At 54.5% G+C, this 56,246-nt stretch overlaps 1 protein-coding gene across 2 annotated transcripts; it reads right to left on the bottom strand.

Moving 5' to 3' along the window:
* Positions 1-31,964: 31,964 nt before the first annotated feature.
* RHCG (Rh family C glycoprotein) lies at positions 31,965-56,044 on the bottom strand. 2 transcript variants are annotated; one of them, XM_030317401.1, is made up of 11 exons: positions 55,438-56,044; positions 47,075-47,261; positions 44,700-44,850; positions 40,512-40,659; positions 39,544-39,710; positions 37,558-37,695; positions 37,234-37,370; positions 36,796-36,920; positions 36,500-36,573; positions 33,223-33,304; positions 31,965-32,410 (listed from the first exon to the last, which is right to left on the bottom strand). In XM_030317401.1, exons 1-10 carry the CDS (start codon positions 55,622-55,624, stop codon positions 33,236-33,238), a joined length of 1,383 nt encoding a protein of 460 aa, XP_030173261.1. In that variant the 5' UTR covers positions 55,625-56,044; the 3' UTR covers positions 31,965-32,410; positions 33,223-33,235. The 2 variants fall into 2 exon arrangements, with proteins under 2 accessions (XP_030173261.1, XP_030173260.1); XM_030317400.1 differs by having other exon boundaries at positions 33,212-33,304; positions 55,438-56,043.
* Positions 56,045-56,246: the final 202 nt, after the last annotated feature.

Here is a 56,246-nt window from a genome sequence, read left to right as displayed (position 1 = left end):
GCCCAGGTAGAATCCGGAAGGCCACATAAACTGTAAACCAGGTGTGGGACACTGTAGTACTGTTTCCCTGTAGTTAGTGTCCATCCCTTCACGCATGCTCCCTGCAGGAAGATTATATATCCCAACCCCTTGTTGCATGTCTGGTGAACACGGGCATGGCCACAAGACCCGTTTTGACCAATGAAATACAAATGGAAGGGATATGTGACATTTTTCAGGAGCAGCTTTAAGGGGCAGCGAGTTTGGGTTTGGGCATGTTCTTGGTGGTCGTGGAAGCATGGGGTCAATATGGAGCTCCCTTCGGCCTGCATCCCTGGGTGATTATAATGAACAGAGGTCCCTCACCGACCTGCAGTGGGCATACAAACATGAATGAGGAAAAATGATGTTGTTTCAAGCCACTAAGGTTTGGGGGATGTTACTGTAGCATAACAATGCTATGTGGACTGATCCACGGTGAAACTGTACCAGAAAATTCCCAAGTCCCTTCCAGATGTGTGTAACAGGCCATGATTCTGCCAAGCGGACTTTCCTGTGGCTTGTGTTGAGTCTACTCTTGGTTAACCCAGGGACACTCAATCTCAACTTCTTATGGAGACCTAGAATCCTGGCTTTTCTTTTTTTTTTTTTTTTCAACGTTTACTTATTTTTGGGACAGAGAGAGACAGAGCATGAACGGGGGAGGGGCAGAGAGAGAGGGAGACACAGAATCGGAAACAGGCTCCAGGCTCCGAGCCATCAGCCCAGAGTCTGACGCGGGGCTCGAACTCACGGACCGCGAGATCGTGACCTGGCTGAAGTCGGACGCTTAACCGACTGCGCCACCCAGGCGCCCCAAGAATCCTGGCTTTTCTGCTAGACCCACTTTGAGCCCCGAGAACATTTCTCAGAGGTGGAGGAAAGCCTATGGCATAAGTCTCCAGCAGCTGCTGTCCCTTCTGAGACATGGATCCTGGTGGCATTTAGAAGGTCAGAAATATCAATAGCCATGTTGGTATCAACAGTAAGAGGAGAGTGTTTCCTTGCTCACTGGGGTTCCCTCTTTCTGAAGGGGAAATCAAGGCTTCAGTGCTATCTTAACCCCCTCCTGCCATTGTCCCCAAAAGTTGGTTGCTGCTGCCTTCCCAATAAGAACCCGTATCTCCAGAGCTGGAGGTCCAGAGGAAGGACGTCCTTGCGCATCGTAGCATCAGGCCCAGGGATGTCACTAAGGACCCAACTTCATCCTCCACATGGGCTTTATCCTTGGAAGCACTCCCATTTCACGATCACAAGGTAGCATCCAGTGGCCATAAGGGTCGTGTGATTCCCCGCTTGTTCACGCCAAAGATGAGAGGGAAATGCTCAACCCAGTCCATGGATTCATAGTCATCGTCAGGACAGATGGCACCAGCTGGCCCAGACCAATGGTTCCCAGTCCCATCAGGCCTGGTGCCTGCTTTGCATAGTAAATATTACTAGCCTAATGAAATCTGTAGAAATTAAAACCCACTTAGGCATAGAATTGCAAAAAAAGCACCCCAAAAATCCAAAAACCAAAGACCAAAAACACCAATACAATATACACCAACACAATACCCTAAAGAGTATAAAAGAAAAACAAAATGAAATGTATAATATGTAGTTCAAGATGTATGCTCAGGTGTAAGTATTCTAAAGGACAATGAGATACCTTTACCGCCATATAAAATCTCCATGAACATGGCAGTGATGGATGCAAACAGATACAGGTGGATTGTTTTGGTGACTAAAATGCCACCTGGTGCATGTTTGTGTTTACCTAGTAACTCTTGGGAAGATTTCTCAATGTACACAGTGTTTGTTGTGCTGTGGTATATATTTGATATACATATTAAAGCTGCACAAAAACTTGTCTGTTAACATGTAAAGTGGAATTAGATTCTAGGCTCAGATTTTTTTTTACCTATGTCTCTATTTAGCGGGACATTTAAAAGTCTTGTGGGATTTAGGCCAAAGCTTTGTTATCGCAAATGTCAGGAATTCTAGCCCCCACCCAAGCTTACCAAATATCTTCAGTGCCCCCATCATTATGACAAACAAAAATGTCCCACAGAAATAGAAGTGCCCGTAGGGATGCTGCTGCCCCTATGGAAAACCTCTGGTCTGATCCAATCAGGAATCCTTTGGTGTGGAGTGGGGTGGCTGCCTGAACAAAACTGGAGTTCTTCTGGCAAGAAGGAGGAGGGGCGGAGGTACTGGGGTGACCCAGTGTCCACATTAGGCCTCAAGCCCAGCTGTTTCTCATAGGATTCATGGGTTCCCTTCCTGGGATTGAAAAATCTTAGAAGATACAGAGGGGCTCTTAGGAGAAAGTTTCCTCAGCTCTGTGTGTGTGTGTGGTTTCTGAATGACACAGAAAATACATTTCTCAGAGAGAGGCCAGGACAGGGTAGGCTGGTCCTGTACCCACTGAGAGAGAATAAACCTTCTTTCCCTGACTTCTTCCAAAACACTGACACTCAGATTTGTGTAGCTCCTCCTATCATATAAAACCCCTTTCCTGCTGTTAACTCACTGTACCCTTGCCTTCTGTTGGATTACTCATCTTTAAAAAAATTAATTTGTTGGGGCGCCTCGGTGGCGCAGTCGGTTAAGCGTCCGACTTCAGCCAGGTCACGATCTCGCGGTCCGGGAGTTCGAGCCCCGCGTCAGGCTCTGGGCTGACGGCTCGGAGCCTGGAGCCTGTTTCCAATTCTGTGTCTCCCTCTCTCTCTGCCCCTCCCCCGTTCATGCTCTGTCTCTCTCTGTCCCAAAAATAAATAAAAACGTTGAAAAAAAAATTAAAAAAAAAATTAATTTGTTGAAACTCTTTATATATTATAGATACTATTCCTTTTATTTATGTTGTTGATGTTTTCTGCCACTTGTCACTGTTCATTTAACTTCATTTAAGGCATTTTTTTTTTTTTGCCTCATGTAAGTTTTTGATTGTTATGTAATCAAATCTGGAGATCCATTACTTTGTGTACATTAGGATTCTAAGGCTGGACGAGCTGGTGGTTTTCATGTATTGATGTGAAGGAGGCCCGCTGGGACAAGGGAACTGTGTGATGGGAAGGCCAACTCACAGGCTTGCAATACAGGTGGTTCCTTGAGTCTTCCTGGGTCAGGCAAATGTCCTGGAGCTTATACCAAGACCTTCTCTCCACTCTTCTCCCCAGAAGGTACAGCCATGTGCAGGACCTGGGATTCCTTATAGAGCCATGAGTGGTTGACAGTTCTGCCTGAGGAGGGCTGAGGGATCCCCCAGAGGTGGCTTTGGGAGTGGGACATGCAGGGCATCAGTGACCCAGTGAAGGCCACCAAAGGCTGGGAGGGAGAGGAGGTGGGGTGAATCTCAGTGCTGCAGCTAACTGGCTGTGTGGCTTGGGGGCAATCTCTGCCTCTCTCTGGGCTCAGCTTCCTCTTCTGCCCAAGGAGGGGTTGGCCATCATGGTCTCAAGGTTCCCTTTCATGGTAGATATCCTACCTTGTTTCTCCATACATTCCTTCCTTGAAAGAGCCCCGCTGCTGGGAGCTGCCTCCTCTTGCCCTTGCTCTGATTCCTCTTTTGGGGAAGGAAGGGGCCTCAATGTGAGGAAATCTGGAAGGATCTGTAGTCGCAGAAACTTGCTCCTGACCTGGGTGTGACTTCTGAGTCTCCCTGGGGCCTGGCTTCAGCCCTGGAAGTATAGAATGCAGGCAGGTCCTAGAGGGCTCCCCTGGGGCATCCCTTTTCTGATACCAAGCCTATTAAGGTGCACTCACATTGAACATAATTCACCCTGTGTGTTGTGTGATGACTGGCTGGTATGGAGTTCTATTCCATAGACAGCTTATTAAACATTTGTCCATTTGGATTTTGCACTTTTAAAAATCTGGAAGCAATATTTTTGGTTTTCATGACCCTTATATTTTTGTAGCCCCAGAAAAGCTCATAAGCTGAACACTGTGCCTGTCACCAGGCTGGAGACTCCCAGCCCTGTGCTCACACCCACCCCCAGCCTCCCTGCTTAGCTCAGGTCCCCCCCATTTCTCCCCAGGACCAATGCCTCAGTCTTCTGACGGCCTTTCTGCCTCCAGTCTGTCTCTCCAACTCATCCTATACAACACAACCAAAGTGACCTTAGTTTGTTTCTTTCTATCATGGAGACTTTACAATGTAATACTTTCTGTTTATTTTTCAGAAAGGTGATTCAATCCATGGCTCAAAATTCAGTATGACCAAAATGTACACAGTGGAAGTCTCTCCTCCCAGCCAGGAGTCCTGTCCCTAGAGGAAACCAATGTCCCTCATTGTGGTATATCTTGCAGATATAGTCTATGAATACTCATGACTGGTTGTATACATATTGTTTATTTTGGGAGTCTCCTCCATTTTTTTGAACACAATGGAAGAAGACTACTTTCTAAGTGTACTTCCTTTTTTTTCCCAAAAAATTTTAATATCTATCTATTTCTGAGAGAGAGTGTGAGTGGGGGAGGGCAGAGAGAGAGAGAGGGAGATACAGAATCCGAAGTAGGCTCCAGGCTCAGAGCTGTTTGCATAGAGCCTGACTTGGGCCTTGAACTCACAAGCCATGAGATCACGACCTGAGCTGAAGTCAGATGCTTAGCTAACTCAGCCACCCAGGTGCCCCTCTAAATGTCCTTCCAACCAGACCGTTGGGTGGCTCCCTTTTGTCCCAACTGGGAAAGACCGAGCTCTAAAGGCTGGGACTGAAGGCCCTCCATGGCCAGTCCCCCTTCTGACTCCCCAGTATGCTTGCTCACCTCCAGGCCTGTGCACGCCTCTACCTCTGGTCAGAACACACGTCCCCTGCTCCTGGCTCCTGTGGTTTCTGAGGCTTCAGTTTCCCTGGCTCTGCTCGCTGCACTGGCAGTATCTTTCCTGCCCGTGGAAACATGCAGTGCAACCACTGGCCACTGTCCCTGTCGGCTCCCCTGTGAGTCTCCCCCGCCAAGCTGTGCCGTACTTGGGGACGAGAGGCTGCAACTTACCCATCTGGAATCCCAGGGCCGCGCACGGTGCCTGGCACGAACTGGGCCAGCCGCCGTCTTCGCTCAGTGGGCTAGGAAGGGGCCCTCAGGCGCTTTGCCACAGCGGCACCTCGTGGTAGACCTCGGAAGTGCAGCGAGGAAGAGACCTTGGGGCGAGAGGGGGTGGGAGTTCCGCAGGCTCCAGAGAGCCCTCTGGGGTCTGAGTCGGAGGCATCTCCTGTCCGTCAGCTCCAGACGCCAAAGGCGCCCAATCAGGGCAGAGCCCGGTGGTCGGTGACTCACCTTCACTAGGACTGCTGTCCACTGAGACCTACCCACCCACTCTATGATCAGTGGCTTGGGGCATTTAGCAGTGTGTGTGTGTGTGTGTGTGTGTGTGTGTGTGAGAGAGAGAGAGAGAGAGAGAGAGAGAGAGAGAGAGAGAGAGATGTAGTGTGTGTTTTCGAGGCATAACTAGCATACACCCTGAGCAGATACTTAACACCATCCCTCTTCTAGAAGACAAAATTATTGGCAGTAATTTCAATAATCATGAAATGAATGGCAGTAAATAGATGGCAAGGAGCCAAAACTTTCTTTTATTGAATTTCATCTATAAGGTCAGGCCATTTAAAAAGAAATGAAATTACCAATACAATAACCATTATAGTGCAAAAGAAAAAATGGACACATACTTTTATTTTATTTTTATTTTTATTTTTTTAATGTTTATTTTTTAATTTTTTTTAAATAAAAAAATTTTTTTAACGTTTATTTTTGAGACAGAGACAGAGCATGAATGGGGGAGGGGCGGAGAGAGAGGGAGATACAGAATCGGAAGCAGGCTCCAGGCTCTGAGCTGTCAGCCCAGAGCCCGACACGAGGCTCGAACTCACGGACCACGAGATCGTGACCTGAGCTGAAGTCGGACACTTAACCGACTGAGCCACCCAGGCGCCCCGATGTTTATTTATTTTTGAAGGAGAGAGAGAGAGAGAGAGAGAGAGAGACAGACAGAGTGTGAGCAGGGGAGGAGCAGAGAGAGAGGGAGACACAGAATCTGAAGCAGGCTCCAGGCTCTGAGATGTCAGCACAGAAGCCCAACACAGGGCTTGAACCCACAAGCTGTGAGATCATGACCTGAGCTGAAGTCAGATGCGTAACTGACTGAGCCACCCAGGCACCCCTATATTATTATTTTTAAAGGGGGAGGGGCATATCCCTATATATTGGTCTGTCCCAGTAATGAATAAAATTACACTAGAATTAAATAGGAACAATTTTTTTTTTAATTTTTTTTTTCCAACGTTTATTTATTTTTGGGACAGAGAGAGACAGAGGATGAACGGGGGAGGGGCAGAGAGAGAGGGAGACACAGAATCGGAAACAGGCTCCAGGCTCTGAGCCATCAGCCCAGAGCCTGACGCGGGGCTTGAACTCACGGACGGCGAGATCGTGACCTGGCTGAAGTCGGACGCTTAACCGACTGCGCCACCCAGGCGCCCCAAATAGGAACAATTTAAAAAGAAGAGACTTCCATTTTATTATTAAACATTTTTTTAATGTTTATTTTTGAGAGAGAGAGAGAGAGAGACAGAGCACAAGTGGCGAAGGGGCAGAGAGAGAAAGGGGGAGACACAATCTGAAACAGGCTCCAGGCTCTGAGCTGTCAGCACAGAGCCAGACGTGGGGCTCGAACTCATGAACCGTGAGATCATGACCTGAGCCGAAGTCAGATGCTTAACTGACTGAGCCCCCCAAGCCCCTCAAGAAACTTCCATTTTATTTTACTTATTTTTATTTATTTTTTAAAACGTTTATTTTTTTGATAGAGACAGAGCATGAGCAGGAGAGGGGCAGAGAAAGAGGGAGACACAGAATCCAAAGTAGGCTCCAGGCTGAGTTATCAGCACAGAGCCTGATGCAGGGCTCGAACTCACGAACCGTGAGATCATGACCTGAGCTGAAGTCGGACGCTCAACCAACTGAGCCACCTAAGTGCCCCAAGAAACTTCCATTTTAAACAAATTGCTCAAATTCAGTAAAATATTGTCTGTTTAATCTAAAATTTACACTTTCTGAACAAAACTATTTTTTTTTCAACGTTTATTTATTTTTGGGACAGAGAGAGACAGAGCATGAACAGGGGAGGGGCAGAGAGAGAGGGAGACACAGAATCGGGAACAGGCTCCAGGCTCTGAGCCATCAGCCCAGAGCCCGACGCGGGGCTCGAACTCCCGGACCGCGAGATCGTGACCTGGCTGAAGTCGGACGCTTAACCGACTGCGCCACCCAGGCGCCCCATGAACAAAACTATTATATCCTCAGAATTCACTCTCGGGTTCACTGTTTAATATTTTATTTATTTGTTTTATATACTTATATATGTATGTATTTATTTGTTTATATTTCTCTTTTTAATGTTTATTTATTTTGAGAGAGAGAGCAAGCATGGCAGAGAGAGAGGGAGAGAGACTCCCAAGCAGGCTCTGTCAGACCCGAGCCAAAATCAAGGGTCAGCTATTCAACTGACTGAGCCACCCAGGAGCGCCTATTGCCTTATTTTAAAGATTTTATTTTTAACTAATCTCTCCACCCAACGTGGGGCTCGAAGTCTCCACCTCGAGATCGAGACTTGTACGCGCCACTGACGGAGCCAGCCAGGAGCCCCTGTTTAAAATTTTAAATACAAGTAAAACTAAGTGATTCAAGTCCTGTTTTTCCAAGTTCACTGTCACAGAGCTAGGGTTTGGAGACAAACCACACTTGAGGCCACTCGGACACTTTCGACCATCGGAACCTGCCTGGGGGCCAGTGTGGAGGTAGGAGCTGTTGAAATTAATGCCCACGGAGAATACGGGATTAAGTAAAGGATAAGCAATAGAGATGTGCTGACTTGAATTCTACATATTTATTATCAAAGCCAACAGGCTAAGACACCAAAGGACCCATGTTGTAAGATTCCTCCTATATGAGGAAGCTAAAGTAAGCAAATTCACGCAAACAGAAAGGAGAAAACGGTTACCGGGAGCTGGGCAAGGAAGAATGGGTGTTATTGTTGAAGAGGTACCGAGTTTCTGTTTGGGACGATGAAAAAGTTCTGGAAATAGGTGGTGGTGGTGGTGGTTACACAACAGTGTGGATGTGCTTAATGTCACTGAATTGTACGCTTTAAAACGGTTAAAATATCCTCACTAAAAAAATACCAAAAAAATGGTTAATATGGTAAAGTTTATGGTCTCTCTGTTTTACCACAATGAGATGAACGAATGAAGTGAAAACAATATGAAAAAAATATGAAAAGAAACCCCAACGGGTGAGAATCAACAAAATAATTTTGGGAGGGGGAAGAGTATCTTATCACTGACCTGCTTAAAGAGTTAGTGGTGCACAATGATGATAAAAAAAAACCAGTCTGAAGGTGGATTTTAGTATTGTTTTTCAATTCTCTGTGGGTGGGGTACTCGCCCGCCCCCAGGTTGGGTCCCACAGGACACCCTTGGGGCATTTATCTTTGTGGGTCTGTGGTGTTTGTCTTTGTCTGTCTGTGAGGTATTTGTTTTTGCTTTTCCAATGGGTGCGCGTGTCTGTTTATGTCTCTCGGTGTGTATATTTGTGTGTCTGCGGTGTCTTGGGTAAGGATGAATGAGGTGATCAGGCCCCCATCCCAGCGCCCACGATGAGGCTCTAACCACTGTTTCCTGCCGTGTGCTTGTTTGTGAGCGTTCATCTTTGGACCTCTGGCTCTCCCTCCACCTGAACACAGCTCTCCACAGGCTTTGGCGCGTGTGCGTTCCCCGGGCCAGCAGGCCGAGCCCGTGAAAGGTCTTCAGAGCATTCGGTGAGTAGGTGGGGAGGTACGGAGGCAGAGGGCCAAGCGGGGCTGGGAATTCCGTAGTGTCGGAGTCAGGAGGGCGCAGACTTGACCCATAAAGGGGGTGACACACTTCTCTTTCCAGCTCTGAGGTTCCCAAGGGGAGGCTGGGCGAGGGTGGTGGGAAACCTGTTTCCCTTGCCCCCCCGCCCCCCCCCCCCGCCCTTGCCGCTGATGCTCTTTTGGGAGCCTTGGCTTTGGCCAACAGGGAAGAAAGGCTCCTTCTCTCTGGGCGGTGATAGGCCTGGCATGGGGCTGCCCGGGGAACAGAGTCCAGTGTCTGGCTCCAATAGGCATTCAGAAGCTCAGGGCCTGGAAGACTCTGCCAGCTGCCGGAAAAAGGGGCTATTGTCCCTTCCTCACCCGAGCCACCAGGGCCTTCCCTCCGCTGCTCTTGGGGGTCCGGCCGAGTCCCGGCTCCCAGGGTGGGCTGTGATTCAGAGGTGCCCACGGTCGGGCCCCACCACCCGGCTCTGAGGGAGGAATCGCAGGTGTGGGCTTAAGGAATGGGCAGGGACTACTGATTGTCATTCAAGTGCCCGGGGGTAGCCAGAAGGACATCTGGATGTGGAGCCACCCTCTGAACTATAGGAAGTCCTGTCGTAGGGCTGAGGGTGTGTGTCTGCACCGGGCAGCAGGGACACAGCTTCCATCTGTGTGGTCCAGCACAGCTCTGAAATTCCCCCTGTGGACTTCCAGGCCAGCAAGAAGCCACCAGAGTCCTTCACTAATCCAGAGTTCTGCTCCCCTGTGTGCTAATGAGCGTAGCAAACCCACTTCCTGGTGGGGAAGGAAGGCTCGTTGCTTCCACAGGATGGCTGGTGCGGATCCTGGGCCCACAGAGGACACGGCTCTGTTGAGAGCTCTGCCTTTGGGGAGTCCGTGAAGCTAATGAAGAATGACACTTCTGTCCTTTCAGCCATTAAAAATCAGGTGGCTGAAGGCAACATGGCACCCTGACTGGACCCTGGAACAAAGGACATGACTGGAAACACTGGAGAAATCCAAATACATCTGGCGTTTAGTTCACGGTACCATCTCGGCCCCTTAGTAGTGGTTTCGCTTTCCACCATTTTAGTTACTGGAGGTCAACCTTGGTCCCGAGCAGACGATCCTCTCTCTGACACATCGTCCGAAGGTCAGCAGTAGCCTAACGCTACGTCACAGCGCCTACGCCACTCACCTCCCTTCTTCTGTATCCTTGTATCATCTCACATTATCAGAGAAGAAGGGTGAGTATAGCACAATAAGATATTTGGAGAGAGACAGACCACATTCACATAACTTTTATTACAGTGGGTTGCTCTAATTGTTCGAGGTTATTATTAGCGATTGCTGTTAATCTCTTACCGGGCCTGGTTTATAGATTAAAATTTCTCATAGGTATGTATGTATAGGAAAAAACATAGCATGTATAGGTTCATCCCATCCGTGGGTTCAAGCATCCACTGGGGGTCTTGGAATGGACCCCCACGGATAAGGCGGCTGACTGTATCGTACAAACATTACCTCGTTGATTTTGACAAATGAACCATGGTTATAGAGGATGTTAATGTTTGAGGAATCTGAGTAAAGGGTACACCGGAACTCTGTACTATCTGCAACTGTTCTGTAAGTCCAAAGGAATTCCAAAAAAAAAAAAAAATGTTCCTTTGAAAAAGTGGATACTGTGGAAGGAGCCCTCCGTGCCCATCACCCCAACCCATCACTTTTACTAAGACTGCTGGAAGCCTTTGTCTCAGCACGACTTTCGGACACAACTAATTTGGAACACTCAAATAAGGGCCTAAGAAATACACAAAATCGGGGCGCCTGGGTGGCGCAGTCGGTTAAGCGTCCGACTTCAGCCAGGTCACGATCTCGCGGTCCGTGAGTTCGAGCCCCGCGTCGGGCTCTGGGCTGATGGCTCGAGCCTGGAGCCTGTTTCCGATTCTGTGTCTCCCTCTCTCTCTGCCCCTCCCCCGTTCATGCTCTGTCTCTCTCTGTCCCAAAAATAAATAAATGTTGAAAAAAAAATTTTTAGAAATACACAAAATGCCATTTACAGAGCATAGCCTATGTGTCGGGGCCGATGCCTACCGCCTCACGCAGTGCACGCCCCTGCAAGCACTGTTTCTATTCAAGCCCTATTTACAGATGAAGAAACCGAGGCCCAGGGGGCTGTGAGGGCCCTGCTGGGATCACCTAGCTGGAGCTGCCCAGCCCAGGCCTGCTGACTCCCCAGTCTGGGCCCTTCTGGAGTGTTTTCCCCGATACTGGGCCCCCAGGGGAGATTGCCCTCTGAGAGCTCAGCTGGTGAAGGACGTGGGGCTTGTGGATATGAGTGGCCCGTGGTGGGGATGGTTCAGAACAGGAGCTCTGTCGAGGCCTCCTGAAGCTGCGCCCTGTTTGCAAACCAGCGGCCCCTCAGGAGGCCCATTGCTCACCGGGGGGCCTGAAGGCCTTTCTCATCAGCCACCATCTCATTGCTGTCCTTGCTGTCCTGGAAAGTGAGAAAGCAGCATTTCCCCTACCCCACCCCCGGGGCGCTCTTCCGGTACTTTCCAGGCCCTCTGAAGGGGGGGGGGCAGGTTCCCTCAGCTTTTATCAGTCCCCGGCACAGCTGCCAGGCTGTGGGTGGCTGGGGCCCAGCTGGCCCCCCATGGTGGGGCCGGTGGGGGCGTGTTGGGAGGATGCCTGGGTGGGCGGCGGGGAGAGCTGGCTTCCTGGGGCCTCCCCGGGTGCTGAGCAGCGTGGCCACTTCCGAAGGCCCCTTTGTCTGCCCCTTTATCCAGAAGAGTGGCTGCAATTGTGTAGGGTACAAAGCCACTGTGGGCCCTGACTTCCCACCCCTGCCTGTGGCCTGGCAGGGAGAGGGTTTCCCAGGCTCCTCATGAAGGCAGCCGGAGACCCAGACCTACTTCTGAGCCCAAGGCCTGCTTCTCTAGCTCACATCAGCTCCTCTGCCCGCCCCCCCTTCCCGGGACGGGGCCATTCACACAGGCCACCCGCTCACTACTCTTCCATTGCTCATCCCTGGACACACAAAGCAGGTGCTAAACGCTGGGGCCAGGGGACTCCAGGAAGATGCCCTGTGCTCCACTCACCTGTTGCATAGCATTTGGGGGCGTGGGGGGGGGGCGTTGCTGGCATACAGGCAGCTTAGGGTGGACAGGGCAGAGGCCACCTGAAGAGGCAGCTGAAAGTAAGGGGAGATGGGCTGCAGGGTCCTCCTTGCTCCTACTGATGGGGTTTTGGGGTGATGGTGGGGTTCAGAGCCGACGGCCAAGAAAGAATTCTTGAAGACATCTTTGGTGCAAAAAAGGTGATTTTATTAAAGCACGGGGACAGGACCCGTGGGCAGAGAGCTGTCTGGTGGGTTGTGAAGAGTGTCTAGTTATATACCTTCAGGTTGGAAGGGGATTCAGGACAGCGTAAGTCTCTAAGGAATTTTGGAACTAAGATTTCCAGGGCCTTGAGGGGCTAGCGGCCGTTAAGAAAACGTCATTTACAGGTCACGATCTCGCGGTCCGTGAGTTCGAGCCCCGTGTCGGGCTCTGTGATGACAGCTCAGAGCCTGGAGCCTGTTTCCGATTCTGTGTCTCCCTCTCTCTCTGCCCCTCCCCCGTTCATGCTCTGTCTCTCTCTGTCCCAAAAATAAATAAACGTTGAAAAAAAAATTTTTTTAAAGAAAACGTCATTTATTACTGGCTGGTAAAACCTCAGTCAAGAGACCCTTCAGATGTATATCAGGGGGCCATAAGCCCGGAGTCTGATTGCCAACATGTATCTTGGGTGGGGGGGTAGAGATAAAGGAAGTTTCCAAAGGAATTTTTATGTGTTTAAGGAGATTCACAGGATCCTGGGGGGTCAGGATAATGTTAAGCCAAGATTCCCTTCTGCCCCTAACAAAGTGTCATCATCGAGGCAGCTGAGCTCCTAGAGGGAGGTCACTCTGCCTGTTTCAAGGACTCGTCACTGGGCTGTAGGCAGTAAGGGAATTTAATTTTTCCTTTGCCTGTGTTTCCCACATCGCCATGGCAAGCACTTAAACCCCCTTCCATCTTGATGAGGGTGATTATTAGGGCTCCAGGAAACGGAGTCTATAGGTTTCTGGCGATTAGACTATGGATAAAATTGCCTTTTTCTTGCAGTTTACTAAGTTATCCGTAAACTGACGGAGATTCCTGTCCTGCAGGACCGATCTCTATCAACCATCTGCTTTCTTCCCTTTCTCCTGTTCTTGGGCGGCCAGGAGTGTCCAAAGAATAGCACACGTATCCCACCTGGGGGCGGGGCATGCTGATAACCTGTACTTTTCGCTCAGCCTGCCTCACGCTCCCTCGTCACTACCATGAATGGAGAAAGGAAGAGGAGGAAGGAAGGAAGGAAGGAAGGAAATCTTTACCACTGCCTCCCTCACCTCCTTAGCCTTTCCACACCAGTCTGTCGAGCCCTGTCCCCACATCACAGCGTTCTGCTTCCCCTGTTACCCTTCTGTAGAAAACTAAGGCTGAGAGAAGTGACTTTCTCAAGGTCTCACAGCTCATAAGTGGAATTCAAGGCCATGGATGTCTGACTCCTTAGACTGTGCTTCTAACTGCTCTTCAGGAAAGAGGGCAGGAATGCCAACCAGGGATGAACTACATGGCCAAGGTCCCAGAGGCTGCTCCGGGGCTGGCTGCTGTGACCCCCTATCTGCCCAGACAACCCAGCCCCAGCGATCCCCTGGGAGTGGCCACCTTCGCCGAGTGGGGGAAGTTCTGGCCCTTCCAGGAAAGAGACAGAAAAGCTCTTTGCCCTTGTCTCGATGCCTGGCCCTCACCTGGGCCAGGGGGAGCTGCCTCTGGGCTCACGCACCACACCCTGGACGTGCTCGTGGAGGAAATGGTTCACCTATCGGCCAATGGTTCTCACCCAAACTGTGTAACTCTGGGTCGGGGGAGGCAGTGACCCAAGGTCTAGGGGTCCATTCCTGGAACCCAGAAGGTCATCCCTGGTTCCAGGGTCAGGCTCTGGACATCAGCCCTCGAAGGGCAGCCACCTGGCCCCACCTGCAACAAGCCTGAAGTCCTTCAGGGATCGCTGGGAGCGCGCTAACTCCAGGCTGCTCTCCCCTGCAGAGACTGCAGCAGCCCAGCTGGGTGGGTCTTCCCTCTCATTCTGCCTCCTCCCCTCTCCTCCCTCCCTCCCCTGCCCTGCCTCCCCCTCCTCCCCCTTCCCTTCCACTCCCCCATCTTTCTTTCCTTCCTCCTGCTTCTCATCCCTTTCTTCTTCTCTTTTCCCTCCCCTTCCCTTTCCCATCCTTCCCCTAACTCTCCCCTACCCCCCACTCCCCCCCACCCCACCTCATCTCTTCTCTCCCTCTTCCTCCCCTCCCACGTCGAAGCCTCTCCAGGGGCCCAGGACTCGAAGCCCATACAAATGATGCCGTGAGCACAGCCCCCCCCCCCATCAACCCAGAGTGCCCACAAACCATAAAGCTCGTGCCAGAAGGAGGCCTTGGGCTTCCTCCATCAAGCCTTTCATTCCGCAGATGGCTCAGACAGGGGATGCAGTTTGCCCACAGTCACAAGACCCAGTGTACTAAGGTACTATGGACCACCTGTCCGTGAGACAGCACCATTTACTGAGCACCTACTGGATGGTAGGTGCTATGCTAGGTACTTTATTCCATGATAGGAACCCTTTAGAATAGGTATCACTGTTTCCTTCTATTAGGCACCAGAGAGCCGAAACATTGAGAAGTCCAGTGACTTGTGCAAGGTCACACAGCTAGGAAGTGGGAGAGTGTAGATTCAACCCAGGGCTGCACCCACTCCGACCATTCGTGCGTGTGATCTGTTAGGATCATTTGTTTCAACTCCCTCCGGCTCAGGACTCATCGGTCACCGACTCCCAGAGAGGTTGCTCGAAGCCCCACGGTGGCCTCTGTATTATACCAGACAGTGCTCTGTCCTGTGGCCCCGCCATACATCTTGCTCCTCCCCCCGCCCCATGCTGCCATCATTTCATCTCTGGGACTCTGTCCTGCTCACTCAGGCCCTGCAAATGAGGGCAGATGAGCATCCCCGGAGAGAATGGGGGTAGGGGGCCTGGAGCACCTCCCCCTCCCATCTGCCCGCCCACCGCCCACCCGGGAGCCCTCCCTCTGAGATGTCACACAAATTCGTCACTAACAAAAGCCCAGGGCAGAGGTGGGAGTGCAGACACAGCTGTAGGGATGAATCGGGAAGGAGGGAGGCAGCCAGCCAGAGAAGTCCCCAACCCCTGATGTCCCTTGGAGCAGAAGGAGGCCTGTCCCATGTGGGATAACAGGAGCTACCCCCCCAGCTGAGGAAAGACACTAAGCTTGGGCCTCTTGCCTGCCCTAAAGAGGGCCTGACCCTGGCTGAGCCAGTTTGGGGCCAAACAGCAGGTTTGGGGTGGTACTTGGTCAGTAAGTAACCAGGTTCTTGCCCATCCCTGCATTTGTAGGTCGCAGCCCCCCCTGGGTGTGGGCCGTTAACGGATCAAGGCAGCAGGGGGCCCCCACTGCTGGCCTGCTGAGCACCCAGACTAAATGGGTGTAAACACCGGGAATTGAGAGGCAGAAGGAAACCGATCCACTTCACAGATGAGGAAACTGAGGCCCAGATAGGCGAAGGGACTTTCGCGAGTTCACAGAGCAGAATATAAGCAATCAGACCTTTTGGCACTTAGAGGAGAGGATTCAGAGAGGGCCGCCAGAGGATCCCCTTGTTGTCCCACACTGGGTCACCAGCCCGAGAGGGCTCAGAGTCTAGAAGATTGCTGTCGGGAGGCCGGAGGACACTCCTTCCCAGGACAGGGGCTCAGGCCCAGAGGCAGTGCTCACGGGGTGGGGGTGTCCCTGAAGCACCAGAGCCAGCCCCTATGGCACCTCCATTTGAACGAAAAGAGAGGACCCTTGTCCCTAACGCCTTACCTCCCCATGCTGGTAGCTCCCAGACCTCCTGCCCCCCAGTGCTGGGCGTTCTGCTAACCTGGCTTGTCTCCACCCCCATCTCCTCCCGCCTTGGGACTGTCCCAACTCTCCGAGGCACTTCTCTCTCCTACCTTCCCATTCCCTGAGCTCGACGCTGCCCATGTCTCCAGTGCCTGAAGGCCAGGCTCCCCTGTGGGGCTCACACAAGCCTCTTGGGAGCTGGCCTCCTCCTCCCCCTCCTCCCTCCCTCCTCCCTCCTCCCTCCGCTTGCCCCAAGCTGCCGCAGTGCGAGGGGACTAGCCTTGCACCCCCCCTTTCTTCTGGTGGAACACAGTCCCTCCTCCTCTGCCTAGACTGCTCCTGAGCCTGTAGGCTTCCGTGGTCCCCTTGGCTGAGTCAGCAGCCCCTCCGAAGCTCCCCATCACATGGGCCTTGCCTCCCTGCACTGTCACACAATGTGGCTGTCTCTGCCTCCGTGGACACAAAGCTTCTGGAGGGGCGGAGCCTATGCGCCTCATCCCAGCAGCATCCCTGGGCCTGGGCCCACAACACAAATCGCTACCATTTAAATGAGTGATTGAGCGGAGTGACTGTTTCCTGTATACCAGGTACTGTGCCAAAAACATCACACACAGCTCCTCAATGTGTCTTCACGATGACCCTTTGGATGTGATTACTAATAACAATACATGCTGTTATTAAGCCCATTCCACAGGTGGAGAAACCGAGGTCCAGGGTGGTCCGGTAGGCACTTTCCTGCTAGGGAGGGGATGAGTCTCAGTCTTCTATCTTGTGCGGTGCCTCGGGGGCGATGTAAGTTGCAGGCATTAAGTGAAGGAGCCGCCAGGATTTGCATGGGTAGGCGGGGGCATCCGGGGGGTTTCTCTCCCCACAGAAGGGCACCAGGTCCCCGATCTGATCGGGGACTGTGTCCCAGCTCAACGGGCTCCAGGATCTAGCCTTAGCCTCGGCTTCGTCTCGTAGGAGATGTGTGAGTCCCATTCTCTGAGCTTCTGGGCGGCATCTCTAGCGGGGACTCCGCACTCGGGCCCTGGCTCCCCGCTTCCTGGTTCAACTGAGAGGCTCAGACAAAATCCTGGAGGTGGATGTGCTTCAACAGTGACAAAACTTCACACAGACGGAAAACAGTGTTCAGTGTTAATAAAAGCTACCTGCCCCTCTCTGGCTCCTCTGCCCCCTTGTAAAGGGTCTGGGGCTCCCCAGATTGCTGGGCCGTCGGGGTCACCCGCTTCTTTTCCTAGAGCTGGGGTCCTGATGCCCCACCCCCCCAAGTCTTTGTGAGGATGGGTTGGCAGCTTCCCAGGGGGTCAACCTAGGAGATGTAAGACAATGGGTTTGGGCCCCTGGCAGCTGGACGCCCTAGAACAGGGGGCATCAGTTTCCCCATCCGTAAGATACAATCTGCTCGTTTCAGGGTTTCTCCTGAACACCCAGAGGTCAGGGGTGTGAAAATCCGGCCTGTACCCAATCTCTAAGCTGTTTGCCCTGCTAGAACTGCGTTTGCTCAGAGGGAGTACCCTTTCCTAATTTTCACATGGGCTTTTCTGGGCCAGCACCCGGGATGGGGCCTAGTCCCGGATGCCCTCCAGGATTCCCTGAGGTTAGACAACTTTTCCGGGCACTGACATTCCGCGGGTCTCTGAGATGGGCAGGGCCCACGAGGATGCTGAGTGGTGACTTGGGTGCGGAGGTGTCCCCGCCAGGCCCTAGGCTATGAACCCCGATCTTGCATCACTCGCAGAGGTGGCTTCCAGATGCCAGGCCCTCCTCCCAGGCCCCCAACTCCCGTTCTCGGACAGAACAAAACAGAAAATAAAGTTCTTATTTCCATCACATTTGCCGTTGCCTGGTCTAAGTGAAGAGTGTCAGGAGAGTGACGAGCTAAAAGCTGCTGATTACTGTGGCTTCGAGGCAGCGCCGGGACAAGCACCAGCATCAGAAATAATGTGGTCCTGGGGCATCTGGGTGGCTCAGTCTGTTAAGCATCCGACTTCGGCTCAGGTCATGATCTCATGGGTCGAGCCCAGCGTCAGGCTCTGTGCTGACAGCTCAGAGCCTGGAACCTGCTTCGGATTCTGTATCTCCCTCTCTCTATGTTTTCCCCCAACTTGTGCTGTCTCTTTTGCTCTCTCTCAAAAATAAATAAATGTTAAAAGAAAAGAAAGAATGTGGTCCAGACTGTTTTGGGTGCCTAACTGCAATTAATCAGCATTGAAATGGGAGGGGCAGGAGAAGATGGGGGAGGGGCTGTTCACTCTCCCCCTGGAGGCAGGGAACCTGCTGATTAAAGGAAAAGCTCTCCTCCCTACGGGGTTGGGGGCAGTGTCTAAGGAGGAGGAGCCAGGAGCCAGGGTAGATCACCACCACTCAGTTTGCTTATTTTGAATTCAAACCCGTATTGTGAATCCTGGCGTGGGTGGGTCTCCCTCCCCCCACCCCCCCACCCCCCACCCCCCCCACCCCCCCCCCCCCCCGCCTCAGAAATCCCTGGAATTATCATTCAATCCGATTTAGCAGCCTGCCCTCTGGGGGCCTGAATGTTAGAACAGATGAGGTTGATGGACACACACACACACACACACACAGGCACTTAATCAGTCTGGCAGGAGGGACTGTTTATAGAAATGATTTCATTTCTTTTACTCCTAATATCAAACCGACTTGGCAGGGAATAAACCTTTCCTCTGGGTAGGCTGGTCAACTTTGCGACTTGCTTGCAAGCTTGTTTTAAACATATGGCATCATAGGAATAAGGATAGTCTGGGGCCTGGTTCCGGTTTACGCTTCCCATTTGTGACTCACCTGAGTTACCAATTTTGAAGGCACTTGAGCACCAGGCACTCTCTACCGGCTGGATGTGGGTTCTGGATTCCTGCAGCTGGTCCTGCTCTGGTGGAGCCCTCCGTCCACTCGGGCTGTTTTCTGGGATTCGGGAGCTGCCAGCCAGGGCTCGGGGAGGAGGCCTGGAGCCCAGATCGGGACCTGGGACAAGGACAGCAGTGCCTCCCTCAGAGGGGAGGAGTGTGCCCAGGCTTCTAGGGGACCAGGGTGAGAAAGAAGTCTGGCGGCAGCCTCGGAGGCCACCAGCAGGGGTGGGGACTTGATCTCTGGGTCTTTCAGCCCCTGAGGATCGTAATTAATCCGCTAAAGAGGCTCGGTTATTTTGATTTGACTCCTAGCACTGCCCCCCCCCCCCACACACCCGGTCCTCTTTGTACGCCCTGGGGGCTCAGAGACCAGACAAGACTAAAACCCACAGAGGGGTCAGAGGGGAGGGCCTGGCAATTAACCCCACTTCCTGAGCAGGGTGGGGTCCGGGGCGGGGGGGGGGGGGGGGGGCGGGGTCACCGGGGTGGGGGAGGGGCTGGCCGCCAGCTGCCCCGCCCTGGAGGAGGCCTCCAGGGGCACCCACAGGTGGCATATCCAGCCCACCAGAGCTGGGGGGAGAGAGGGGCAGCTGTCCTTGCCCCCGCACCGCCTCCCAGCGCCATGGCCCAGGTCTCTGACAAGCATCTTTCTCCCTCTGCTCCCTGATGGTAGGCAGGCTCCTGGGGCTCCTGGCCAGGCCTCCTCCCGGGTGGGACCCTGCCCCCCAACCCCCCCAACCCCAGCTTGGAGCGGCAGCTGATTCTCCCCCGCCGCCCCACCCCCTCTCCACGTTAGGGGGAGAATAACCTGTGATAATTTCTGCTGCTTCTTTCTGGCAACTAATGGACTCCTTAAATAGCAAAAATTGCGGCCTGTAATTAAGATCTTGCTTTTTAAATGATTAATCATTGTAACCCCTTTGAGCAGTTTCCTACTTTCCTCCCTTCTCACATTGAAATGCAGATCGCTGGCGGGGGAGGGAGGTGCTCCCTAGCCACCGAGCAATTCAACCTTCCCAGCTGTCTCTCGTCCCGGCTGCCTCCCGGCCTGTCCAGACGCTGCGGAGAGCCCGGGGCCGGCTCCACCACACTCGCCGGTGGCCTTGGCTGGGGGGCACCCAGCAGGTCTACCATGGAGCCTGACCCTGGCACGGGAGCCCCACCGTTGGCTCTCGGAACCTGCTTCCTAGCAGGTCACGTTTGGTGAGCCCTTCCTACTTGCCCGGCAAGCTAAGTTCTAGGATCCCATTCAACATTCACAGAGAGGGAAATGTGAAGGCGCCCCATTTCTACAAAGGGGCAAATGCAGGTGCACAGTCACAAAATCGGTGAGTGGGCCTATAGGGTTTCAAACAAGGACAGGCTGATGCCAAACCCAGGCTTGTTTTACTCTTCCATGGGGGTGGGGGCAGGAGGTCACAGGACACCTCACTGAACACATGGGCACACACACACACACACACACACTCACACACACACACACACACACACACACGCAATTCCTCACCAGCTTGCAAAGGGGTCTTTGGGTTGATTGCCTTTATTTTTCGGACAGAGAGAGACAGAGCATGAACGGGGGAGGGGCAGAGAGAGAGGGAGACACAGAATCGGAAACAGGCTCCAGGCTCCGAGCCATCAGCCCAGAGCCTGACGCGGGGCTCGAACTCCTGGACCGCGAGATCGTGACCTGGCTGAAGTCGGACACTTAACCGACTGCGCCACCCAGGCGCCCCATTTTGCCTTTAAACCATCCTTGCAAACAAGTGCTAGCATTTATCAGCTCACAGAGGTGTTCTCCAAGCCTTTCCTCCCTTTGACATATACACAGAATAATAATGTGATTTGGGGGTGATATGTCGTCGTTAGAGCTAGTGGGGGACTTGGTACTTCCTGTGTCTGTACCCCTCACCTTACTCAGGAGGACCCTGGGGCTCAGAGGATAAGGAGTCTGGCCAAGATTGCCTACCATGTCTACAGCACGTAGCAGGATGCCAGGCCCCTAGAAGGCACTCATGGATTTGCTGAATGAGTCAATGTGGGCAGACTACTTCCTTTATTTTGCAGAACCGATTTGTGTATGTGTGGGGGTGGTGGTTGGGGGCAGGGAAGCTCCGGCCTTAGTAACTATTCCAGAGGAAGAGGCGGGAGAGAAAGTGAGAACAGACACCGAGCGTGAACGGGGGGTGGCCTGTGTGGTTGTGCAAGATTCCTGCACCAGTGCTGGGATGGGAAGCTGGGGAGGCTGAAAGGCTCATGTACCATCGGCCAAGCCAAGATGTGTGCATCTAAACAGTCAGTGGCCCATCCTGGTTAAGATCCAAGAAGCCATGCCGTGTGGGTAGGCCGTGGCACCTGCCCCATGGAGGACAATCTGGCAAGATGTGGCGAAATGACAAATTGCATATAAGCTTTAGTCCACCCCCCCCCCTTCGGAGAATTCAGCTCACAGATACACGCACTGTTGTGAGAAGTGACTGTATGTGCAAGGTTATTTATTGTAGCGACATTTGTTACAGTGAAAGGTTGAAACAGGACCAATGGAGCCTCAAGAGAGGACTGGTTAATGGAATACTATGAAGCTGAGTAAAATCAGGAGGAAATAAGAATGCAGGTTTGTATGTATGGGCTTATTTATGTATAAAGAAACTCTGGAAAGGGGCGCCTGGGTGGCTCAGTCAGTTAAGCATCTGATTCTTGATTTTGGCTCAGGTCGCGATCTTATGGTTTGTGAGGTTGAGCCCCACATGGGGCTCTGTGCTGACAGTGCAGAGCCTGCTTGAGATTCTCTCTCTTGCTGTCTCTCCCCCCTCCCCCTGCTTGCACTCTCCCTCTCTTGCTCAAAAATAAATAATAAATAAAAACTTAAAAAAAAAAAAAAGAAACTCAGGAAGGATACATAAGAAATGAAGAATGGCTTTGATCTTTTTAGGGAGAAGTGAGAACGGGGCAGATGTGGGACAAGGACGTGAAGGACACTTGTCGCTCAAAACCTTTTTACTTCTGTACTAGGTGAAAAGGTATTAGCTATTCAAAAAAAATTAAATACAAGTGAACTCTTTTTTTAAAGTTTTATTTATTTATTTTGAGAGAGAGCCCGTGCGTGTGCAAGCGGGGGAGAAGCAGAGAGAGAGGGAGAGCGAGCCTGACGCGGAGCTGGAACCCATGAACCGTAAGATCATGACCTGAGCCGAAATCCAGAGTCGGACGCCTAATCGGCTGCGTCACTCAGGTGCCCCAAATATGAATGATCTTAAATGCCCTCACTCATCTGGCACACTTACTTACAGACTCAGACAAATGTCACCCACCCCATCAGTTGGTACCGGTTCTCTTGGATCTACATGCCCACACCAGTGGGTCCCCACTCTTACAGGAGGTGCGCCACTGAAGGCCTGTCCGCTGGGGGCTCCGGGGGTGAATGTGGTGCGGGTCTGCAGTTCCGGATCCTTCCTGAGCGATACTCCAACTTCCTTGGCCTCTTCCGTAGCTGGTCACATGTTGGGACTCACCCCGCAATCCAGGCTTCACCGTGGGCCCACATCTGTCTTGCCCTTGCAGAGCATCAGAGTGGTTCAAGTCACCTGCTCCAGCCACAGAACGTGCACACACACACACACACACACCGGTGCCCGACATGTGCTCACGTGCACACAGGCCTGGCTTGGGCCAATCCGCAAGTCACAGTTGCTTCGGCCGCTGTCAGGAACGAGAGACTGAGGAGTGGGGGTGGGAAGGTGGGGAGAGCCAAGGGAACTGGGCTCATCCATCCTGGGCCAGCGCCTCCCACAGGCCAGCAGCTCAGCGGGAAGCAGCCTCCACACCACGCAGGACCGTGGGAAACAGAGGGCACAGGAGCTCGGAAGGCAGACCCCACTGGCCAGGTGCTGTGCTAGGATGCGTCCTGAACGTTGGCAGGCCTATAAACTCAGGCACCGAAGGCAACTTGGCTTCCTAAAGTCTGCCAGCTGGGAGGTGACAGGGCGAGGATCGCACTGAACAGCTGTGCTTGTCCCCTGCCACCGAGGGGGGCCACCTCTCAGCCAGGCTTTTTCAGGTATCTGTGCATGAACACACCTAGTCTGGGGTCAGGTGCCCAATAGGTGCTCAGTGAGCAGAAGGGTCGTTTTTAGGGCCGTTTCTGCTCTTACCGCTCTAAGTAAGAGGTGGCTTACTACCTTTTGCTCAGGGCATGACACACGGTGGCCAAAAGGTCCATGGCCCGGTCCTGCTGGGCAGGTTTCAGGACAGGGGTCCCAGGGAGCATGGGGGTCCTCAGGAAATGCCTTTGCTACACGAGCCCCCTGGGGATGAGGTTTCCTGGGGCAAGGGCACCTCAGGGGCCACCCCTCGGGAGAAGGGGCAGCCCAGCTCACTGAGCCCGGAATCAATGCTCTGTCCAGGTCCTCACGCCCCACCGTGGCTATGTCGCCCCCCTCCTCAAGGTGGCTCTGAGCAGCACAACCCCTTTGTCACTCTGAAAGTGCAAGACCAGGAATGTGACCTGTCCTATGGAGTCAAGCTGGATTGTTTTTGGCGGCAAGGAACGAACAGCCAGCCAGCCAATGGGACAGAGCTTAAACAAATGCAGCAGGAGGGCTGAGCGGGGTTGGGGGTGGGGTGGGGGGTGGTTCCCAGGTTGGTCCGGGAGCTCAGCAATGTCAGGTGATGGGTTCGGCATCACTGGTGGCCCTGGGACTTGAACCTCGGGCTCTCTCAGTGCTGTCTCCTCAACAACACATCATAGTAGCCCAACGAGAGAAAGGACCAGTGAACCCTAATCCTGGCCAGTACCTGCCAGGGTGGGCCGCCTTGGCACCATCAAAGGCCTGGGAAGGGAGCCTGGCTGATGCAGAGGGACTGTGTGGCTCCTAGATTGCCCCCACCCCCAGGATCTGGCCTGGCCTGGAGGAGAAGGGAAGGGAGGTGAGTTGCTCCATTCTTCCCACCCCCACCCCACATTCCAGGACACCTCCCAGAGCTGGGTCAGGCCAGCCCAGCTTGTTCCCATCCTCTCCGGGCCGCTTATAGAGTCACAATTGCCAAATTAGGTTGCCAAAGACATTCCAGGCCCAGCCTGGAAACACCTCCCCAGCTGAAAGGAGGCGCGTCTGGACTGAGCATACGTCTTTATTCAGCTGTAATTGACGGTTCACAGACGTCTGTAACTCTGTCTGGAGGGACACAATGCGCCCCCATGCTCGGCCCAGGCAGCCTCTTTATGTCGCCCCCTTTCATCTGGCAGTCAAAAGTGTAGAGCTGCCTGGGCCATCCTACCCGGTCCTGAGGCCCGGACAAAGGCGGGTGCTGCACGCAGGGGCCGCCTGGTGGGCCTTTACCTCCCGGAGTGTGTTATGCTAATCCAGCAACAGCCCGGACCCCTCCTGCATATGGATGGGCAGCTGCCAGCCTGGCTGGGGAGGGGGAGAGTCCTGGCTCACCCAGAGAAGGGGTGGCCTGGCCAATCGGGGCCGGGGCGGGCGGGTCGGCCTGGACTCGCTTGGCTGAGGCAGAGGCGGAAGGGACCTCGGTGCTCGGCAGGGGTTCCCAGCCTGGGATCCGCGGCCCCCAGGGGCAGAGGCAATGCGATCCTCTCAAATCACAGGCAATTCTATGCACAGGTCCGTTTCTCTAGGCAGAGGGTCGGTATCTTTCATCAGACGCTCCTAACGGTAAGTCTTTCTGAGTCTTACTGCCGGGCTCATCCAACCTCCCATTTCACAGACGGAAAAGCTGTGGCCCAGAGAGCAGGGACCCCTTGCTGAACGTCACAAGATAAGTTAGGGGCTGCACGTGGGCCTCTACTCCTGCTCAGAGAATGTCTCTGCTGTCAGAGGCCGCATACTTGTGAGCTTACAGAGACCTGGCGGGTAACTGTAAGGAGGCATCCAGGTTCACGGAGGAGGAGCCAGCAGCAGGACAGGGGAGCGTCTGACAGTCCGCCAGGGCCACTGCTGCTCGGTCACAGACCAGAGTTGCCAGGTCCTCAAGAGAAGACTCAGACATGTTTTTCAATATGAAATGTGCCACTTTAAAAATGCAGATTTATATTTTAAAGCCACTACCGGAAGGTGGAGAGGGGTGGCCTACATGGCCCGCGGGCTGGTGGGTTTGAGACCTTTGCTTTCAGCCTCACGGAGATCTCCACCCTCCGCTCCCAGGGCCGTGGCCACCTGCCCAGGTTCTCCCCATGCAGACATTTCTCCTTGCCCTGAAGTCGAAACTGGGCTGCGATGCAGGCCTGCTGCTGTCCAGAAACCCATTCCAGCTGTCCTTGGTGCCCCGGAGCACGTCTGCAACCTTCTGATCGCGTGGTTCCTGCTTTCGGTTGTCAGCCTTGGCCGAGATGCCTCATGTCCAGTGACTGCGATCCCTCACCTTTCCTGGGCCCTGCTGTTTTCCTGGCTGGAGGCGAAGTGACAGGTTAATGGCTGTCCGTACTGGTCCCCGCATGGTGCCCTGACCTTCCCTTTGGGCTTGGCATGATCCCGCTGAGCACCCTCCAGAGAGGGTGAGTGGGGGTTGGAGAGATGGAGAAGGACGGAGACAGCGAGAGACAGAGACAGCCAGAGAGAGACAGAGAGAAAGAGAGGAGCAGAGGGAAATGGAGAGAGAGAAAGAGGAGAGCAAGATCCACGTGGGCAGAGAGAGCCAGAGAGAGATGTAAAGAGAGCACAGAGGAGAGGAAGAAGAGGTGAGGGGAGAGGTGGGGGCACTCACTCCGGGTGCCCTGGGGCTCCTCAGACCCAGCCCCCTGCTCTGGGCACTTCTAGGGGCTCTGGGGGCCAGCATCGTGCCCTCCATTCTAGGTGAGTTACTCTTTGTTCTGACGCTTAGGTTGAGCTCTGACCCCTCTGTGCTGGGTCAGTGACAGGCTTCCAGGACTGACCGGTTCAGGGGCTCTGAGAGGCAGGGAGGCGATTCTCGCTGGGGCGCAGGGAGGCCTTGCGGCGGTGGGGGGGGGGTGCTCATCCACCCTTCAAAGGAGTCTGGATTTATTTTGGGAAGGATGAGACCAAAATTTCCAATTTCTTTTTATTAAAAAAGTTTTTTTAAGGTTTATTTTTGAGAGAGAGAAAGAGAGAGCGTGAACGGGGGAGGAACAGAGAGAGAGGGAGACACAGAATCCCAAGCAGGCTCCCGGCTCTGAGCTGTCAGCACAGAGCCCGACGCGGGGCTCGAAACCACCAACCGTGAGATCGTGACCTGAGCGGAAGTCGGACGCTTTAACCAACTGAGCTGCCCAGGCGCCCCCACATTGCCAAATTCTTAAAAGCTTTCTTTTAGAAAGATGATCAGCTTTCAAGAAGATGAAGTGTTGGCACAGGGTTGGATCGAGAAGCAAAAGTTCTTCCCAGCAGCCTCCCCGCCTCACACTCTAGGGGACCGGGGCTGCGCCCTCCACGCAAAATTCACAAGGGGTTCCTCGTCCTTCCCTCCCCTTGGCCAAGGGGATGGGGGCTGCTGGTTGGCATTCGCTCCAGCTCTGCCTGCTGGGCCCCTCAGCGGCACCTCTCAGGAACATCTCTCAGGAACTGCTCCTTAACCAAGCAGCTCTTCACCAGCACTCACGTGCGTAAGTGCCCAAGCACACGCGCGCACACACACGTGCATCATCTACCTTCCGGAGGCGGTTCCCCGTGTGCCCAAGGATCACCTGGGTGACCTGTCATCACAGTCGGTGCTTAACAGCCAACCAGAGAGACTGGAACCTGTATCCGGTGTGCTGCTCCTCGCTACGGCCTTTGGGACGTGTGACCTGTGCATCTTGGTGCCCAGTAACACAAGCCGGGAAATTTCAGGGACAGGAGAAGGGCCGTGCGAGGCCAACAGGGGGGTGGCTTGAGGGGAGAGGTGAGTAGGTGGGTCTGACTCATCCCTTTGAGTCTTCGGTGTCCCTACCTTCTTCCATCAAGCGTTTAGAGGGATGCTTCTCTCGTGTGCTTTTAGTTACGTGCATAAATGCTCAGTGTTTTTAATTTAAAAAAACTATAAAAATGCATTTGAACGTGTAGCCTTTCTTGTATACTACATATCAGCACATCCACTTATACACATATATGGCTGTTTACAGCTGTAGACAGCAAACCACACATACGGGCTTGCTGGGCAATTGTGAAATGTTTACCGAGTATGGGTTCTAACCCCTCATAAGATAAGACTCTGCCTGATCTTTTGTCTGTGCGAAGCCCTCCGTTATGCCCTGGGGGAGACAGAAACAAATGTCCCGTCCACGAGGACGTTGTATCCTACTGGGATGTGCCATCTAGGCACCTGATGCGTATGCAACTATGATACGTGCTCTATGGGAGGTATGCAGGGGGTGAAATGGCCTCCAGGAAGGTTCTACAGAGCAGGGACACCCAGAGAGTTCTCCAAGGGGGCGTAGGAGTTGTTACAGATGTAACAGTGTCAGCCTTGCTCCGGAGGGCTGGGGGGAACAGCCTGGGTTTGAGTTCTGGCCCCGCCACATCGTACCAGCTGTGGGAACGAATTCATACGTGCCACGTGCCTAGAACTGCGCCTGGCACAGAGTAGGTGCTTTGTGCTTGCTGTTAGTCCTGTCCTGTCCTGTCCTGACCAGCTACCGTCTCCGTGGTCTTGGGCTTCCCTCCCTGACAGGGCTGTGGTGTGGAGGTTGTGCTGGAGCCCGTGGTTCATAGAACGGGGGCCTCCCTGCCCGCCCCTGCCTCCCGGCACCTGGCCCGGTGGGCACCAAGGGGTAGCTGCCCGTTGCAGTCTATCTGCTCTAGGAAGAGTTTCTGGCCATCATCCCATACGGTGATAAACATGGCCCCTGGCCTTTCCTCCTTCCTCTTAGGGGGGTGAGAGGTGCTGAGCTGTGGCCGCAGACTCTCCCCCATCTCTGTCCCTGCCCCAACCGCCAATGTCACCCTGCCCTCCAGCCAGCTTCCCACAGGGCAGGTCCTAACAGCCCTGGATAGAAGAGTGGGGGAGGGGTGGAGGGTTTGGGCAGCAGCCCCGTGAGAACAGCTCAGGGGTGGGGGGTGCGGCGCTCCTTACATTCAGGGGGACACTGACAAGCCTGGTGGGTCCAGCAGGGTGCTGAGAAACAGAGGCACTGCAGTGTCATGCCCAGGGGAGATGGGAGGGGTCCTCACAGGCAGCAGGAGGGTCTGGGGAGGTGAGGGGAGCCCAGAGGGCAGGGGGAAGGCAGCTCGGTGTGGGCTCGGAACAGCGCTGGTTACCTGTGTCTGGTCTGGTGACAGCAGCTGTTCTAACGTCCACGAGGGTTCCTAGGCAACGCGCCCACTGCCTGACCCTTCTGTGCCCACAGCTCCTCGGAGTGCCGATGCCAAGGGTCCATACAGAACCAGGGGGACTGCTGGTTCCTGTTTGCTCCCTTAAAGGAAGGCCTGAACTCCCGTGGTGGGAACGAGGCAGAAGGGGCCAAGGAATCAGACAGAGCTGAGTTCAAGCTTCTGTTCCTCACCTATTAGCTGTGTGACTTTGGGTAAGTCACTTAGCTTCTCTGAGCCTCAGTTTCTTTGTCTGTGAAATGGGAAGCCCAGTGCCTCCCTCCCTGGCTTCAAGGAGCCGCTGTGGACAAAGTAGGTTCACAGTGGCTGGCACCTGTATAGAGGCCCAGTGAACTGGTAAGAACTTTCTCCCAGTCTCTGCACATCCCCATCTGTGCGTGCTGTGACTTCCTCCTTCAGGACCCCATCTCTGACACCTCCGGGATCCCGTGCAGCTCTCAACCCGCTCAAGACTCAGCCTAGCCCACCAGGGGCCAGGCACAAGGACAGAGAGCTGCCCACCTTCACCCTGAAGGAACCTGGAGGCCACTTCTGTTCCCTCTGGGGTCCCCGCCTCCTTCCCCATCCTTCATTTTGACAGACCCAAAAGGACATCCCAGAGCACACCCCAAGCTGGAAGTTTCTGGAATTCATGAAAAAAGTGCCACACTGGTGGCGGAAGTGTTCCCAAGGCCTGGGTGCCTCACACACCCCCAGGCCTGTCTGCTCCTGGGAGAAGGGTCCTGGTTCCTCCTATTTTCCCAGCCAGGAGGCCTGCGGGTTCCCACATTACCACATGAATGGGGCACAAGCCCCTGGTCCACTCGAGCAAACAATTTGGCTAGCAAATTGACATAATTATGAGAGACAGAGAGGGAAGAAAGCGGCCCCCACCCCCGAGGCCCCCCAGCGGGTGGCTCCCGCCGAGCTCCTCCCTGGCTTTGTGGGCCCAGGCGCTCAGGGCTGATTAGAAACCGTGTGGCCTTTTCAAGAGCCCTAAGTGATTGGCCCCCTTAATCTGATTACAATTTGCAGAGCCCCTCCAGCCGCCTCTGAAGGGCCTTTCTCAAGCACCCCGCTTGATGGTGCGCACACACACACACACACACACACACACACACACACTTAGCACCCACTTGGGCCTGCTGGTGAGGGCTCTGCCTCCTTCCTCTCCATGCCTCACTCAGCCAGGGACCTCGAGTCGCCCACTTGCTGCCCTCAGGCCCCAGTCCCCTCAAGGTATGCCCTAAACTTCAGACACACACTGGGTCACCTATCTTTAGGGTCCCATGAAGACACACCCCCTGCGCGAGGGGCGCGCGTGGATACGCACACCCCACGGCCACACCTGCCCATCACCTGTCCTTCTTCCTCAGAGAGACCACTGTGAGCCTCCAGGACCATGCAGGACGTCAGGAAGGACAGCCCTCTCTCCACTGCAGCTATGTTTCTGGGGTTCCTCCTGCCGCCCCGCTCCCAGGGGATTAGGCCCAGCAGGCAGCCTCAGCACAGGCTGCTCCGACTACCCCCCCTGGGAACTCCGCTCCCGGGGGCTCCTGTCAATGGCCTCAGCCCTCCACAGCCACTTTGTAGCTCTTAATCCCCGAGGCTCAGCCACAATGGCTCCTTTTCCCATACTTGTTCCTGCCTCTCGCAGGCCTTGGCCTGGCCTCCCACCCCAGATGGAGCCCCCTCCCTTGGCAGCAGCTTAGGATGACGGTGGGGTGCGGGGGGTGCAAATCTGGGGCCGAGGCAGAGGAGACGGAAGATGGGGCTCTGTGATTGTTAGCTAACCACCTGTACCCCAGGGGGTGCGAGTGAGGCCTGTGTGGGTGGGGAATACGCCTAGGGCTACCCCCACAAGTGACCTCCCAGCCTGCTGCACCCCCATACTTCAGGGCCCTCAGCCTGGAGGCCCCGAGAAGTGTTTCCTCCCCTTAGGAACCCCACTCTTTGCTCTGACTGTCCCAAAGACCTTCATCTGGCTGCACCGGGAGCTGGAGGGCGGGGAACATGGGAGCCCAGGTTGAGATATTGGAATCAGAGGGACCTGGGCCCCAGTCTCATCCTAGCACCACATTTAATAACTCTTGTGACCTTGGAAGGGTTACCTAGCCTCTCTGGGGCCTCAGTCTCGCCACCTGCGAGATGGGTGTGATCCAAGCTTTCTCTCAGGGTGGCTGGTAGGATAAATAACAGAGAACACACGAGGCACTCAGCCTGGCTCTGGGCACACAATTAGCATCAATACATGGCTGCTGTTATCATCTGTGAGTCAAGACCGAGGGAAACCTAGGGTTGCAAACACAGACGGGGCAACAGTCTCTGGGAACCCCCACAGCCCTGCTGGAAACGCCAGGGTCTGCAGCGCAGGGCCGGGGGTGGGGGGTTGGTTCTAGGACAAGCCTCGGAGTCAGTCGCCAACCTTTTTCTAAGACCTCGTCCTGATCACGTGACACAGAGCTAGTTTGGGCAACGAGGGGGCGTAGACACAGGTGTCTCCCTCTCTGGAGCCTGGGCAGGGGCGTCCTGGGCAGCCTCTACAGGCCTGAAGCGACCTCCCGACCCCTGCCCTCAATGCCCTTGCCGCACGGTCCCCGGGACCCAGGTCAGGTAAAGGGGCGGGGGGGGGGGCGGGAAGGGGCCCGCCCCAGAGCCTCAAAGCCTGGTGCTCGGTGGGGTGTCACGCCGTTCGCGGACCGCCCGCGGGACCCTCGGGGCAGGCTTTGGGAGGGTCTCCCCGGCCCTCGCCCCTCCCAGGCGCTGGTGGGCGTGCCGCTGGGCTGGGCGGCGCGGCCGGGGGCGGGCGGCTGCGGCCGGGCTCCGCGCAAATCAAAGCCGCCGCTCCCCTCCTCGCCACGCCGCACCCCTGCCGCGCCGCCGCGCACCTCCTCCTTTGTCACAATGTTTTTCAATCCGGTGAAGCAAACTGTCCAATTAGAGCCGGGGCCTCCAGCTTCCATCTTTGCCGACGTTTAATTAACATGCTCCTCTTGGCAGCTGCTGACAAGTTCCAGAAACAGGTTGTAAAGGGTTTTTGTCTTTACCCAGCATGGAAAATGAGGGGTGTTACATCGCGGGAACATGAATAGGTTGCATTTCAGCTCCCTCCTCCCCTCCTTCGCCTCCCCCCCGCCCCCCCCACCTCCTCTGGCACGGAGAATGAAGGCCTGAGTGTGTATGTATGTGTGAATTGTGAGGGGGGCGGGGAGGGCGGATTTGGAGGCAGGAGAGACCTTCTCCTCCCTCTCCCCTCACCCCTTCCTCCCTGGAGTCTTTGCTCCACAAAGGATCTGGATTCTGCTGCTTACTCTCCAGCTGGCACGCTTTTGCCTCACATCTCTTTTAGCCACACCAAACCTCGCTATGTTGATCTCTGGGTCTCTGCCCAGGCTGAACCCGTGCCATCCTTCCGGTAAACTCCTATTCAGCCTCCAAAACCCTGCTCAGGTCACCCGCTCTGGGAGGCCACCTGGCCATGGAATGGCTGTCAAGAGTTCAGGGTGGATCCCGGGTGTCAGGTCGGTCCTCAGCTAGACTGTGAGGCCCCTAAGGGTGGGAAGTGTGTGTTACTCAGCCCAGGGTGGTGGCTGGCCACAAGAAGTGGTGAGATCCAAACTGTGGAGTCTAGGCTGGCTTGGCAGGGAGCAAGAGGAAAGGGTTGGGGTAGGGGGATTGGCCCAAAGGAGCCCTCCTCCCTTATTCTCCCACCCTGCCTGAGTGCCCTTGAAACGGAGCAGGGTCACACGGAGGGCACGGTGGGCATGGCAGTTTTCATGGTCGGTGAGTTTCTGGGGTGGTTGATGTAAACTAAGGACGGGCCTTGGGGAAAGACCCCAGCCCCAGAGCTGAGCCTGGCAGGGGGCCCCAAGCGGGAGCAGCCTCCAGCACCCTGGATTCTTCCTCTTCAGCCCAGGATGATTTCCCTTGCATTGTGGGTGGCAGCTTGGTATGGAGGGTCAGGACAGGGGCGGGAGGCCAGGTCTTTGGGGTCCTTTTGTCCTTCAAACTGGCCCCGTTTGGAGCATTCACACCCATTCTACAAAGAACACCAGGAACGTTTATTCACGGAGGCTGCCATCTGCATGGCACAGAGAGGTCTGGGCGGCCCAGGGAGCAAGGGAGGTGCTGGCGGAGGGGCAGGCAGGGAGCGGAAGACCCCAGAAGTCGGGCTGGCGGCTAAGTTGTCTCCTAGGATGGCTCGCGCCCACTCCCGGCTGCCGGCCCCACTCCTGCCTGCTGTTCTCAGGATGTGGCCACCAAGACCCCCTGGAGGCAGGCCTCCTGCAGCCAGAACCTGGCTTGGATGCCCACTTTGTCTATAGCTCTCCCATCTCCATTCTCAGGCAGGCCTCCTGGGATGAAGGAGAAAGAAGTGGAGGGCGCCCTGGGCCGGGCCAGCAGGTGGGGTGCTGCTTGCCTTGCTCCTGTGTTCTCAGCTTGGTCAGCACCGCTCTTTTGGGAGGGCCGGGGCAGTCTGTGGAGCCTGCAGGGAGAGAGCCAAGAGCAGCGGGCCACTGTGGGGTCCTGCCGTAGCCCCTTGGGCACCTGTGCCTTTTCCCGACAGGGTGGGCATTAGAGGCAAGTGGTCACATCACTCAGCCTTGTGCCCCAGACGCAGCTCTTTCCAAGCTCTGGGCTCCAAGGGGATCCAAGAGCGCTAATGAGCACAGGGGTAATGACTTGCTAAGACCCCAGTTTCTCCACTTGCACTCTGTGGCCTTGGAGAACCTGAACTTTTCTGAGCCTTAATTTTCTCATTTATTGGAAAAGAGGGAAGTAGTTGCACCTGTCGGGTAGAGCTCTCTGTGGAGGGTTAGATGCAAAAGGCACGAGGAAGGGCTTGGCGCATTCCACACGGGGGCAAGGAGACTGTGAGCTGATGGGAAGAAGAGAGGAGACAGAGAAGGAAGGTAGAAATAGCCCGAGGTGGTCGGCTGAATAGAGCCAGGCCTGTCAGTCCTGCTTTTATAAATGAGGAAATTGAGGCTCTGGCTCTGGGTGAAGAGATCCTCAAAGTCACAGCCAGTAAGCAGCAAAGCCAAGTGTGCACCCAGGTCACCTGCTATATATTCCTTCCAGTTCAGAGTGCCTTCCATATATCTCCGTGCCTGTCCAGCTTGCAAGGAGTCTGAGTGCCACCAACCCTCACATGCCCGCTCCAATCCAGGCAGGAGGGGTGGAAGCTCACATCCGCATTTCTTGATGCTCTCTTTTTGCCCCTTTGCTGGTGTCACCCAGTTCCCAGAGCTGGGCACCCACCGGGAGACCCTGCCCATGCTCTCACCTGCTTCTCACCTGCCCTGGGAGTTTAAGGTTCCGCGGGCTTGAGGGTGGAGTCCTCAGGATGTAAGACAGTGCTCTTCAGCTCCTCAGGCATCTGCAGAGACAGGAGGGCAGTTCCAAGGGCCCTGCCCTAGGCCAGGCAGGTGTCCCTGGTAGAACTAGCACAGCCTGGGCAAGTCAGGAGCAGCGTATGGTGTGTGGCGGGCGCCACCTTGTGATCACTGTGCAGATTGCATGCCAGGGAGCAGGGCAGTCCTTCACACAGGTGTCCTGCCCCCTATTTCAGGCTAGCCACTGTCCAGGGTGCTGGGGCACTGCAAGCATGAGACAGAGTCCTTGCCCCACCAGAGCAATGGGAAGGCGTTCAAGTGACAGGCACAGTGACAATATGAGCTGCAAATGCACATGAGAGGCTGATAGCCCGGTCAGGGGTGGGGGACTCTGGTTGTGCTGAACCCACTTTTGATAGATGAGCAGGAGTAATGTGCCAGGGAGAGGCAGCATGGCAAGCTCCCTGAATAGCAGACAGGTCCAAAAGGGAGGTGAGGTGAGATGTGTGTGTGGGGGGAGGGGGGAGCAGAAATGGATTGGAAGGTGGAGCGGGAGTGGGGTGCATCAGCGTTGCCTCGGCTTCAAGGCTAAGCTTTGATCTCAAAGATTGCCTCATCTGGGGTGCCTGGGTGGCTCCGTTGGTTGAGCGTCCAACTCTCGATTTTGGCTCAGGGCATGATCTCACGGTTGCATAGATTCAAGCCCTGCATCGGGCTCTGCGCTAGCAGCACGGAGCCTGCTTGGGATTCTCTGTCTTCCTCGCTCTCTGCCCTTCCCCCACTCCCGCTGTCTCTGTCTCTCTCAGAATAAATAAATAAACTTAAAAAAGATTGCCTCATCTAAGGTCCTGGGGAACAGCTGTGTCCCCTCATCCTCTGGAAAGCCACCTCATCTCCTAGGTAAACCATCCAGAGGCCAGGGGCTGAGGGGACGGCCTGATGGTGGCTTACTTCCACTGACACAGAATTACAGTCCTCAAAACGGAGCACTGCTGAAAGGTATACAGCAGAGAGAAGGTGTGAACTTAGAATACATTGTAAAGATCAAAACAGAACCAAGAGTGAACTTCTATATGTGGGAACTGATAACATCTTTTAGTTTATTTCATTGGCGTTAAATCTGTGTGATTTCTAATTGAGGTGTCTAAAATAGTTTAAATTCTGACTTTAAAAATGGGATGAAAATAATTATGCTGCTAAAAAAAGGAAGTTTATTAAGAATGTAATAACAGAATACTTCTTTTTTTTTTTAATTTTTTTTTCAATGTTTATTTATTTTTGGACAGAGAGAGACAGAGCATGAACAGGGGAGGGGCAGAGAGAGAGGGAGACACAGAATCGGAAACGGGCTCCAGGCTCAGAGCCATCAGCCCGGAGCCTGACGCGGGGCTCGAACTCACGGACTGCGAGATCGTGACCTGGCTGAAGTCAGACGCTTAACCGACTGCGCCACCCAGGCGCCCCCAGAATACTTCTTATAAAAAGAATGAGCAGGATCTCAAATTGGGCATATAATCTCCACTGTGTAAAAAAAAATCGGGGCACCTGGGTGGCTCAGTCGGTTAAGCATCCGACTTTGGCTCAGGTCATGATCTCATGGCTCGTGAGTTTGAGCCCCACATCAGGCTCTGTGCTAACAGCCTTGAGTCTGGAGCCTGCTTCAGATTCTGTGTCTCCCTCTCTCTCTGCCCCTCCCCTGCTCACACACACACTGTCTCTCTTTCTCTCTCAAAAATAAATAAACATTAAAAAATCTGCGAGGATTAAAAAAACAAAAAAGACTGGAGGGAAATATGCCCAAAACATTAACAGTACTTGAATTAGGGTGATAGGATTTCTTTCTATTTTTCTCTATTTCCAGATTTCCTTTAATGGGCTTCTATTCATTTTATAATTAAAAAATAATTTAAAGAGAATGAATTCAAAAGCATTATTAGCTATGTACATGAAATTGGCTTATAATGGATATCAGTTGAAATTACCCAGAAAACTCCTGGTGTGGTTAAAAATACAGAGCCAAGGGGCACCAGGGTGGCTCAGGCGGTTAAGCATCTGACTCTTGATTTCAGCTCAGGCCATGATCTCACGGTTTGTGGGTTTGATCTCACTGTGGGTTTGGCAGGGTAGAGCCCACTTGGGATTCTCTGTCTTCCCCTCTCTATCTGCCCTCCCCCCTCCCTCTCTCTCTCCCCCATCTCAAAGAAAATAAATAACCATTTTAAAAATAAAATAAAAATACAGAGCCACATGAAAGGCGGTGATGGGCAGGCCCCTGTCACAGGGGCCACAGACACAGGTTAGGTCCTGCCCCCTGTCATGAGGGGAAGTGTGGGTGGCTGCCATCCTCCACCATCTAACGAAGGTAATTGCCTTCAACAATGATTGGTGGGGAGGGAGGCCTCCCTGAAGTCACTGAAAACCCAAATCGCGGCATCTTTTTAAAGAAATGGAGTCCTGTGACATCCTAATACTTTCAGCTTGTAGAACACCGTTTCTCCAGTTGGGTCTCTGTACTGATACTGGAATGTCACAGAACTCAGTTTCTGGACCAGACTCAGCTGGAAAGTTGAGGCCCTCCTGAATAGGCCCTCCTGAATTACAATCCTGGGCAGGTGCCTGGGAAGCTGCATTTTTACAAGGTCTCCAGGTGGATCTTATGGAGACTGAAGTGGACCACACATAGTGGTTCTTAACCCAGGTTATATATTGGATTCACCTGGGGAAGTTTAAAAAAAACAAAAAAACAAAAACTCCTAATGTCCAGGCCCTACCCCCAAACCAATGAACTCGGAGCCTCGTGGGGCTTGGAGAACCTTTAAAGCTCCCCGGGTGATTCCAATGCACACAGAAGGGTCGTGGTTCTCAGAGGCGGGTGTGCGTTTCATCAGAATCACGGGGAGGGCTTGTTGAAACACAGTGCTGAGCCTCACCCCTGAATTTTGGATTCAGGAGGACTGGGTAAGATTCAAGAAATTTGTATTCCTAACAAGTTCCCAGGTGCTGCTGCCTCTGGGGAGCACAGGGGGCCATACTTTAGGAATTACTGCTCTAGAATAAAGCCTTCAGCCCGCCCCCGCCCCAGGAGACACAGTCTCCCGTTGGAGGAGTAAGGTGACGCGGGGCTCTGTCCCTCACCTTCAGCTTCCGGCTCCTCAGGACCCAGCCCAGCTGACGTGAGTAGGGTCTGTGGAGAAGGGCAGAACCCCCTTTGGGTAGGAGAACAAGTTCCTGGAACTCACCTCCCAGTAGACTGAATCCTCAAAGCAGTTCTCATCAGCAGGTTGTCCCCAGAATGGCAACTTCAAAATGACCCCTAAAGAAAGTTAGGGGTTACAGGAGGTCAGGAACCACTTCCTCTCTGCCTACCCAGCCCTTTCCCACAGATGGGAAACTCCCCCCCACCCCCAACCCAACCCAATCCCACAGCCACAAGCGCACAGGATTCCTGGGTCCTCCGGGCTGACCTCTGGTACGTGCTGGTGGGTCCCCCACCCGCAGCGGCCCCACCTTCTCTGGCCCAGACGCTCCCACTCACCCACGATGATGCCGCCCACCAGGGCTATGGCCAGGGACACGAAGAGACCAGCAGCCTGAAACTTGCCCTGCATGCTTGAGTCCCAGGAAGTCTTGAAACCATCAAAGCCAAAGAAACTGGCAAGCCTCGAGTGGAGACAGAGAGCAGGTCAGGGCTCCACAGAGAGGCCAAGGAAGCACTTGCTGTCGCCCCACAAATGTGAATGGGCACCAAGGCTCAGTAAACCCTGGCCTGAGCCTCCCCATGTGCACTGGACAGATCAGATGGTCTCTAAGACTCCTGAGGAAGGACAGAGGTTCGGGAGAGAGGCCCATAGACGGTTGTTCAGATTAGGGAAGGCTAGGGGTAGAGATACAACGTTGGACCCCAGAACAGCAGGAAGGAGGAATGGAGAAGGAAGGAGGGAGCCCGGGCTCCCTGCACCTCCTCCATACTTACCCTTTTATTCCATACACCTTAGCACTGGCGCAGGATGCTGTCACTGCACCCACAATGGCGCCTATGATGCCCGGGAGGCCGTGCAGGTTGTGAATGCCACACGTGTCCTGGATTCGCAGCTGTGACTCCAGGAATGGCTGGAGAGGTGAGAAGGGTGTTGCTCGGGCCCTTAGCCGTGGCAGGGGTGTGGGGAGGCCAGGATTCCAGAGGCCCCAAATACCCAGAGACCCAGCACACTCCAGCCCCCAGACCTCCCCACCCCTGCCAGTTAGAAACACAGACCCCGGGGTTCCCCAGCCCTCTGCCCTGGTGGGGGGCCCTCACCGTCAGGTACACAAAACCCAGGGTGGAGACAATGCCGCAGATGAAGCCGACGATGAGGGAGCCGTACGGCATGAGCATCATTTCGGCAGCGGTGCCCACGGCCACCCCTCCCGCTAGCGTGGCGTTCTGGATGTGCACCTGGGTAGGGAGGGCCAGAGCTCAGTCCTCTCCCGGAGCCTGCACCCCCACGCTCTGGCTCCGGGAGGCAAGGGTGACTCACAGTGCGTCTCAGCCAGCCAGGAGCCTGCAGAGGGCCCCGGGCCTAGCGCCTGTGTTCTCTGCGCCAGCAGCCTGGGCACTGTGCGTGGGCACAAATCATGTGTCCCTGCCGGTGAGGCCTACTGGCATGTCTGCATGTCCCCTGTGAACCTGTGTGCGCAGGTTTGCATGTCTGATGGTCTCCCCGTGACGTACACCGACATCAGGCCTGTTGGTGCGCAAACCCCCGAGCCAGAGCCCGTGGGCCTACGACGGCTCCAGGCCTACCCGCACCGGGTACTGCGTTGCCGGCTGCGGGGATGATTTCAGTCCGTCTCTACAACGAGCCCGGGAGGTAAGGACAGTTATCTTTTGATGCTTGTGCAGAGGAGGGAGTTGAGGTGCAGGGAGGTGATGTGGCTTGTTAAACACCACACGGCTAGCAGGAGGCAGAAAGGTAAGTCGATCCGGGTCTGTGTGGAGCCAGAGCCCCTGACCTTGACCTCATTCCGTGCCCTTGCCTGCGTGGGGGTGTTGGGAGCACACAGCTGTGCCCACATCCCTGTGTCTGATTCTCTTCCCTCTGACGTGTGAGTCCCTACCTCTCTGTGTGGTGGCTGTCCAGTGTACCCAGGGGCCATGGCAGTGTCCCAGCACACATGTACCCGTGTCAAGAAGCTAGCGTCAGACTATGAGATAGAGAGGTGGTCTTCTTTTTATAGAAGAATCTACCACCATCTATGGGCTTTGGCCCCTCCCCACTAATGACAGAACAATCTGTCCCAGGGAAGCGACAGGAGGGACACTGGGAAACCATATCCCCCCACCAACCTCCCAGGGGTGTGGACAAGCATCAAAGGGGTTTCCTTTCTGAGCGTATGGGATGATGGAGGTGGAGGTTGCTTTAAGAAGGCTCAGGCTCCTGGGTAGCTCAGTCGGTTAAGCATCTGACTCTTTTTTTTTTTTTTTTTTAATGTTTATTTTTGAGACAGAGAGAGACAGAGCATGAACGGGGGAGGGTCAGAGAGACGGAGACACAGAATCTGAAACAGGCTCCGAGCCATCAGCACAGAGCCCAACGCGGGGCTCGAACTCACGGACTGCGAAATCGTGACCTGAGCCGAAGTCGGACGCTTAACCGACTGAGCCACCCAGGTGCCCCAAGCATCTGACTCTTGATCTCGGCTCAGGTTATGATCTCATGATTCATGAGCTCGAGCCCCACATCGGGCTCTGTGCTGACAGTGCAGAGCTTGCTTGGGATTCCATCTCTCTCCCTCTCTCTCTGTGCCCCTCCCCCACTTATGCACTCGCGTTCTCTCTCTCTCTCTCTCTCTCTCTCTCTCTCTCTCCCCGCCCCAATCTCAAACTTAAAAAAAAAGAAGAGAGAGAGACTGAGGGCCAGTGTTTGCGAGATCAGAAGCCTGGTAGAGGGAGGTGCCCCTGGCAACCCTACGGGGCAGGTCTGATGGGGTGCTCAGCCCAGAACGGCTGTCAGCACCCCAGGCTGCGGGGGAGGAGAGTGAGGAGGAGGAGCTGCTCAGAGATCAACAATCTCTGAGAATCTGGTTCTGGGCTATGCCAAAACCCAGCTATGTAATCCGTACAAATCATTTGTCCCCGAGCCTCAGTTTCTTCCTCTGCAGAGTGGGTGTGATAATCCTGATGCTGCGTGCCTCAAGGAGTTGTTGGAAGGGCGTGGTGATCAGTGCCCACCGGGCACAGGCGGTCAGAGCCGCACCTCCCCCCTCCCCGGGCTCCCCACGCTCCCCGCCCCCCCTGGCTCACCATGTCCAGCTTGCCCTTCTTGTGCAAGGCGCTGGACAGTGCCACCGAGGTGAGCACGCAGGCTGCCAAGGAGCAGTAGGTGTTGATGGCAGCTCGGTGCTGGGCGTCTCCGTGTTTGGACACAGCTGAGTTGAAGCTGGGCCAGTACATCCACAGGAAGAGGGTGCCTAGGCAGACCAGACAGGGCCGGTGGGCCCGGGAGAAGAGGTGTTAGATGGGCCCAACAGAACTTAGGCAGACCTCCTGCCCTTTTTAGTTCCAGAGACCTCAGATGACTCCCGTGCCCCAGCAGCTTCCCACCCTACAGCCTACTCATGCTGGGGGCTCTTCCTATGACATCCTCCCTGCCTTCCTTACTTCCTGATTCTGCTCCAGAAAGTGTAGCCTGACCCCGTAACTGGGCTAAATGCCTCCCACCTTGCTCCCACAGCACCTTGAGGGAGAATCTTTCCCCCCACTGTTGGGAGATTATCTGGTAATGATCTGGTAATAATCCCTTGAAGGCAGGGCTGGGTTTTAGGAGACCAGAGTGGGTGATTGATATGTGTTCTCTGGAATGAATGGACACAGGAAGTAGGAATTCACACTTTGCTCTGACCCAGGGGATGGAGTCACCAGTTCCACTTTGTCTGCCTTAGGGCATCCTAGGGAAAACAGGATGAGTGACCAACTTCTTCCAGCCCCGTGGGAAAAAGGGACCATCATCTGGGATCCTGGAGATGTCTACAGGCAACCCCCTCTGCCCTTTCCCCAGAGGGAACTGGCTACCCCCCTCCAGACCACATGGAGACCAGGCATAGTTACGGGAACCTGAACTCCTCATGGAGACCCTCACCCATTATGGTGGTTCTCACTCCTCATGGTGGTCCTCACCCATCACGGCAGCCCTCAGTCATCATGATGGCCCTTATCCATCATGGCCACCTTCACCCATCATGGTGGCCCTCAGTCCTTATAGCAGCCCTCACCAATCATGGCGAAGAGGTCCGAGTGGTACACAGAGCTCTGCCTCTCCTTGCTCTGATGTAGGCTGGGTCGATAGAGGATCCAGGTCACTGTGAGCCCAAAGTAGGCGCCAAATGTGTGGATGGTCATAGAGCCCCCTGCATCCTTCACCTGGGGTACAGGGATCGGTGAGGCTCTGATACTGTCTCTCCCTCCCGCCTGTGAGCACTTTCCTTCCCCACCAAACACACACACACACACACACACACACACACACACACACAGGTCCATCTGTCTCTGATTCCACAAGCTGTAAGATGGGAGCCCGGGGCCCCCCACAGACCAATCAGTTTGGAAGAGGAGAAAGCAGGGATCCCTGAACCCAGGCTGTGAGCCCGTCAGCAAAATGCCAGAGTATCCTCACCCAGCAGATGGGACTGTGCCCAGATCGGGCAACCCAGCCTTGGAGAGGACCTTGACCAGTCACCCAGCGGGAAGAGGTGAAGCAGACCTAGAACCTAGGGCACCCCCCTAGTTTGCCACCTAGCTGGTCACTAGCTTCTGCCTTATCTTCATTCTTGGGAGCCCTTCCCTTCCCCCTGGGCCCTACCCTCTCCATATGTCTTTCCACTCCTGGCCCAGCACCACTCGATCTAGACTGCCAGCATCCTGCCTATGACCTCCCAGCTGACCTTACCCTATGACCTCCCAGCTGACCTTCCACCACCCACCCCATCCCCACCCTCCTGTCTCCTGTCTCCCACAGTCAGAGCACGTAGGGAGGTTTCTTCCTCTTCTGTCCCTTCCTGCCCTCCCCCACTCCGTGCCTCTGGATTTCTCTAGGTCTGAAGCTCCTCATTTACAAAGTGGGGGAGAGGGCGGTGACTTAGCAGGGCCGTCTGGAGGGTTGAATCAGACAACTTGTGTAAAGCGCCCGGTGAGCGCCTGGCACTCAACAGCTGCTTCGTGGACTTAGCCTTCCTCCGCGTGCCCCCCTCCCCTCTCTCCAGCCTCCTCTTCCTCCCCACTCAGAACCCATGTTGGGGGGAAATTCCAATCAGAATCACAGACTTCTGCCTTCACTTAGATGGGGAAATGCAGCCAGAGAGGTAAGTGTATGGTCCAAGGTCACAGAGCTTAGTGGTGGGGTTGTTGACAGGCCTGGATTTCCTGGTTCCCGGCCTGGTGGGTGCCTCTCCCAGCACCCGGGACCTGGGATGAGCCCTCATGACCTCCCTGAGTCTCAGCTTTCTCGTCTGTAAAGTGGGGGTAATAATTGTGCCTTTCTCAGAGATGAGGATTGAGATAAGCCACGTAAAGTATTCAGAGCAGGGCTCAGTCAAGGGCAAGTGCTCCTGACATGTGATTGTTTGTATTTTAACTTGGGCACAGAGACAGGCCTGAAGACTGTTCCGGCATTAAAGAATTTCTGTCAGCGGGAGCACTTGGGTGGCTCAGGCGTTTAAGCGTCCGAATGTTGATTTTAGCTCCGGTCACCATCTCCCGGTTCGTGAGATCAAGCCTGAGTGAGGCTCTGTTGATGACAGCCTGGGTTTGAGGATTCTCTCCCTCTCCTATCTCAAAGAGAAGGAGAAAAGCAAGGAAAACGAAAGGGAAAGAGAAAGAGAAAGCGAAAAGAAAACGAGAAAGAGGAAAGAGAAAAAAAGAACAGAAACGAAACAAGACAAAGAAACAGATCACCCTACTAACCCACTTCAAGGCCCAAGACACCTCAATATCTCCCACGCCACATCAATGCTATCCAACTCCCTCTCTCTCGCTACCACCTCCTATCTTCCTCTCTCTCCCCCTCTCTCTCTCTCTCCCTCTCCCCCCACCCCCTCTCTCTCCTCTCTCTCAAAAAAACAAAAAACCACACACCGAATTTCTGTAGCAGATTGGGGGGATTTTTGAGGGTCTCTCGACTCATGCCCAAGACTGTGGATTCTCACTGTTTCAGATCATGCCCATTGGCCCCAGTGCCCACCCCTCGCCTAGCCTTGCTTCTTTCTTTCTCACGCCTCCCACCACACCCAGTCCCTAAGGCCTGTGTATTCCCCTCCTTTCTATCTGTTGAATCACTTCCTTCTCTTGGTACTACCCCCAGCCCCAGTCCCATTATCTCTTACCAGGGCGACTCGGGCAGCCTCTTAACAGGGCTCCCTGCTCCCAGCCATTGTCCTCACCAGAGCCAAAGTGGCATTTCTATTACATGTGTCTGGCCGTGCCACTCCCCTATCTGAAACTCTCCATAGCTCCCCACTGCCGTCATGACAAAGTTGCCCTCGTGACTCTTCAACACCATCTCCAGGAGCCTTGATGATCCGTGTCCTGCCCCCCTTCCTCCACCATTACCCCCCCCAAGCCCTCCCCCAGCACACCCTCCTTCCTCCAGATGGAGCCACCAGAGACCGCTCACTGTGGGCCTCCCTCAAGGCCTTTGCACTGTTTCCTCTGCCTCACCCCTTTGCCTGGTTGTTTCCTCCTTGACTTCTAGCTTTGACGTCTCTTCCTCCAGGAAGCCTCCCTGACCTGCCATGCTGGCTCAGGCACCCTCCTTCGTGTCACCAAGCCCTTGACCTCACTTCTCATCACACTGCATGGTAACTGTATACTTCCTGGTTCCCTCACTAGATTGTGAGCTCCTCGGGGTCTGAGTGAGAGCGCCCGGAGCATTGCCTGACATGCAGTCAGACTCGGAGTCTTGGTATTTACTTGGTAAATATTTGTTGAGCACTTATTAGGCATTGAACTAGGTGCTGGGGACACGGATGGTCCAGACAGATAAGGTTTATCAGAGAAGGAGAAATGTTATGAAGAAAATAAACCAGGTCAACGTGAGACACAGTGACTAGGGGTGGGGTAGGGGGGTAAGCTAGAGGGCAACACTGTGTAGGGGGGAGAATCTGGGAGGGCCTCTCTGAAGAGGTGATATTCCAGCTGAGACCTCAGTGATGAAAATGACTGGGGGATGAGCATTCCAGGCAAGAGCAAAGGCCCTGAGGTTGAACCAAGCTTGTTGTGTTGAGGAACAGACAGGGGGTATGGCCAAAGCACAGAAAGATGGGGAGAGAGTAGGTTAGAAGCTTGGAGAGAGAGGCTGGGGGCAGAACATGTAGGGCTTTATAACAAATGTGGATTTTATTTGAAGTGAAATTTTAAAAGCTACTGGAGGGTTTTAATCAGGGGAATTGGTCTCATACGCATTACTAACAGGTCTCCATGGCTGCTGGTGGGGATTGGCCTGTGGCGGTGAGTGGGGCAAGGATGAAGATAAGGAGGTGAGTTAAGAGGTAGAGATATGGCGGCCTGGGTCAGTCTGGTGGCTGAAGAAAACGACAAAATGAATGGATGTCGTGTAATGTAAAAAAACAAAAGCCAAAAAACTCTACCCCTTTTCAGGGGTGGGGGTGTTCCAGGCAGAGTCCAAATGTAGAGGAGTTGGGGGCTAAGAAATGGATGAAGTCTCTGAATGACCTTCACCCCTGCAAAGGTACCAAGAAGTATCTGAGCTAGAGTCAGAGGTCTAAGGTACCCCTTACTTGGTTCATTGAATTGGCCAACTTTAAGGGGCATGATTCCTGCCAGAATCCATGTGACTGTCACTTCTAGAGTCATGCAGTGCACAACCTAAGCAGCGATACACGTCCACCTTGGATATTCCCTAAGGCTCCTTCCTTACATATGTGTAGCCCTCAATACACTGTGTCCTTTTCTTGGGAGACCAGTCTGTGAATGTGGGGTGTGTGTGTGTGTGTGTGTGTGTGTGTGTAAGAGTATGTTCAAGGGGGTGCCTGGGTGGCTCAGTCGGTTAAATATCTGATTCTTGATTTTGGCTCAGGTCATGATCTCACAGTTCGTGGGACTGAGCCCTGGATCACGCTCTGTAGTGTCAGCTCATGCTGTTCTCTCTCTCTCTCTCTCAAATAAGTGTTAAAAAAAAAAAGACTGTGTTCAGGAACACCCACTCTTTCCAAAATGCAGGAAAGAGAAAGGAGGGAGACAACCAACATGAGGGGCCCCTGCTCTGCCCAGTAAATATCATTACTCTCACTTTAGAGACGAGGAAACTGACATTCAGAAGGTTAAGTGACTTGCCAACATTGAACCGAACCCAGCTGGCATATCTCCCCCGCCCTCCCTTTCTCTATTTCCCTGCTGTCACCCCAAGTGGCCCTTCCATCTCCACCCCCGTTCTGATCCCTGCTCACCTCTAGCAGGCTGAGGAGGATAAACTCATTCACTGAGAAGAGGGTCACTTGGAAGAGGGTCATGATGAGTAGCTGGACAGGGCTGACTTTGCCCAGAACCGCCCCAAAGGCCACACAGACAGAGCCCACGCAGAAGTCCGCATTGATGAGGCTGTGGGGAGATGGGTCAGGGGAGGGGCTGAGGCAGCAGCAAAAAGCTGCGCTCCAAGCCCTGGGTTTGAATCTGGACTTTGGTCATCTATGGATTTGGACTTGTGGCTTAACCTTGCTGAGCCTCCGTTTCATGATGTCGCAAGGGCACATAACATCCTAAAGGTACTCTAAGAATGAAAAAAAAAAAAATAATAACAGATGAAGGGTCCAGCAAGGCAACGGCACATGCCAGAGGCCATGCCCTTCCTTCGTGACCCCATCTCAGCACCCCCTCCTTGCAGGCAACTTTGTGGTCAAGGCACCCAAGTCATCTGGCGGCTGTTGTTGAACATGCTGCATATTTGGAGCCGCGCCCTGCCCTCCGTCCTCTACCTGCCCTTCCAGAACCTCTTCTGACTGCCTCCTCTTTCAGGAAGCCTTCCTTGATTCCTCCACTCACGTGTGGTCTCCGTCTCCAGACTCTTAGATCTCACTCTAAACACACCGCTTCTGTTAGTTACCAGGGCTCTGCTTGGGTTTGAGCTCTCATGTCCTTACCCGAGAGAGAGGATCTGTGTCCAGGGAAGAGAGAGAGAGGGCTTCCCGCAGGCCGTAGGGAGCTGGGGGCTGGATGGAGGGGGCAGGAAGGCCAACAGAGAGAACAGAAGCAGAGGAGCACCTAGGTCCTTCTGAAGTCTGGACCCTGAAAGCCTAGCCGGTCAGCAGAAGGCTGATGGAGAAGCAGACAGCCAGGTAGATGTCGTGTGGCCCAAGGAGACCCTGGTTCCATCCACGTGCCTCCCAACCCAGGCCTTCCGGGGCCGGGCCAGCGGCAAAGCTGTCCTGGAGTGTGAGGCAGAGTCAGGAGAGTTGTTAGTAGGGGTGGGGGTAGGGACAGTAGAGGCTAGACCCGCAAGCCATTCGCAGCCAGAGGAAGTGCCCCTGCCCCACGCTCAGGTGTGTGTGTGTGTGAGCATCAGGAGGTGAGAAGTAAGAGGCCAGCTGACTGTAGGGCCAGGGAGTGGAATGGGGGCCGCATTCCAGGTCAGGTCCCTCCCAAGACAGAGGATGTTCATCGGAGCGTCTGCTTCACTACGAGCCTTGTTCACGGCTGTGTCCCCAGGGCCTCACATAGGGCCCGGCTGAATGAATCATGACAGTTACTAAGTGCCAGGCACAGAAATAGCTGCCTGGTACAGCATATGTCCTCCTGTGCCACACAGGTACCGTTATTAGCCACATCATATAGATGAAACACGGAGGCTTAGAGAGGCCGAGTTATTTGCCGACGTTCCCACGACTGCAGCCAGAAGACCCATCTGACGTTGGGCCTCCAGCTGCCGGGAGATGGAAGTTCGGACGTCACCTCTTCGGAGGGCCCACGGGAGTTTTGGGCAGAGCCTGTAGGGGAGCCATGACCCTAGAGTGACAGGTGGGACTCTTCAAGTAGGCACAGGAGCCAGGAGGAGGGTCTAGGGACAACATGAGCATCCAGTCCTGAGCACCAACAATGGGCTCCAGCTCAGTTGCTGAAAATCAATCCCCTGAAAGCCAATTGGCCAACCCTCAATTTGTCAGCTCACCAACTCGCCCAATCACTGGTTCGCCCAAAACTTGCCAACTCACGAAGCTCATAATAATTCCCTTTGGAGATTTTTAAAAAGTTGTATACTTTTGTTTTTCATTCAGCCATAGCTCTTTGGCTGTGGTGGCCAATGAAATATATTACAGGTGTTTTCATACTTTGGATCTACGGCTTTGGGAGTGAGACTTTCTTGTCGAAGATTTTATACAAAAGACTAATTTCTTGGCTCCGACCACGTTCTATCTAGTCAACTATTTTTCCAGTTTCTCTAAAGTCGTGGATTCATTAACTGGCTTCAGTGAATTAATCATCTTGCAAGTATTTGGCATGTTTTAAGTTTCAGACACCTGGCCTATGATCCCCGGTCGGTGCCCTATATGTGACAGCAGGGGCTTGCACGTTAAACGTGGTTTTATGGCCGTTTGCCTCTGAACCCTTTCTGTGGATTTGGCCTTCCCGCGGGCTGACGAACGTTCTTTTGCATACCCGCCCTCTCGCCCTGTGGTCCCCGCCCCCGGGCCAGCCCCTCACCCCGGGCCCCGCCTCCGGGCCCGCCCCCTTCCCCAGGGCCCCGCCCCTCGTCCCCGGGGCCCGCCCCCATCCCTGCAGAGCCCGCCCCGGCCCCGCCCCTTGCCCTCCGGGCCCGCCCCGCGCTCACTTCTCCACGCCCAAGCGGATGTAGCCTTCTTTGTAGGAGTGGAACCAGCCCTGCATGAGCAGCGCCCACTGGATGCCAAAGGCCGCCAGCAGGAAATTGAAGCCCACCGAGCTGTAACCGTAGCGCTGCAGGAAGGTCATGAGGAAGCCGAAGCCCACGAAGATCATCACGTGCACGTCCTGGAAGCCTGCGGGGAGAGTGCAGCCGGGGGGGCTCGGTCGCTTAGCCCGCCCTAGCCCTGGGTCTGGGCCAGCAAAGCCCCGCGCAGAACCTGTGTCTTCCGGGCCACTGGCCACCCAGTAGCCTTCCAAGCCCCCTCCTTCCATGTCTGCGTCCGGATCCTGGGGCCAGGGGCAGTAATGAATGACTTTCCTGTGCATAGAACAGCCGCTAACCCCACCCCCCCCCCCACCCCCGTCTTGTCCTAAGAACCTCTGGAGGGGGCTGGGCTGGGGGGAAACCAGGGTGAGCCTCCCACTTGAGACCACTCGTTCTAAGGCCAAGGAAGGCCTGGGTGTCCCCTCAGGAGATGGCAGCTTCCTTTTTCCATCCGCACCCTGGGTGGAGGTGGGCAGCTGGGCATTTGAAATGGGGGCCAGGCTGTGGATTACACGTAGAATCTAGGGTCCAGAACCCAGACTTTCTGCGCTCTGCCCCCTCAACTGCATCACTTTAGTACGGAGAAGTTAGTCTCATCTTGACTGGTGAAGCACATGAGTTGATCACTCCCGTGAAGGTCACATCCCACCTCCACCTCCAGCAAGTACCCTTTCCTGAATCACTGACACCTGAATTTGGACCCGTTTCCTCCATCTGGTAGACAGATGACTCTGGAGAGTCAGGTAACACACTTGGGTCTCAGCACCTTCTGGAATGCTTAGTCACAAATGCTGCAGAGATTAAATGAGGATATGTATGTAAAGCACCTAACAGTGTCGGTCCCATAATAGGTGCTCAAGATGGACAAGTGTCATTATTTATTGTTACTTAGGCATAGGCTAATTCTGAGTTCTGAACCAACTCTTTCATCAGCTCGCAGTGTGGTCCTGACAAGCCACTTCCCTTCAGCCTCAGTTTCCTCCATAAAACCAAAGGATGGATTAGAATGATCTTAACTGTCCTTCCAGGGCTAACGTTGCCTGATTCTAGATTGCCAGAAAAGGACAGAAGGGAAGCAAAGATAGTCACAAAAAATAAGACGCTAAAAGGAATTATAGGTGTCACAGGACACAAGAGAAGCCAGACTGAAGGGTTCCTGGTGGCCAAATCGGGCAGTTTGAGCATCAAAATAATTAGGTACTGGAATGAATTAAAACCATGACAAAAACAGTAACTCAAAGTCAGAAGTAAATGAGATCGTGAGGAGGGCTCTTGCTTGTACCAGAACGCCGAGGGCCAGACGGTTAAATGTAGAATGAGTGCTGAAGTCGGAAAATCGTGATTTTCACAGTAAAGATTCCATCAGTGGGTGCTAAATCCAGGGAGAAATTCTGATGAAGAGCAGAACATTTGCATTGTCTTCAAGAGTCTCCCCATGGACTGCTTACAAGTTACAAGGTAGAAAAAAAAAAAAACCAACCAAACAAAACCCAGTAATTACGAAGTGGAGAAACGGGGCAAGGTCTTCACTGAATGATCAAAATTAACATCGCCAATAAGGGACAGATGGATAGCACACGCCTTCAGATGTGACACCCTGAAGGAGACACATCACCGGTATGGTATTCCAGCCCAGAAGGCATAATCCCATTCTACTCGTGAGGAAGCATCAGACAAACAGAAAATGAGTAACATTCTGTTAGAAACGGGGGTGGGCTGGAGTCCTGAGCAATATCAACGTCATAAAAGACAAAGAAAGGCCGCAGGAATGTTCCAGGTTAAAAAAGGATAAAGAGAAATAGGTCTACTGCATTCAATACCTAACTCAGGACTGGATCCTGGATTTGCCTGGCGGGGGCAGGGGGGCAGGCAGTGGGGGGGGGGGGCGAGTGGGAGGAGAGCTAGAGAGGTTGTTATTGACTAAGTTAGAGACTAATTAGAAAATTAGATTGATAAAATTCGGTAGAAACTGAATATGAAGGTATTGCGCAATGTACATTTATGAAATTGATTACTGTGGTTGCAGAGAATACCCCCATTCTCGGGAAACATCCCGGAATCTTTAGGGTGACAGGGCCATGATGTGTCTGACCCACCCTCAGAAGATTCGGAGAAGAAAAGAGTGTATGTGTTTGCGTCTCTGGGCAGAGAGGGAGAGAAGGAGCAGGGAGCTGAATCGGAGTTAAAAGTATACAGTGTTCTTTGTGCTGTTTCTGTTTTAGCAACTTTTTATAAATTGAAATTATTCCCAAGTAAAACGTTTAAAAAAAAGGCGGTGGGGGGGACCTGCAGGCCCCACTGGCCTGCCCCCTTCATTCCTTCCTCGTTCCTCCCCCTTCCCCCCACGCGTCAGCTGCACCTGCCTCCGTGTTCCTCAGTCCTATTCCGGGGTCTCTGCCTGTGTCCTTCCCTCCCCCTGGGATGCTGTTCCCACAAAAAGGCCAGAATCTCTTCCTGCAGATCTCAACGAAATGTTGCCTCATCACAGAGGCTTTCCAGACCACCCGGTTTGAAGTGGGTTCTCTCCCTCTTCTTTCCTTTCTGGTTCTTATTACAGTTTGCAGAACGGTGTGTTTGTCTAGCCCACTCGACTGTAAACCTCCCGGTAGGTTTTGTTCACTCTGCTGGTCCCCAGTACCTCTGACCGTGTCTGGGGAGCCCGCCCCCCCCCCCCCCCCCAGGCCTTCCTGTGGCCCAGGCCATGGCCACAGCCCCCTTGGCTAGCGGCTGAGGGAGGAGGCCCTGCACGCCACCCGCCGCAGGCCCGGGGCAGGGGGCGTGCAAGCTGATGTAAGAGAGCTGTGGGTCTCACCCCAGCATGGCGCTCTGAGCTCCTGCCTGGAGACCTGTGCGAATTTGCGCGAACAAACAGCAGCTTGGTGTCGGTTTCACGATGTGTGCAGCTGATTGCGTGTATTATCGCATTTCATGGTTTATCACGTTTCCAACTGTCGTGGGGGAATCTGAGCTAATGCGCGTGAAGCGCCATACGTGGCATTATGGTTATTCTTGGGGAGAACGGATGGGTGGCAGACTGGAGGAGAGGTGTGAAAGAGGGAGGGGACACTCGCAGACCTCAGTTCCAGCAGCAGCCGGGGAGGGGAGCTGGCAGGAGGGCAGGGCTTCTGCTGCAAGACACAGGGGATCGGAGGCAGTTGTGGAGTGGGAGGGAGGGGCTGGGTCTGGTGTCCTTGGAGTTGAAGATGACCACGGGGATGTGGATCGTGAGGGTCGACAGGGCAGGTGGGAGGAAGGGAGCCTGGCTGTGCGGGGTGGAGCGGGGATGTGAGACTGGGCAGGCCCGCAGATGGAGATGTGAGTCAGAATGTGGGCACGATGAGGGGGAGACAGAAGCTGAGAACTGGCCTGCCTTTGAGGCTAGCAGACGGGACAGGGAAGGCGCTGGCGGGGGTGGTGGGAGGAATCCCTGGGAAGAGGCAGCGTCACAGAGGGTGGGGGCCTTTTCAGAAGAGGCAGTTTGGTGGCAGAAAGGAACCCTGTGGGCAGGGACAGGGGGTGGGGTATGGGGGGGCCCTCCTGGGGGGTACTGCAGTTTCGGGGCTGCCTTCATTCTCCCTGAGGCCCTCCCCTTCTCCGTGCATCATCCCTGCCTGCCCCCTCTCGCCAGTTCTCTGTCCTCTGTGACTCCTCCGGTGTCCCAACCTCTCTCTTTGACCTTCTCTTTCTTGGTGTCTCTTTCTTCTCCCCCCACCTCAGGCACACGGACGCCACCTTCTCCTCTCCTTGGGCACCTCCCCATTCATTCTCTTGCTCCCTTTCTCTTTATCTCCCAAACTGGTCCTAATTTAGAATCCAGACATAAAACAGTTGAATAGTTTATGTTTCATAAACTTTGGTGCTAGTTCCTAAAACGCTTTTACCAGTAATGGTTTGAAAGTCCCAATCGTGTGACCTTCAGGAAGGACATAATCCCTCCGATCTGCAGTTTCTTTTTCTGTAAAATGGGGGGGGGGGGGGGTAATACAGGGGCTCAGGTGGTGTTCACCCCAGAGGTTTACGGTGCACATTTAATGACTTCGTCCAATCCTGGGCACAGGCCTGGCTCTTTAGCAACTGACGGGTAATATCAGCTACAATTTCCCTTTGTCTCCTTCAAGATTGTCCAGGTGTTTTGCACTGAGTTGGCAACTTGCTGTGGGACAGTGGAAGTTGGAGAGGTACCCGCCCTTCCCCCCTCTTTCCCCAGCATGGGGTGACGCAAGCAGTCTTGCTGGCCCAGAGTCTGGTCTCTCGGCGGAAGACTCCAGCGGGCGTGCCAGCCACAAGAGCTGCCACAAGGGGGCAGCAGTACCCCACTCCCCCCTTCTCCACCCCGCTCCTAGCTCACTCTCCCTCACCCCCAGGACGGGTCCCGCCCCCCTCCCCCTGAGAAGCTGGCCTAGTCCCTGAAATCTCTGAAATCTGAGGCCAGAGTTCCCCTCGCCCTGGGCCTCAGCGGCTTCTCCCGCTCTGCTGCACCAGCACAGAAAGGGTGGTGCCCCGCCTGGTGCAACCTGGGGCCGCCCTTTTCCCACTCACTGTAGGCCAGTCTAGCCCAGACTTTTCTTTGAGACCTCCTGGCCAGTCCCTCACTTGCCCAAGTCTCCGTGCCCACCTCTCTGACACCTCAGAGCCGACCACAGAACCACCCCGTCACTGCACGGTTTCCTGGCAATGGGGCAGAGGCCCCGGGGAAAGCAGCTGGGCTGCTGGTGGGAGGGCTCAGCTGGTCCCTGCCTGGGTCACGGACGCCACCCCGAGAGTGTTGGGCAAATGTCTACCGTCCACTCCCTGCACCACAAGAGGGACAGAAATGCCCTGCCCGACAGAGCGTGTGAAAAGCACTCGTTCTCTGCCCCTCCCCCATTCATGCTCTGTCTCTCTCTGTCCCAAAAATAAATAAACGTTGAAAAAAAAATTTAAAAAAAAAAAAAAAAAAAAAAAAAAAGGGCGCCTGGGTGGCGCAGTCGGTTAAGCGTCCGACTTCAACCAGGTCACGATCTCGCGGTCCGTGAGTTCGAGCCCCGCGTCGGGCTCTGGGCTGATGGCTCAGAGCCTGGAGCCTGTTTCCGATTCTGTGTCTCCCTCTCTCTCTGCCCCTCCCCCATTCATGCTCTGTCTCTCTCTGTCCCAAAAATAAATAAACGTTGAAAAAAAAAATTTAAAAAAAAAAAAAAAAAAAAAAAAGAAAAGCACTCGTAAGTGGGGAGAGAACAGAGGAATTTAAATGCTCTAATAGTTGAAATTATTCCTCGGCCAAATCTCTGAACATGTGTCCTGCTCCCCCTTCAGTCTTCCCGGGACGCTTCAGGAACCCAGGCTCTGATGGCTCCGGGGGGGCTAACCTCCCCCGGACCCTGCCAACGGCCTCTCGGGCTCCCGAGCACCAGCCCGCGGGGAAGTTTCGTGTTCGGCCTCCGAGGGCACTGCTGGGGCAAGTCTCCAGCTGGCTCTGTGCCTGCTGCCTGCCGAGGGGCCTGTGTGTGGGGAGCAGCCCTTGGGCCCTCCTGAGCCCCGGCCCGAGCCGGCTGGATCTGGACTCCACTGGAAACCCGAGATGCCCAGCAGGCTCCACTAATCCCCTGGGCCTGAATGAGGCCCATTATGTTGACAGCTTGGAGCCAACAACCCAGAAGGTACCACGAGGGTGTGCCCTCATCCTCTGCCCCTGGGAACTGCCACACTGGGGTCCCACCTGAACCAGGAGGCCACGTGCCCTCTAACTCCGAACCACAGCCACCATGACCCAGTGGACCTGAGAAGGGCGGGGCAGGGGGAAAAGGGAAAGGTGAACCTGAAGGAAGGGGAGTGGTCCAGGAGCACGGGCCTGGATGTCCAGGGCTCCTGCCCTGGCCCTCTGGTTTCCTAGTCACCCCCTCTCTGGCCTTAGTCTCCTTGTCTATAACATGGGAGTCCCAACAGCGCCTTCCTGGCAGGGTTGGGGGGGGGGCAGGTCAAAGGAGAGAATGTACATCTGGTGGCTTGAGCTGCTGTGACTGGAGTCCGGAGGTCGGCCGTCTCTCCCTCTACTCCTCTCCTCTCTGTCACTTCCTGCTGATGGCCAAGGGGAACTAGCGGGAGAACTCAAGCCCTCCTTGGTGGCTGGGGCTGTCTCATCCCCCTTAGCAGCTTCCCTCCTACCCTTTCACAAACCCTACCGCTGGGCCACTCTGCACCACTCACCTGCTCCTGGCGTACCTGCCCTGCCTCACCCCTCCTCACCATCCCACCACCTTCCAGGAAGCTGTCTCAGATCTCTTCTGCCCAGAGAGCCTGACAGCACTGAGGACAAGGCACTGGGGTGCCCTCCTTGAGTCTGGGAGCCCTTCGGGGTCAGAAAGCAAGGACGTGCAACTTGTTCATCCACAACGGCCTTGAGTCTTGGTCTGTTGGGACGGTCGTGGTTTACGTCTCTGGTCTGGTGAATTACTATGAGCGCAACCTCTCCACTCCCTCACTCTCAAAAGTGTCACTAGTTGACAAATTACGTGGCCACCCTATGGATAAATGGTTGTTGGGTGAATTGATGACGGTGGGGCATGGAAGGTGGGTGTGGATGGAGTGGGGATAGGAGCTGGGGAGATGTGAGGACCGCAACCCTCTCTGGGGAGGCTCTGTAGCTCCTATTTTAGGGCTTTGAGACCTTCCACTGTCTGGACCCCTCAAGGACCTATGAATGCCCATGGGAGAACTTGTCCCCTGTGCTTTGCTGAAGGGCTGGTTATGGCCGAGAGATAAGCAAGAGCCAGAGTGAAGGAGAACAGGCAAAGGAGGATCTCAAGCTGTCCTGCCTCTCCGTTTGCCAGATCTGTCCAAGGAGAGTAAAGGTGGGCAGTGAAGAGTGGATTTGGAGTCTTAATTCTAAGGCCACAGCTGTCATGGTCTCTTAAAATACAACTCTGAGTGGAGCCCAGTAGAGGCTGTGGTTTCGACCAGCACAGGGCACACTCCTCTTCCATAACCTCCCTTCTGCTAAGTGCCGTATTTCTATTAATGTAACCTGTGACGGCATTCGCTTTCTGGCAGCCATTTAATGTGGCCGGCTCCCACTGAGTTGGCACCCCCGCCCCCCACCCTTGTCTTTTTTCACGCAGGCTGTCATCCTCCATGTATGCAGTTATTTATTTGGAGCTAAGTGAAATGTTATTTCTGGAGGCAAAGACTCCCATCGCTGAGGGTTTTCAAGCCATGGAGGGAACGCCAGCCGGCCTAGGTGGCTGTTGCGCGTGAGCTTTACGGTCCCCGCGGAAACTAACAGTCCATGACTCTGTGCGCACCAACCGTTGGGATGATTGTCATTGGCTGCTGGTAGATGGTGTCCAAAATCAGAAAACGCAAGGGCATGGGAAGAGCCTCGGGCTGAGGGGTCTGGAGGTTGGGCCAACCTGAGTGACCTTGGACCAGTTCTTCCAGCTCCTGAGTCCTAGGGCATCTGTGTTTTGTCCACCTCCAGGAACTGCTTCATTAGGAAGTGCGGGTTCCATGCCCAGCCCAGCACTGTGCCGGAACTTCCTGTGCCCTGTCTCACCCCAGCTTCACCCCATGCCTGCACGCGAGGTGCTATTATTATCCCCCGCTGGACAGATGTGGCTGGACAGATGTGACAGAGTTTCAGGGAGGTTGATGTTTTCCTAAGGCTTATCCCCCTGGTTAATGGCAGAACCATGAGAGGAGTGAGGTCTGGTGATTCCAAGGGTGTGCTCTTAACCCCGGCACTGCAGATACCAGAGAATGAGGGCTGTTTTTCTTCCCTTCCAGGCCAGATGAGGGTTAGGTGCCTGGGTCCCATATGCTTCTCCCCACAGCAGGACTGGCAAGTCAGTGAGCCATCCCTGCAGCCCTTGACATCGGACCTGCCTCCTTAAGTGGCCAGTACGGGCACAGCTGGACAAGGGAGCCAGGGTCACCCCCTGGTTGGTGACTGAGATGGGACTTGGGTCTTTCAAGGACAAGTAAGGCTCTCTGATGGGGAGGTTGGAGGCCTCTGATGGCACCTGGGATGAGCTCACCCTGGCGAGCTTTCCCTATCGCTTCAACACAGGGAAGAGTTGGTGCACATGTGGCCGTTTGTCAAGCGTGCCCTCCAGGGGCTGGCAGGTGCCGCGTGGGGAGGGCCAGCGGGCTGCGGGCAGCTTCTCCTCCTCTAGGACCCCCCACCCCCGTTCCCGAGTAGCAGGCTGCACAGGTGCGGCAGGCAGGGCTCTGAGCAGGGTGGGGGACCTGCCCGTCCGCCTCTGCGGGGCCTGCGGGGTGGCCGGACTTACTCGGGTAGCGGTAGTAGAATTCGTTCTCCATGTCGCTGGTGGTGTTCTCATCCCCCTGACTGCCGATCCAGTGGGGGTCGGCATCGAGGTCGTAGCGCACGAACACGCCGAAGAGGACCACCAGGGCCACCTGCAGGAGCAGGCAGGTGACCGGCAGCCGCCAGCGCAGATTGGTGTTCCAGATCATGCTGCAGGGGGCGCCTGGCCGGGAGGGCAGCGGGCAGTGCGGCCGTCGGGAGGCGGAGGGAGAGGCTTATAAGACCCGGGCAGGGGCGGGGCGGCCGCGTGGGGTGGTGGAACAGCTGACCCGGTGCCGCCCGCGCGCTCGCCCAACCGGCAAGGGGAGCCTCGGGCGCCCCCGCAGCTCCCCGCAGCTCCCCGCGTCGGGACCGGGGGCACAGCGGCAGGGGGCGGGGGGGCAGGGGCCCAGGAGCCCCGGCCTCTGCGCATCCCATCGGTACCGCGCAGCGTGCCTTTCCCCTTTTGGTCCTGGGACCCGAGACAGAAAAAGCCGGATTATCTGCCTCCCCCGCCCCCAAGAGAAACAGAGAGGAATTCCTAGATAGTGATCGTAATGCCGCCATCACCACCGTCCCTTTTTTTTTTTTTTTTTTTTCTGGTCACAGAAGTCATGAAAAACCAGGAAAGTCTAAGAACTGGCCTACACCACAGAAGCCTGGAGAGCCGTGACAACTCAGTGCTGAGCGTGTGGTACCACGGAAGGTATCCTGGAACAGAGAGAGGACATTAATGGAAAAAATGGGGAAATCCTCAGAGAGTCTGAAGTTTAGTTGATAGCATTGGGCCCA

Source organism: Lynx canadensis, chromosome B3 (genome assembly GCF_007474595.2).
Source record: "Lynx canadensis isolate LIC74 chromosome B3, mLynCan4.pri.v2, whole genome shotgun sequence".
Classification (NCBI taxonomy): domain Eukaryota; kingdom Metazoa; phylum Chordata; class Mammalia; order Carnivora; family Felidae; genus Lynx; species Lynx canadensis.
This window is presented reverse-complemented; position numbering and strand designations above follow the sequence as displayed.

Bases quoted from the DNA above. Each gene is read 5' to 3' on its own strand.
- RHCG (XM_030317401.1), bottom strand. From the start codon at position 55,624: ATGATCTGGAACACCAATCTGCGCTGGCGGCTGCCGGTCACCTGCCTG. The intron at 44,851-47,074 runs GTGAGCGCGGGG...ATCTCCCCACAG, and splicing joins ATCCGCTTGGGCGTGGAGAA to CCTCATCAATGCGGACTTCT. The intron at 37,371-37,557 runs GTGAGGGCCCCC...TCACCTCTCCAG, and splicing joins TGGGTTTTGTGTACCTGACG to CCATTCCTGGAGTCACAGCT.